This window comes from Centropristis striata, chromosome 15 (assembly GCF_030273125.1).
Source record: "Centropristis striata isolate RG_2023a ecotype Rhode Island chromosome 15, C.striata_1.0, whole genome shotgun sequence".
Taxonomy (NCBI): Eukaryota; Metazoa; Chordata; class Actinopteri; order Perciformes; family Serranidae; genus Centropristis; species Centropristis striata.
The window spans coordinates 34,986,938-35,059,026 of record NC_081531.1 but is presented as its reverse complement, the minus strand read 5'-3'; the positions used below and the strand labels follow the sequence as shown (position 1 = coordinate 35,059,026).

General features: G+C 35.1%; 4 protein-coding genes across 5 annotated transcripts in view; 3 read left to right on the top strand and 1 right to left on the bottom strand.

Moving 5' to 3' along the window:
* LOC131986531 (transgelin-like) overlaps positions 1-7,464 on the top strand; it is a 12,109-nt gene extending 4,645 nt beyond the window's left edge. Inside the window, exons 2-5 of the mRNA XM_059351527.1 lie at positions 3,331-3,511; positions 3,916-4,087; positions 4,199-4,301; positions 6,143-7,464. Of these exons, the coding sequence (XP_059207510.1) occupies positions 3,338-3,511; positions 3,916-4,087; positions 4,199-4,301; positions 6,143-6,290 (597 nt within the window). The 5' untranslated portion in view covers positions 3,331-3,337 and the 3' untranslated portion in view covers positions 6,291-7,464. The remainder of the gene's footprint in view (positions 1-3,330; positions 3,512-3,915; positions 4,088-4,198; positions 4,302-6,142) is intronic.
* A 16,823-nt stretch (positions 7,465-24,287) lies between these two features.
* Positions 24,288-36,200, bottom strand: pafah1b2 (platelet-activating factor acetylhydrolase 1b, catalytic subunit 2). Its single transcript, XM_059351524.1, has 6 exons — positions 35,686-36,200; positions 33,873-33,954; positions 32,322-32,411; positions 31,673-31,789; positions 29,369-29,491; positions 24,288-27,920 (listed from the first exon to the last, which is right to left on the bottom strand). The coding sequence occupies exons 2-6, from the start codon at positions 33,951-33,953 to the stop codon at positions 27,642-27,644; spliced, it is 690 nt and encodes a 229-aa protein (XP_059207507.1). The 5' UTR covers position 33,954; positions 35,686-36,200; the 3' UTR covers positions 24,288-27,641.
* A 2,530-nt stretch (positions 36,201-38,730) lies between these two features.
* On the top strand, positions 38,731-53,330 carry mpzl2b (myelin protein zero-like 2b). Its single transcript, XM_059351529.1, has 5 exons — positions 38,731-39,109; positions 47,231-47,400; positions 48,639-48,849; positions 50,953-51,121; positions 52,548-53,330. Exons 1-5 carry the CDS (start codon positions 39,049-39,051, stop codon positions 52,759-52,761), a joined length of 825 nt encoding a protein of 274 aa, XP_059207512.1. The 5' UTR covers positions 38,731-39,048; the 3' UTR covers positions 52,762-53,330.
* Positions 53,331-60,227: 6,897 nt separating this feature from the next.
* The window catches only part of scn4bb (sodium channel, voltage-gated, type IV, beta b), a 19,104-nt gene continuing 7,242 nt past the window's right edge, over positions 60,228-72,089 (top strand). The window contains exons 1-2 of one of the 2 annotated variants that reach the window (XM_059352229.1): positions 60,228-61,040; positions 61,261-61,557. In XM_059352229.1, coding sequence (XP_059208212.1) covers positions 61,473-61,557 — 85 coding nt within the window. In that variant the 5' untranslated portion in view covers positions 60,228-61,040; positions 61,261-61,472. Of the gene's footprint in view, positions 61,041-61,248; positions 61,558-72,089 lie in introns of both variants that reach the window. The other variant, XM_059352228.1, reaches the window with a different exon arrangement.

Genomic DNA, 72,089 nt, shown 5'->3' with positions numbered 1-72,089 from the left:
TAAATCTCTTAAATCTGCAACTTTTTTTCTTGTAGACTTGCCACTTTAATCTAGTAAATTTACAACTTTTTTCTCGCAGATTTGCCACTTTAAATCACTTAAATCTGCAACTTTTTTTCTTGTAGATTTGCCACTTTAAATCTCTTAAATCTGCAACTTTTTTCTCGCAGATTTGCCACTTTAATCTCGTAAATTTGCCACTTTTTTCTCGACCCCATTTTGATATCCACTGAAGTTACTGAATATAGTTCTTCGCCTGATAAAGGGTTAAGAGAACAAAGTGCAGATGAGACTTAGTGTGACAGAGTTGACTTCATCCTTCATTGTTGGCTGCAGCAGGACTCAGTGGTGATGTCTGCAGCTGCTGATGCTCTCTGGGCGTGCCGGGACAAAGCAGATGGAGCTCGTGTGATTGAGAAACAGATTGTTGAAGTGGTCGAGCGTTAGTTATTTACATCACCCTTGTTGTTGACTGGATTTGGAGTCACTTAGCGGACAGGAAGTCTCTTCTCCACATGCCAATAAAACCGCTGGAAGCTCAGACAATGAACAGAACCACAAGTGTGATCTATGGCAGCGAGGGCTCCAGTGTGGAGCTGAGAGACACAATGACGATTTGTCAAACTATCAGCACATATTGTGCAACACTAAGAAGTCTCTGTTTTGCAAGATATGTAATAGGTGTGCAATGTGGATTATGCTGTATGTTAAATCCAGTTTTAAAAAGAAAACTCTTGCACAATCCTCCAGCCTTATGCAACAAAAAATGTGGTTTGTTTTAATTTTGTAAAGAAAGAATCATTTTAACTACTTAATATGCTGTTATGAGGTTTAATTTGAAGTTTAAGTTTAAGATGCACAATCCTCCAGCCTTATGCAACAAAAAATGTGCAGTTTCCTTATAGTTGCAGAACAAATACATGCCAGGAATTTTAAAGTATCAAAAGTAAAAGTACTCGTTATGCAGAATGTACAACTCAGATTGTTTTATATATTGCAAATATATTATAAGATTATTTGTATTGTTGTATTTCTGTAAGCAGTGTTTTAATTTTGTAAAGAAAGAATCATTTTAACTACTTAATATGCTGTTATGAGGTTTAATTTGAAGTTTAAGTTTAAGATGCACAATCCTCCCGCCTTATGCAACAAAAAATGTGCAGCTTCCTTATAGTTGCAGAACAAATACATACCAGGAATTTGTATGCATATACTTCTGCAGAAAAGTATCAGCTATAAACATCTCCATATGTTATCTGCTTTCATAGAAATTCACGTCACTGAATTGCGTAACTCAGTTATCCAGATCTGTTAAATCAATAACTGCAGCGTGAAGGTTTAACATGCAACGTCTCATGCTTTCATGATTAAACAGGCTTCATGGAGACTGTTGTTTCTTTTCTCCTTTTTTTTTTTTAGCTTAAAGGTCGTTCCCATGGTGCACAGCAGTGTGTTGTTTTGTTTAGAGTCCTGTATACACATAGTTACCTTTGTCAGGGAGGGAGGAAGGAAGTGACAGCTGAATGAGCAAACAGGATGCAGGGAGCGGGGAGCGGGGCGGGGCTGCTGAAGCCGACAGGAAGCTCATACTGCATTAATAAGTGCGATAGGCCAACTGTAATTACTTGCAGCAGGGTTGTAATTCTTTAAGACATTTAACATTTTCAGCTTCCAAGGTACAAAATGTCTTTAAATCTGGACCTTAGCATGGATAAGAATGAGAATTAAATGTGCTCTGCTGCTTTAAGCACAGACACATGCACATCTGTCCTTGATGCTTCACATTGACCACATTAATAATAATAAAGGACTAGTGCAACATTTTGTGCAACATGATTCAGTTCTTTGCTTATCGGTGAATGAAAAGTTTTCATTATCTGTTCTGTCCAAAGGTAACAAAAAAGCCGACATTTGTGAATGAACGTATGATAATGACAAACTATAGTTTTAAAGGGTTTTTTATGTGCTGTTGTTTGGCTGGGAGCAGTAACTTCCTGGAGTTTAATTGCAGTTTTTTACACAAAAACGCCATAATGTGTTGATTACTGAGCTTTGGAGGTGCTCGTTAGCAAACCTATTAACTTTTAGTGGTGGAAGAAGTATTCAGATCCTTTACTTAAGTAAAAGTAGTAATACCACACTTTGAAATGACTCCACTACAAGTAAAAGTCCTGCATTCAAAACTTATTGAAGTAAAAGTACAAAAGTATCAGCATCAAAATGTACTTAAAGTATCAAAAGTAAAAGTACTCGTTATGCAGAATGTACAACTCATTGTTTTATATATTGCAAATATATTATATTTGTATTGATGTATTTCTGTAAGCAGTGTTTTAATTTTGTAAAGAAAGAATAATTTTAACTACTTAATATGCTGTTATGAGGTTTAATTTGAAGTTTAAGTTTAAGATGAAGTTTAATCACTTGAAATGTATCATGTTTTTTATGAAAGTAACTGAAGCCTTCAGCTAAATGTAGTGGAGTAAAAAGTAGAATATTTACCTCAAAATGTAGTGGAGTAGAAGTATATAGTTACATAAAATTGAAATACTCAAGTAAAGTACATGTACCTCTAAACTGTACTTAAGTACAGTACTTGAGTAAAAGTACCTTAGATGGTTCAAGCAGCTTTTATGCAAAGCTAAGCTAACTAGTTCTTGCAGCTTCATATTTAATACACAGATATGAGAGAGATATCAATTTCCTGCAGCTCTATGGAATCAGCACAATGGTGGCTAGAAGTGGAAACAACTTTTGCCACTTCAAGCTGAATTTAATGTTTTCAACAGGATCTACTTATTCCAAACTGTTTATTTTTGGCAACGTTTTCAATGAGACGTAGAATGAACTAATTTTGACACAAAGTTCCGCAAATTTCAACAACACTGCCTGTTTTTACAGTTTCTCTCTTCTATAAACGGTGCATTTTTGGCGATCTCTTAAAGAAAGCACACGTTTCAATCCCACATGAGGGGTGGTGGGGTTCAAACATGTTTTTAACCTTAACTAAACAAAAGTTTGAACAATAAATTTGCTTCTTGGGCAGGTTAGGACCAGCCAAAATCTGCTCACTTTGAATAAGTTTAGGCTGTGATAACACAAAATAGAAACACATCCACGCACATGTGCACACATCAGGAGAAAATGTGACTAAAATCTTTGTTTGTTCTGACTGCAGGCCAACACTGTGGGTGTGAGCAGGGCAGGGATTTAAATGTGAATGTGGTTACATCGATCAAATATTCATACTGAAAAGGACACAATACACCGACAAGGAGTAAAGTTTGCTAAGCCACCTGCCAGTCTAACACTAACTTCCCCTCCCAACAGGATCAGCATGGCAAACAGAGGTCCTTCCTATGGTCTGACCCGGGAGGTGCAGTCTAAGATTGATAAGAAATACGAAGCAGAACTGGAGGAAAGGTTGGTGGAATGGATCGTCGTCCAGTGTGGCGTGGACAAGCCTGCGCCAGGAAAGATTGAATTCCAAAACTGGCTCAAGGACGGAATTGTGAGTGTTTTTTTTATTTTTTATTTAACCTTTATTTAACCAGGGAATATCCCATTGAGATTAAGAACCTCTTTTTCAAGGGAGCCCTGGCCAAGAGGCAGCAAACACAGAATACAGTTACATATTTACATAACATACAGACCTTAAACACGTCATGAGAAACAAGTGCATGTTATTGTCTTAGTTTGGATTTAAAAGTGCTCAAAGAAACAAATTCAGTTAATTTCCATTCTTTCTGGAGCATATTCCAGCATAAGGTGCAGAGTAAACAAATGCCCTTTTACCCAACTCTTTACGAGCATAAAGGGACAGAAAGCAACAATTGATCTTGTGTTGTAGTTTGCATGAGTGTAATTCCAGCATTGTTAGTGTACAGTTTATTTAGAGGGATCTGCTTTGTGTAGGTGCTGAGTGAGCTCATCAACAGCCTGTATGGAGACAAGAAGCCCATCAAGACCATCAAGAAGTCCGGCATGGTCTTTAAACAGATGGAACAAATATCCCTGTTCCTCAAAGCTGCAGAAACCTATGGAATCACCAAAACTGACATGTTTCAGACTGTAGACCTATTTGAAGGTAAGACAAGAAGAAGAACTCATCCGTGTTATCACAGATGTACCACAGGTCAGGTCCTCTGTCTGTATCTGGTGAATGCTCTCTTCATGTGAGGTTGTTGCATGTTTTCAGGCAAAGACCTGGCTGCTGTCCAGAGGACCCTGATGGCTCTGGGCAGCCTGGCTGTCACAAAGGACGATGGGTGCTACAAAGGAGACCCTTCCTGGTTCCACAGGTGAGTTTAGGCGTCTTTCCACTGAGTACTTTCTGAGTACTTTTTGAAGTACTGAGTGTTTTGGCTACGCCCACTAGTTAGTTACCCTCGGCCTCTGTTCCCATACAGGTATTTTTGTAGCGGCTAACCAACAGAGTTCCAATGTGACAACAGACCGACACGGCAAGCAGCGTTGCCAACTTAGCGACTTTATCGCTATATTTAGCAACTATTCAGACCAACATGGTCTCACAGAAATCCGTGAAATAGCCACGGATTTCGCTTAACTCAAAATCCGTGGAATAACCACGGATTTCGCTTAACTCAAGGAGTTAACTCAATCGGTGGAATAGCCACGGAATCGCTCAAATTTCCGTGAAACTGACACGGATTTCGCTACAATGCAAGTTAATGACAGTCATATCCCGTGGCTATTCCAACATACAAAGTGATTATGTACATTCACTGAGTGAAGATTTAGAAAATAAAACATATATTTCTCGCTAGAAATGTGATCAAAATCCATTTTTATGCAGAAACTAAGTCAAAATATTGATTTTTCACTAAAAATGAGAGAACTGTCCGCCATGTTTTTTGTTCTGACCGCTGGGACCTTGAAAGTCACGTGACTTGGAACAAACCAATAGGAACAAATATCCATGGAATAGCCACGGGATATGACTGTCATTAACTTGCATTGTAGCGAAATCCGTGTCAGTTTCACGGAAATTTGAGCAATTCCGTGGCTATTCCACGGATTTTGAGTTAAGCGAAATCCGTGGCTATTTCACGGATTTCTGTGAGACCAGGTTCTCCCATACAGGTATTTTTGTAGCGGCTAACCAACAGAGTTCCAATGTGACAACAGACCGACGCGGCAAGCAGCGTTGCCAACTTAGCGACTTTATCGCTATATTTAGCGACTATTCAGACCCCTCCTGCTTTTTAAAAAAAGCGACTAGAGACAAATCTAGCTACTTTTTCTGGTGTTATTTGGAGACTTTTGGAGATTCGTTCCTGCTCTTTATAATGAGCAGCAGACACCGTCCCAAAGCACTCACAAGCGGCCCAGTCCTCCCGCAGCAGTCTCTCCCAGCTGCAGGTAGAGCAGGGGATGTTAACCCCTCAGAGTCCAGTTTGCACTAGTCTTTTGAGTGTTTTCTCCTCATGTATGAACGAGTCTCTCTGTGGGAGGTTGGTAAAAACAAAAAAAGGCTTCATTTCACTGCTGAGGAACAAGGTTATAATAGTTTTGGATTTTTCATTAGTTTTAGTTTTAATTTCGTTGTGAATTTTTGTTTTCAAATTCAGTTAGTTTTAATTAGTTTTTAGAGTGAGTTTGCTAGTTTTAGTTTAGTTTTTATTTTTTGAAAATGCTTAGTTTTAGTTTAGTTTTTATTAGTTTTAGTGTTAGTTATTGTTTTTTTGTAATGGGTATGTGCCTTCATTTCCTTTGGTTTATCCATCTCAGCCCCAATAAGGTTATTAATTCTTACAGTTCCGGGTGTTTTGCATTTGGGTTCTAGTGTAAACATCCCAGTCTCAGTAAACATATTTACCATGTGTTCCTGCATGTTGAAATAGAAACACTGAATTATGTATGAAAAAAGTTGACAAAGACGAAAACTAAGGACATTTTAATGATAATTTCAGTTAGTTTTAGTTAGTTTTGTAACCACACAATACAGTTTCAGTTAGTTATCGTTTTTTAAAAAACTCTTGTTTTTATTTTTATTTCAGTTAACGAAAATGTTTTTTCAATTTTAGTTTTCGTTATTTTGTTAGTTTTCGTTAACTATAATAACCTTGCTGAGGAATATGATTGCTTGTGGACTAATCGTTGCGTATCTGTCTGTGTGCAGGAAATCCCAGGAAAACAAGAGAGAATTCTCAGACGAACAGCTCAGCGAAGGCAAAAACGTCATCGGCCTGCAAATGGGCACAAATAGAGGAGCATCTCAAGCTGGAATGAGCTACGGACGGCCCAGGCAGATCTTGAACAACCCCTGAAATCCAACCAGTGCTTAAAATCTCCCCTCTTCGTCTTCCCTGGCCCTCTGAACGGCAGCGGGGACGGGGAAACTTTTACCTAGGAGAATTGTCACCTGACTGTTTTCAAGGCTAAACTGGACCAAAAACAGGGACCAATGAGTACTTGTGCACATATACAACAATGCATACTTCATGTTAAGCACACTTACATCAGTAGATACCTTTCTCAGTGAAACTTAACAATAAGACAGAGCATTTTGAACAGTAAATGATAAGGGTTTTTTTTAAGGATCATTCCAGTTGTTTTGTATGTTTTAACCCACTGCCTTAAAAACAAATGTGCTTTACATTAATGCAAACCATAAGATTTAAGAGGTTTTGTTTGTTTCAGTTCACTATAAAAAATCAACCTACTTGAGAGACATATTTCATCACATACAACAGTTTAGCTGATTTTGGCTCTATTTGTCTGTCTGTCAGGAGGATTGTGGAAAAACTCCTGCATTGCACTAAACACTGCACTGCAAAAATACCGCATCTGTACTTCAATCGTATATGTCAGAATAATCTGCTAAATTATGTTCATGTTCAGGTTCTTTATTTCAACAGCTTCGAAATTTAAAAGCTCTGCTTATTGGTGCATTCAAGGACACTCCGATAACTGGCATTTGGAAATTTAAATGGATGAAACAACCAAGTCCATTTGTTATTCCTCAGTGTCCTAGTTTGTCTTTGTTTCAGTCCCAGAGTTGATCTTTGATCCTTGGACATCAGGGTGTACTTGAATGCACCACCAGGTAGAGTTTTGCAGCTATAATACAACGATAACAAAAGGACTAAGAGTTGTAAAGTAATTGTTAAACAGGACAAATCATTTCATTTGTAGTGTCCTGGAATTTATTGCAGCCTTGAGGTTTTATTATTTTTTATGGTTCCCAATAATGTTAAGCACAAAATGTATAGTTGCAACAAACAAATCCACTGGTTGAGTCAAGTATAAGTAATTTTATAAAGTGAATTGCCTTGTTTAAAAAAATGTTTTAAGTGTGTTTTTATTTTGTTCATAACATAATCTGCAGTCAGGCGTTCTCAGTTAACTCACTTGTAATCGAGATCTTGGACCTTCTTTTTAGAGTTTAATACATCATAATGACAATGATTTTGAAATAAAGTTCGATTTACCTGTGAAGAAGCCTCTTGTGTGATCAACAGATGAACTGAGATAACAGTTCACTGTAAAAAATATAAATAAATAAATAAAAAACCTTCAAATTACATTAACCCTAAGTTATTTTACAGATAATTCATTTAAAAAAAATACAATAAATATCTGCATTTTTAAAAAATGTATTTGAAGAATAACTACAGTTTTCCAGATTCCCACTTCTATTTTATGGCTAATATTTGTAATAAAAGTATTTTTCTCTTTTATGGCATTTGCACTCAATGAAGAAAAAAAACAAGAATAACCCTGTAAAATAGTTAATTCCCGTAAAAAAATGAAAGTATTTTTATGACAGTAAGAGTTTGGCAACTTTTCTGCCATACTGATTTACTGATTTAAGAATTTCTTTTACATAAAAAAACAAAGAAAATGAAAATTTCCATTCAGCAATATATGTATTTTTAAAAATATTTTTACATAGAATTTCAAGAATTTCAATTCAAGACCATTAAGCAATTTAATAATCCTGCAAAAAAACAAAATCTACAATGTCCCATTATATTTCAACTGATTTAACTTTTATTTTATGGTTAATATTTGTAATAAAAGTAATTTACCCTTATTTTAATGGCATTTGCACTAAATGAATTTTTTTCAATTTTTTTTTACAGCGTAGTCTACATTACTGATAATACTGATCGCATTCACACACTGTGATTCTTTTTTTTTTTTTTTTTTTAAGGTCTTTAATCAATAACTTCTTAAAAAAAATTAATTTAATTGAAAAAAAAATTAATTTAAAGAAAACACAACGTAAATCACCGATGGACAAACACAGTAAAACAAAAACAAAAAAAACAACAACAAAAAGAACGACAACAAAATCACAAAACCAACCTAAATAAATAAATAAAACTACAATAATAAATAAGAACTTCAACACATTAAAACTAAACAAGACACAAACAAACATCAAACATAATTACCACATAAAACATATAGTATATCAGTAAACTTGATAACCTAAGAGAAAATAATAAAGGGTTAAGTTAAATGCCAGCGTTCCACTTCAATAAACCTTTCCCACCTTTCCAAAAAAATTCCTATTAGCAATATAACCTTCCAAAACAAAATAACATTTAACCCTATAAAGCCTGAACCACTAAATAATTGCCAGAAAATTCTCCTTTTTTTTTAAACTGGAGTGTTTATTGAACCTGCTGACAGGTAATTAACAAAAAAATCTAAAAACAATAGGCATATATGATTTTAATTTGTATCATATTTGATACATCAGTTCTTTTTGTGCAATTTGTTGCTCACAGTTTGTTCTTGAACTAACAAAAACATATAAAACCCAACATTTTTAACCTTTTAAGACTTTACTTCCTTTTAACATTTTCCTCAAACATGCAAAACATTTTTTTCCCATATAACACAACATCATACATCTGCTGATATTAAGTTTTCACGCAGCAATGACTGATCCACCAGTGGAACCTGCATATAAATTTTGCTATATCTTGTATTTTTGTGCAATTTGTTGCTCAGTTTTTTTTTCTTCAACACATGTATACATCAGGTTTTTCAGGAAAAAAATATCACACTGATGATGTATGGGTCTCAAAAACTTGTGTATCAAATATGATACGATTGGCTTTATAGGGTTAATAAGCATCCTGTGATTCTTCATAGCCTGGTGGCACCAGGTACACAGTAAAAAAGATAAACTACTGAACATAGCAACCCACAGTACACATGTCAATGTTTCTGCAGGTAACACAACACCGAGCTGTGTTTGCTTTAGACCTGAGCTGCTCTCCACAAAGAGACAAGCAGATGTAATAAAGTGTGATGTGCCCAGAGGTGGGCGGAGGGACAACATGATGGGAGGGAGTGATGACGGCTGGGGATAAAGCCTGGATTTTTCCTGGCCGGGCTCTGCCTGGTTGGATGGAACAAGAGAAACAAGGGGGATTCAGAGCAGGGCTATCACTATCTCCTGCCAAGGTTTTGTTTATACTGTGTTTTTTCTTGAGTAGCGACTAAGCTGTTCAGCATGAACTGACTCAGAAAAAAGAAGAAGAAAAGCAGGAAGGAGAAAGACAGGGGGGGAAAAAAGTTGATGAGAGAAAAGAAATCATAAAGAAACAACAGGAAGACTTTAAAAATAAAAAAGTCCAGATGGAGTTAAAGACAGAAGATTAAGGTGCCCGGGGGTCAGAAGGAGAACAGGTCAGGACAGAACAGAGCATTTCCAAAAAAGGAATGATCATTGCAGAGGGAGGGCAAACACAGAACTTCCTTTTCCTCTTCCTTCTTATTCTTAGTCTGTTAACAGGAAGCTGTGTGTATCATGCTGTTCCACAGAAATGTGTAGATTGTAACTATACATGAGAAACACGTACAAATGAAAAACTAGAGCACTGCAAAAAAAGAAAAGTTGGGTGAATTAAAAATTTCGAGGCAACAAACTTTGATAAAATTTTAAGTTGGGCAATTAAACTAAATATTTTAAGTTTTGTTTTTGAGTTTGCTCAACTCTGAATTTCTCTGGCACGATTGTAACGCCGCTATGAAATGTCAGCTAATGTTGTGACCACAATTTTGAGTTAGCATTGATACGCTAATGGCTACTCTTGTAGCTGTAACAAGCAGCGCCGCTAGCATCAGTTAGCCGCTAGCTTTCGCTAATGACCGAATTTCACAACAAAGAAATAAGAGTTATCAGAGCTATTGTCCCTTGTTGTGAACCCCAACTTAAAAATATAAATAACAACAACTCACCAACTTGTTTTTGAGCAGACAACTGGCTTCCTTTGTTGTGCTAACTTACATCATTGCCCTAAATGTCAATAATTCATATTACCAAGTTTTACAAACTTAAATCAATGTTTTAGGCCAAAAAATACAAGTTGGCTTTTTTGCACTGTGAAAACAACACAGGAAACAGCTATTCTGTGCAAGTAATGGCATATTCATTTCATTTTAGTTTCTATATTCTATAGGTTGCACAATAAAAGCTGTACCTCTCACATTCTGAGTAATTGTGAAGGTATATTAAAAAGTGCATGAAGACATTTTAGAGCACCTACTTGCCTTTGAAGGAGTTTTTTTTTATAATGTCTTCATTATTTAAACTGACTCTTCATGAGGCTGCAGGACATAAGTCTCTGGGGACCCGCTGTTTTTCTCAGCTGCAGATTAGATCATTCTAAATGCCAAAAAAGTGTTTATTATTTCAACACTAATATTTATTTCATCACAAGTACTTTCAACACTAACACAAGGGAGCTTTTTTGTCTCATACTGCTCACTACTTCTGCCCAAAACATATGTTTCCTTTAAAAGATTACCAAAGATAGACAGATAATCGTAGAAATAAACTGTAAAAACAGGCAGAAATTAAACTTTCTGGCAGTCCTTGAATGGATCATAGGTTACGAAAGTTTCGATTAAAAAAAATAAGCAAAATGAAGCTTAAAATTGTTATATTTCTGTCATATTACATCTTTTAATCTTCTTTTAATCATCTATTATCATCTACATGTCTCATTTAAACCTTTGCCATAAATAAACAGTTTTTAATAACTAGATCCTGTTAAAAACATTAAATTCTGCTCCTCAGCGACACTGTGAAGCAAGTTATGTTTTCCTATATTCATGACATTTGTTGGCACTTGAATAATGTTGTATATATAAATTCAATTTTATTCCAGTTTTTCACTAAGCACTTTGCAATCATTGGAGGATCATGATACTGTATGTATTACACAGTTTCATCACCTTTCATCACTGAAAGCTGATTTTATATTCATTTATCATTAATTGTGTCAGGAGCACTGGAGCACTGATATCTGACTGATATAATTTATTGACTAACTGAGCTAACAAGCGTGAACATAGTTTACTCCCAGACTTTTTAATCTTATCAGCTATTCTGTGTGACAGTGTAGTGAAGTGCAACTTTTTAATGATTCATTTATTAATCGTTTAAATGACTAATGGTTCGTTAAGGATGCAGTCATCATTCATTTATCATTTGAGACTTGAGAGAAGAAAACTACAATCTTTTCATATGCAGATATACTTGACTTTGTAAAGCACTGCAGTGGAGCTGATCGCATTGATGGATTACTGAACACAAAATGACTACAGAGAGACAAAAAAGACAGCCACAAAGAGACACAGGTTGACTATCAAGAGACACAAAACAACTAAAGGAGACATAATAAGACCACAAAGACACACAAATGACTAAAGACAGACACAAAACTAGTAAAAGGAAACACAAAGGACCACCAAATAACTCTAATGCTGACCAAAGAGAGACACAAATGACTAAAAAGAGACACAAAATGACTCAAAGGAGACAAAAAGAGACACATATTACCACAGATATTATTATTGTATGACTACAGAGAGACACAAACAACTAAAAGAGACATAATAAGACTATAAATTTACACAAAATCAACCACAAAGAGACACTAAATGACCAACGAGAGAGAGAAGCATCACAAAATAACAACAAAAAGATAAAAGATAATCCTTAACAGCAAAATAAATAAATAAATAATAGATAGATAGATAGATAGATAGATAGATAGATAGATAGATAGATAGATAGATAGATAAATAGATGGATAGATGGATAGATAGATAGATAGATAGATGGATAGATAGATAGATAGATAAATAGATGGATAGATGGATAGATAGATAGATAGATAGATGGATAGATAGATAGATAGATAGATAGATAGATAGATAGATAGATAGATAGATAGATAGATAGATAGATCCTCAGTGGGTGTATTCTTGTGTAACTACCTCATTTCTACCTCAAATTAGACACCACGTGACTTTGACAGACTAATTAACTTCTGACCTGCTCGTGTGGAAAGAAATTAATGAGACTGAAAAACACATTTGAAATGTTCCCCAAACAAACTAAAACAAACATACGGTATGCTCCCTTTCTTTAAGCCTCATTTCACATTTTTAAAGGTTCTAGTGCAGCGGTGCCTGACCTTTTTGACACAGGAGCCTTTTTTTTTTTCATTCCATCAGGGTTTTAATGAACGCGTGGAAACACCAACACACCGCTGGCCTCACTGCAGTGGAATGCACTGTTCTGCCATACAGGGGCATAACAGGGCGACAATTAGCCTCGAGGTTAAAGAAGTGCCCTTATGACTGGAGAGATGCCAGTTTAAATCCTCAGACTGTTTGTGAACATGTGAATGTGGAAGCTGACGTCACACCTTCTCCTACCACGGTGCTGTTGGGCAAGGCCTCCCATAAAGGTCTGACTCCATTTAGAGAAAGAAAGGGACACATAATGGGCCCCTAATGTGTAACGTTTCAGTCACCATAAAGAGTAATGTGGTGTACACTGCAAAAAAGTAATCTTGTATTTTTTGGCCTAAAACAGTGATTTAAGTTGGTAAAACTTGGAAATATAAATTATTGACATTTAGGGCAATAATGTAAGTTAGCACAACAAAGGAAGCCAGTTGTCTGCTCATAAACAAGTTGCTGAGTTGTTGTTACTTATATCTTTAAGTTGGGGTTCACAACAAGGGACAATAGTTCTGCTAACTCTTATTTCTTTGTTTTGAAATTCGGTCATTGGCGAAAGCTAGCGGCTAACTGATGCTAGCGGCTAACTGATACTAGCGGTTAACTGATGCTAGCGGCTAACTGATGCTAGCGGCGCTGCTTGTTACAGCTACAAGAGTAGCCATTAGCGTATCAATGCTAACTCAAAATTGTGGTCACAACATTAGCTGACATTTCATAGCGGCGTTACAATCGTGCCAATTCAGCACATTGCAGAAGTTAGCAGAAGTAAGGATTAAAAGTTATTACAATGTAAAATTATAAGTTAGTACAAATTACAGTTGAGTTGACAAAAATCTGAATTCAGAGTTGAGCAAACTCAAAAACAAAACTTAAAATATTTAGTTTAATTGTCCAACTTAAAATTTTATCGAAGTTTGTTGCCTTGAAATTTTAAGTTCACCCAACTTTTCTTTTTTTACAGTGTACCACGGTGCTGTTGGGCAAGGCCTCCCTTAAAGGGCTGACTCCATTTAGAGAAAGAAAGAGACACATAATGGGCCCCTAATGTGTAACGTTTGAGTCACCATAAAGAGTAATGTGGTGTGGTTTCAGGGCATTTTTTGACCTTTTTACATTTTACTCAGTGTGGCCTTGTATTTCACCGCAATATATAAAACATATTAGTCCTGCAGCTCTATGGAATCAGCACAACCATGAATAGACTTGTGCAGAATAAAACAGTTTTTATATAATTACATAAATCACAAAACGCAAGTTGAATTTCTATGATGAACTATCTTTTAAAAATGGGAATAAAATGGAATTTATACAAGACTTTTCCAAGTGCCCACAAGTCATGAATATTGCAAAATACATTAAAAAATGGGGCCCCACATGCTATATATATTGAACTATTTGCATTTTTACAACTTTTAACATCTCCTCTCTGCTCTGTGTAAACTGATTTTCAGTGCATATTTGTCATATGACCGTGTTTTTAACAGGATCTAGTTAATACAATGGGTTTATTTTTTTAATGAATGACAGATTTAAGGGATTTTAACAGAAATATCACAATTTTAAGCTTCACTTTGGTTTCTTTTTCGAACAGAAACTTTAAAAACCTTTGATATGTTCAAGGAGTGTCAGAAAGATCAGGTTTTGACGATAAAGCTTTCTTTCAATGAGAAACTGTGTATTTTTCGCCGATATTTTAAAGAAAACATATCTTTCAGGGGATTAAGGCCCAAATTTCAACCAGTCAGGATGAACTAAAGTAGCCTGGTCCAGACATTAAGACTCAAATAAATGAAACGTCCATTCAGTCTGATTATCAGGCTAGAACTAATGCTACAGTTAGTAAATTGGGAGAGATAGGACACTGATGATGGAGTGACGTAGTGGAAAAAAGCTGTCGCCCTCACAGCATTACTTCTGGCAGGGCAGCTTGTTCTGCTCAGTATTACACTCTGAACTATATTCAAACACGAGAAATTCCGGCGTTAATTGACAGCAAAAGCAACGTTAGGCTGCTATGTTCTGTATGCAGCACACTGTAAAAAAAATCTGTTTAATTTACGGTAAAATACCGGCAGCTGTGGTTGCCAGAACTTCACCGTAAAAAATACAGTGAGTGGGTTATATACAGTAAATTTAAATGTTAAAATATGCTAAATTTATACTGAGTAGTCCCTTTATTTTTAGGATAATTGTGTCCTTGTGACATTATGGTATTTCTCCATTCATTTTACATGAGTCAAGTCAAATCAAAGTTCACTTATAGAGCACATGTAAAAACAACCTCAGTTGATCATAGTGCTGTACATTTATTAAAATAAAATAAAATCATAGACAAATATAGTAATAAATAAAAAATAATAATAATAATACAAAAACAATAAACTAATAATAAAAAACTCAATTTAAAAAAAGAGTAAGAGTTAAAAAGGGAATAAATAAGTAAAAAGCCAATGATTCTTGCCCAGCTGAGACTGAACACCAAGGAGAATAAATAGATTTTTAGTGTTTTTAAAAAATGCTCAAAAGAATGAAAAACTGAGGAAAAAAAACTTTGTTTTCTACAGTTTAAAAGTTTTGTACTATTCCTTGATTTATGGTCATTTCAAGCGTTTAATACGGTGATATCAAATTTTTGATTTTACAGCCTATTTCTGATGTACGGAAGCCCTGAACCGCAAGTGAAGAAAATTTTTTTTGAGATGTAATCTTGTTATTTCGAGATCATATCTCGTTATTTCAAGATAATATCTCATTATTTCTAGATAATACACATATGTTAAAAAAAAAAAAGAATTAAAAAAAAAAAAATCTTCCAAAAATGTTTTTTTCTTCAGATATTATCTCATTATTTCGAGATAATATCTCGTTATTTCGAGATAACACACCTATGTAAAAAAAAAAAAATTTTTTAAAAAAAATTTTTTTTTTTTTTTTTTACATAGGTGTGTTATCTCGAAATAACGAGATATTATCTCGAAATAACGTGATATTATCTTGAAATAACAAGATAACATCTAAAAAAAAATGTCTTCACTTGCGGTTCAGGGCTTCCGTACTGATGCAATTTGACAGTGATTTACTGTAATTTCTACAAACATTTTTTACAGTGCAGGGTGATGTCAGCCCAAGGTCATGAAATGACACCACGAAGGGCAGCAGACAAGAAATAATTGCCCTGGGGAAGTAAACAGGACCGCCTGACTCTGACCTGACCTGAGACCTGCTGAATTAGCTTCAGGACCAAGACAATAATGGAGAGGTGCAGCGCAGAAATCAATGGGCCCAAATGAATTTCGATGACCTGGTCGCAGAGCAGAAAAACCCTCTGGAGTTCTTCTGTAGAGAGGGTTTAACACCAGCTTCACTGCAGGTAAAACAGGTATTTTGAGAGCTCCAGTGGCAAATTATGAAGCAGATTGGTTGTAATTTTTGCACCGTAATCACTGCTCAATTGCCTTCCAATGTGGTTTCATAGAGGTGTAATTTGCGGAGGAGAGTGTGGTTTTCAAACGACTGTTTATAAAATAGAGAGGACCTCAGCTGCAGGTTTGGAGAGTCAGAATGGTGGAGCTAGGATGTCACATCAGATACAATAAACACTGCCTCCAGGCTGAGGTTAACATGAAGACTGTGTGTACGAATGAGTCAGAGGCATGAATATGGTTGATTCAGGAACCGCAGAGGAAGAGGCAGTGGTGTGACTGTATGTGTCGGGAGCTCTTTCTGTGGTGGCACTGAATGATAAAAGGGTGAAAAACGTAGGTCACAGGAGTATCAGGTGTAAATGGTGGGTAATCTGAGTCAGGATGCAGATGTATGCCCTGGAATCTGTTGGTTTGAGGCCAAATATTGAGATCTGAAGGGTAAACGCTCCATTCAAACGCCATGAGAGGAGGACAAAGCTGCTCAGGCAGCGTGACAAGTTGAAAGCTCAGAATGTGCAGAAGAAATGCTGCTTTGCTTTGAAACCATCTTTCAGGCTTTTCTGTAACCTGCCAAAGAGAAACCATGTTTTCATTTCACTTTCTGCTGCAATTTATCACCTAATCAACCGATCATGACAGTCCTTATCTGCTGCAGTGAAGCTGTGAAGTGCTCTGTGCAGAGGAGGAGGAGGAGGAGGAGGAGGAGGAGGAGGAGGAGGAGGAGTTCTTCAGGGGAACTGATGACGGCTTTTGTCTGAAAATGAATCCCAGAGTCCCAGTCATGCAATTATAATGTTCTTCCTTTTGTTTTATGAAAATTCCTGTCAGACACAAGTTAAAAAAAGGTATATAAGGTAAAGGTATATAGTAGGTATATAAAAAGGTATATAAGGTAAAGGTATATAGTAGGTTAGAAGATAAGGTATATAAGTTCAAGGAAAATAAAAAGGTATATAAAAAGGTATATAGTAGGTATATATAAAGGTATATAAGGTAAAGGAAAATAAAAAGGTATATAGTAGGTATATATAAAGGTATATAAGGTAAAGGAAAATAAAAAGGTATATAAGGTAAGGTATATAGTAGGTATATAAAAAGGTGTATAAGGTAAGGTATATAGTAGGTATATAAGGTAAAGGTATATAGTAGGTTAGAAGATAAGGTATATAAAAAGGTATATAAGGTAAAGGAAAATAAAAAGGTATATAGTAGGTATATATAAAGGTATATAAGGTAAAGGAAAATAAAAAGGTATATAAAAAGGTATATAGTAGGTATATAAAAAGGTGTATAAGGTAAAGGAAAATAAAAAGGTATATAAGGTAAGGTATATAGTAGGTATATAAAAAGGTATATAAGGTAAAGGTATATAGTAGGTAAATAAGGTAAGGTATATAAAAAGGTATGTTAGGCAAAGGTATATAGTAGGTTAGAAGATAAGGTATATAAAAAGGTATATAGTAAGTATATAAGGTAAAGTTATATACAATGATATACAGCAGTAATTTACTTTACATTTCACTTCATCATATAAGTAAAAATCAAATAATTATAAATCTAAATTACAATTTGTATTATTTTATTTCCCAGATACTTTTTTGTATTACACTGCACTCATGAGCGCCCCCACCTGGTTAATACAGTTACTACCACAGCCAGGAGCACATTTCAAACACCCAGTTAAAATCTTTTCTCTTGGTGACAGAACATGAAGGTTTCTGATATAACATAATTGCTCTGTTGCTAAGCATCAAAACAACAATAACACACCATGAGGGTTTTTTTTTTAACTTCTGCTTTCAGAACACCACAACTTCTCTATTCCTTTTTCTCTGGAATGATATAATCTGATTGTGAAATTAAAACATGATTGAACTTTTCACCACTAAAATAAAAACATCACAGGTCACATCTCGTGGTACTGGCACAAGTAGGCACTCATCATTTTCATAATATCATGAGAGAAATCATGCAGAGAATGCGTCACATTGCATCAAAGAAATCCCATGAAACATAATGCAGTAATATACTCTGGAAGGCCACTTATTTTCAAAGAAATAAATTAGATTTTCTGCAATATTTTACCACAGAGAACATCAAGTCAATTGAATCACCAGTACAGCAGCATGATGTCCAGCTATTTAGAATATGTGGACAGTTTTTCCACTCTGGAACAAATGCTTAATAACGTGTCATTGCATGATCAGTGTGTGCAGAGTCCATGTGCTGTGGTATTAGATACACTATCAAATCTTTACTGTTTGCCGTACATGACGTATAGCTCTATATGTTGCAACCATTGCACCATTTATCACATTTGACAGCATATTACAAACCCTGACCCCACAGGTGCAAACATAAAGTCAATCTGTGACAGGTGAGAACGTACAGGCGTCCTGTGAGAGAAAAAAATGCTTGTTATATTTATTTTTTTTTGTCTTATATTTATTATAATGTGTCACTTAGTTACATATATGTACATATGTCTATTTACTTCAAATGTATTTCTGTAATTCCAGTTTTTAATTTCTATTATTACATATTTACTTAACCCTTTATCAGGCAAAAAACTATATTTGGTAGTTAGAGTCAGGTAATATTTTGAGAAAAAAATTTGCAAATTTACTAGATTAAAGTGGCAAATCAACAAGAAAAAAAAGTTGCAGATTTAAGAGATTTAAAGTGGCAAATCTGCGCGAAAAAAGTTGCAGATTTAAGAGAAAAGAGTGGGGAAAAAGCAACTTTTTTCTCCCAGATTCACCACTTTAAATCTCATAAATCTGCACATTTTTTTCTCGTAGATTTGCCACTTAAATCTCGTAAACATTTTTCTCAAAATATACAAAGTATGTAATATCCTCCAATATTCTCTAGGGTTGAAATTTGGAATTTGCAAGCATTTCAATGAGTGTCCTATTAAGGATTAAAGTGGTGAATCTGGGAGAAAAAAGTTGTTTTTTTCCACTTTTTTCTCTTAAATCTGCAACTTTTTTTCTTGTAATTTGAAAAAAAAACCCAGAAAGTGTATTTTGTTTTTGCATCTTTACATATAATTCACTGTAAATAACATTCAAGACATTTAAGCAATGATTTTTTTTTATTTTACCTCCTACAACTGCCAAACCTAACTTAGCTTTGTTTAACTTAGGAAGATTTTTCTGGCAGTACCTTTCTCTTTTCTTTCTTTTTTCTTTTTTTACCTTTTCTTAAGTCACAAACACAGGAGAGAAAAGAATTTTGAACACTTATTTCTCACAAAACATGAATCTAATCTAATTTAATGTTTCCCTCTTGCTTCTCGGTTCCTGCAGGCCTTTGAGGTGTTGTATCACAGATGCCCAACACTGCCCAGCTTGTTAATACTGAACGAGAGCCAAGTTTTAAACTGGTCAATAGAGCAGGAACAGCAAACAAAGCCACATATAGATGTTATCAGGGTGTAGCTCACTTGCCGGTGCCGCCTAAGTCACTAATAATGCCTGTTGGGATTAGAAAGTTATCATTTCCCATTTACAAACTCTGTGTTGACAGATGAAGCAGTCTTATATTTATCTAGTGAACATGGCCAGTTTTAAGACCTTTAAAAACATCAAGTGCACTGCAAAAAAGCCAACTTGTATTTTTTGGTCTAAAACAGTGATTTAAGTTGGTAAAACTTGGAAATATAAATTATTGACATTTAGGGCAATAATATAAGTTAGCACAACAAAGGAAGCCAGTTGTCTGCTCAAAAACAAGTTGCTGAGTTGTTGTTGCTTATATCTTTAAGTTGGGGTTCACAACAAGGGGCAATAGTTCTGATAACTCTTATTTCTTTGTTGTGAAATGCGGGAAAGCGGTGAAATTCGGTCATTAGCGAAAGCTATCGGCTAACTGATGCTAGCGGCTAACTGATGCTAGCGGCTAACTGATGCTAGCGGCGCTGCTTGTTACAGCTACAAGAGTAGCCATTAGCGTATCAATGCTAACTCAAAATTGTGGTCGCAACATTAGCTGACATTTCATAGCGGCGTTACAATCGTGCCAATTCAGCACATTGCAGAAGTTAGCAGAAGTAAGGATTAAAAGTTATTACAATGTAAACTTACATTGTACAATGTAAATTTTGTCAACTCAACTTACAGTTGAGTTGACAAAAATTCAAAAAAGTTGAGCAAACTCAAAAAGAAAACTTAAAATATTTAGTTTAATTGTCCAACTTAAAATTTTATCAAAGTTTGTTGCCTTGAAATTTTGAGTTCACCCAACTTTTCTTTTTTTGCAGTGTGTATATTTAGTTTTGGATTACTGGCAGCCTATATATAAGTTTGATAGGAATGTCCGAGCTGTGAACAAGAGTCTATTTTTATTCCCCTTTAATGTTCTCACAGGAAATTCCCTTTAACGTCTTTTTTTTGGTCATTAATGTGTCATGCCGTGATTGTATTTCTTCAGTTTTACAGCATCACAACTCTTAAGATGGAAAAAGTAGTAAAAATACCAGCTTTAATTCCTCAATCATTCCTGCGTCAGACACAGGAACTTATAATGTGAATGCAGCATACCAGACAATTACTTTACGTTGTTCCATTTTGGGCCAAGTTGTTAAAGGCGCCTCAAACTTCACACTCACTTTGCAGTCTGGGCCTCCAGATGGACCAACTATTTTAGCTACGCTAGGACAGTTCTGGGTCACAGTTAGAATTAATGAGAGCAACATCAAACGTGAGCAAATGGTTTATTAACTAGGCATTTTACAAGTTGCCAACAGTGACACACTCGCACACGCCTAGGTACATGTTTAATGAGGGCGTTTCAACCTGAGCCTACAGTGCTGTTGGTGAATTATTCCATTACAGAGATAAACTTGGCTAAAGCAAATTAATTAGGCAACGAGGAAAGGAGAGGAGGCGTGGAACATGCAGTGAGCCTCGTTGGTGTCGTCTCTGATGAAATAGTTCCCTCTGCTGGTGAGACTGCAACACACTGCTGCAGATCACTGTTTACATTACATTACATTACATTACATGTCATTTAGCCAGTGGTGGAAAAAGTATTCAGATCTCTTACTTCAGTAAAAGTACTAATACCACCCTGGTAAATTACTCCACTAAAAGTAAAAGTTCTGCATCCAAATCTTACTGAAGTAAAAGTAGAAAATCATCAAAATCTACTTAAAGTATGAAAAGTAAAAGTACTCGGGTTATGCAGAATGGACTCACTATGATTGTTTTATATATTCTACATATATTATTACATTATTTGTATTGATGATTTAATGTATGCAGTGTTTTAATTTAGTAAAGATTGGGCTCACTTAATTACTTTATATACTGTTAAAAGATTTAATTAAAAAGACGTCTAATCACTTTACATCATATATATCATATATAGATAGATAGATAGATCATATATATTATGTTAAATCTCAACCTGAAAAGTAACTTAAGCTGGCAGCTAAATCCTAGAGTAAAAAGTACAATATTTGCCTAAAAATGTAGTGGAGTAGAAGTAAAAAGTTACATAAAATGGAAATACTCAAGGAAAGTACAAATACCTCAAAATTGTACTGAAGTACAGTACTTGAGTAAATGTACTTAGTTACATTCCACCACTGCATTTAGCATACGCTTTTGTCCAAAGCGACTTACAATAAACACTTTTCTAAGAGTCCACGTGTCATGAATATTGAAAAAAATGAATTGGGTCTCCACATGCTATATATATTGAACTATTTGCATTTTTACAACCTCTCCTGTCCTCTCCTCTCTGCTCTGTGTAAACAGATTTTCAGTGAATATTTGTCACATGACCGTTCGTCTCAGCAGAATCAATCATGTCTCTGAGGAGCAGGATTTAATGTTTTTTCCATTTACTAATTCCAATTACTATTCCTGATTTCAGAAACAACTCAGATTTGTTCATCCTCTCTGTAGTGACCCGATCGCTACTCAAAAAAGATGCCACTATTATGATGAGATCCCGTTTATAGTCATTAACGTGCACAAATTAAATGTCCAGTTTCCGTATATCCTTTAACTCAGTTTATTATAATGTTTCCAAACAAATATATACAGTACAGGCCAAAAGTTTGGACACACCTTCTCATTCAATGCATTTCCTTTATTTTCATGACTATTGACATTGTAAATTCATCAAAACTATTAATGAACACATGTGGAATTATGTACTTAACAAAAAAGTGTGAAATAACTGAAAACATGTCTTATATTCTAGAAAGCAAAGGGTGGTTACTTTGAGGAATCTAAAATACAAGACATGTTTTCAGTATTTTCACACTTTTTTTGTTAAGTACATAATTCCATATGTGTTCATTCATAGTTTTGATGCTTTCAGTGAGAATCTACAATGTAAATAGTCATGAAAATAAAGAAAAGCGCATTGAATGAGAAGGTGTGTCCAAACTTTTGGCCTGTACTGTACTTATTTCCTAAACAAATAAACTTATGTTTCCAACGTATACATCACATTTCTGCGGGTAAATTACTATAAACGGGATCTCATCATAATAGTGGCATCTTTTTTGAGTAGCAATCGGGTCACTACAAAAGTAAAAAAACTGTGTGCCTCTCCGGCATCTCAAACACAATCAGTCATACACCGGTGCAACAAACAAACAAACAAATAAACAATTAAAGCAAAATGGCTCTTACACTCTCCTTTTCTCTAAAATTAAAACATGTTCTCTCTCTACAAGTGTTGTCTAATTCAATTACTTTAACAATTAATGCATGTTTAAGTAAAATGCAAAAAAAAAAAAAAGATAAATATTAAATATTTAATATATAAATATTCTTCAACTACCCAGCAGAGGCTGGTGTTCTGGCTTTGTAAAGTTACTTGTACGTAAAAGTTGATATTATCTGCTTCAATTCTCTTATCAACCCTGTGAAATGTACAGGCATTATCATCAGAATTGGAACTTTCTGAGAGTCTTTGATCATAGGTTATGAACATGCCCATTAGAAAAAGTAACCAAAACAAAGCTTAAAATTGTGATATTTCGATTAAAATCACCTAATTCTACATGTCTCATTTAAAACATTGCCAAAAATAAACCGTTTGGAAAAACTAGATCCTAAACATTAAATCCTGCTCCTCAGAGACGTGATTGATTCTGCTGAGACCAACGGTCATGTGACAAATATTCACTGAAAATCTGTTTACACAGAGCAGAGAGGAGAGGACAGGAGAGGTTGTAAAAATGCAAATAGTTCAATATGTATAGCATGTGGAGACCCAATTTATTTTTTCCAATATTCATGACACAAACTAGAAAAGTGTTTTATATATAAATTCAATTTTATTCCAAAAATAATTTATCTGGGAAATTGAACTTGGTTTTATGATTGATGTCGTTATAAGTTATTATTATTATTATTATTATTATTTTGCATGGCTGTGCTGATTCCATAAAAAGGTGCAGCAAAAAACACCCTGAAATGGTTCATCGGGTTAAAAATAATGGTACATATCAAGATGTTTTACTTTGCATCAATGATATTGGACCCTCGATCATTTATTTGATATATATAATGATCCAGATCAATGTATCATTACACCAATTGTAACAAAATTTTCATTTCAGAAATGTATTTTGTGTTATTTCATTTAGAAAAGAAATAAGTTGCATTTAGTTACTGCCAAAAGTAGTGGAATTATAGTAACACAGGGATTCCCAAAGTGTGGTGCGTGGACCCCTGGGGGTGCATGAGCTGCTGCTAGGGGGTGCGCGAGATGAAAAATGTAATGGCGGTCTGATAATGACACAATTACATTTTTTTCCCCCCACACAATAAAGACGTGTTATTAATTAATTAATAAATACAGGCTATTCAATTTTGTGTCATTTATTGTTCATTTTTGCATCTATTTTTTGGTTGTTTGGTAATTTTTACATGTATTTTTGGTCAATTTGTGTCTATTTTGATAATTTTGTGTCATCTTTGGTCATTTTTGCATCTATTTTTGGTTGTTTTTGATCTTAAAATGAAGCGTAGAAGAAGTTATCTTCTTGTTCTTGTATCATTTTTCCAGCCTGTGTTATGATGACGGGGTTGTGTTCACTCCACGCTCATTTAAATTTGCTGCAATTTTTGTTCAACGCAGCTCAAAATATTATAACATTTTCCCAACATCGTCATCGTCCTCCACCTTTAATATGAATCTATAAAAAAACTTATTGCATTTTGTTTTTTTTGAAGGTGTGGGGGATTGGGGGTGCGTCAACCCGGTTGGGACATAGAAGGGGGTGCACGGCTAAAAAAGTTTGGGAACCGCTGTAGTAACACATCAGGCTACTTTGTGACAAAAGATCACTCCAAACACATGACTATATCCTTGTTGTTGTTTTTTTTATTGGAATGCTTTACCTCAATAATGTGACAACGAGCCAAAACAGTGCAAATGCTGTATCGCACCAAACAGACTTCCACAACCTGAACCCCCTTCAAACATCATTTCCCCAAGCTTCACATGTCTTATATACAACTGGGGTCACTTCATACGTCCAACTTACACAATCCAGTACCAGACACACTGTACACAACCGTCCCCATGAACACTTAAGGCACACACACATACACTATTTATATTTAACACGGCACGCAAATGTGCAGAGCTTAAGACAGCAGTAACGTCAGATAATTTGATGCTCGACAGACACTCTCAGCCACAATTTGAACAGAACCGAGCCATGAAAAAAAAAAACACAGCTGCAATAGAAGCTCACAGACGAATGGTTTTCTTTTCTCTACATGACTTGTGATTGCTTTTTAGCATTTAGTGTGATAATATTCAGTACAGCTGTGTTCAGTAGCTTAACCATATGGCTACTTTTTTATTCCTAAAAATATTCAGTTACTATACCATGTGGAGGTGTCGGGGCAGAGTGAGAGTCGACTACAAATACAACAGGGAGAGAAATGAAAGAGGAGATGAAACAATAAACAGGTGCTTCGAGGAAATGTGGATCCATGTATTGAGGAGGGGGAGGGAGAGAGAGAGAGAGAGCCTTTGCTAGTTAAAGTGTCGCACTGTGAAGATTCGGACAGATTAGTGTGAGATAAAGACAGAAAGAAACCAATCAATCTGTACTTTGATATAAAGAATAAGTCTTTGTATGATTAGCAGTGTGATGTGTAATCAGGAAGATTAGGACTGTCACCATAATCACAATATCCACTTATCAAGTTATCAAATGTGTCCAAATATTGTAAGTGTTGTTTGTTTACAACCCTGATTCCAGAAAAGTTGGGACGCTGTGTGAAACAGATCAAAACATCAAATTGAGAAGTTTATATTTACAAAAACAATCATTCTGAATATCAAATAAACTGTCTTTGTACAGTTTTTAATTGAATATATCATAAAGGATGAGCACATTCAGTTTTATTTACATTTTAGACAATGTGCTGACTTTTTTGGACTCAGACTGTCACCAGCATTTTAGCCAACATGATGTCACAAACAGCCATTATAATTCAACCCTGAATTTAAAAAAAAATGTGACACTGTCTAAAGCAGAATGCATAAAATTCAAATTCAGAATGAGAGTATATATTTACAAAAAAACATGTGTTCCAGTTTGAGCATGACGTATCTGATATTTGTACTAAATTCAACAACTTTTTTGGAATCAGGGTTATATAAAAACATGCTGAGACACATTTTTCCATCATTTCTGCTCCTGTCATCTTCTTTCTGGATCAGTTCCACTGTACTTGCATTCATTTAATATTATACCAGTGGCACTGAACCGTCTTAAAATTACCATAATATCATTTATGGATTTTTTTTTCTGGGACAATGTATCGTCTAGTGAAAATGTAGCTATGGTGACAGGCCTGAGGAAGACTGGAGCTGATGTGAAAACCACTGGACTGCTTTAACTTTTGTTTTGTTCTGAAAAATAAAATCAGGTGCACTGCAAAACTAATGACAGTGCACACACAATCATCACAACGCTGGATTATCACTGAAGTTTTTTTTTCTATTCAAAAATGTCAACAAATGTGCATGAGGCAGTCATGAAGTTGCTTGGAGCACAATTTAAAAACCTGGCAGGTCTGCAAAACGTTTGCAATGTGTAATGTTTTTAGACATTAAAATGAAATGTCACGTTAGATTCTTCAAATGGAGAAACTGTACAAGTTACATGTAAATATACTTGATGCGATAGAAGTTTTGCATGTACACAGCAGGGTTGGGATGTTTGGAAGACCTACCATAGCTGCATAACTTCACTAATCAATACGTATGAATACATGATTCTGAATTGATATTCACTCATTTAACACAGAAGCCTTGCCTGACTTTCTACAGCAGAGCTGAGGCTTTAAACATGCATGCAGCTGAACATCTAGTTCAGTGACGGTTCAACAGGAATGAAGTAGTAATCAGCTGTATGTGTGGTCTGTGGAGAATTATCCAGATATACGCTGATCTATTTCATATTGATTTTAAAAGACATCTAACTTTAGGAAGTTTTAGCAGACTAAGTGCTCCATGTTTTGCTAAGTATAGGAAATAGTACACAACTGGACAGACAATATTTTATCATAGTAATTGTAAATTATTTAAATGGCATTTGCTTCACTGGATTATGCTTTAAGCAAAATTGTCAGTGAGAATTCTTTTGTAAATACTACTCACTGTGATTCATAGTGTGCATCTCAGCTGCTCCGTAGCAATGGTTCCCAACCTTTTTCACTAGTGGACCTTTAAAGGCACACTGTGCAGGAGTTTCATCTTACGGTTCGTAAACACAACATAACTTGGCCCCTCCTCCACGACTCAATGAGAGTGAAAGCATCTGGATTCATTCTTGTGTTGGAACAAACTTTGATTGCTTGGCATTCCGCCTTTTTCTGCTCTGTGTCTGCTATATTCATATACCTTTGTGCTTGAACAGTGACACCCAGAAACACAGCAACAAAAATAATAATAATAAGTGGTTATTGAGAGGGATTATTTTTTATTTTGCATTGTATTTTTGGAAATTCCTGCAAAGTATACCTCTGAAGAACTCTCAAATTGTTTTAATTTGGCCTGAAGAGAGATAAAATGTAAACAGAATATAGTAAAACTAAAATATTCTCTTGGAAGATTATCTTTTGACCCCTAACATTTTTCCTGTGACATCTTTGGGGGGCCCTGTACCCCATGTTGGGAACCATCACTCTGCAGCATACTGGTCAGACGCACAACATTGTACAGTGTTGTTAATGTTTTGCCTACTGTGAGTGCACTGCGTTTAATAGAGCGGCTGCAGAGCTAACTGTTTTGCTGACATCAAGCAAAACATGGAGGAAGAAATTGTATTTGTATCATATCTCTGTGGCACAGGTGACAGAGGGAAACAAGATGAATCTGTTTGTATGTGTGCCACCCTGGTCCCTCAGTATATCTGCCTGTGATTCAGAGTAGTCTGACCTTGATAAATCCTTTTGCAATAGAGGTTACAATTGCAATCACAGTGTCTACGTCTGTAGTGAGGTCTCTCTCCCTCCTCAGCACCTCTCCACACCCAACCCTCCGCTCATGAATGTGATCCCACAACCCTCCGGGGCCCCACCAGGGTGCATCTCACCCCGATGAGTGAGCCCTTCCTCCTGCAGACACCAGGGACATGTCTCCCCCGTCAGCGGGTGAGACATGCCTCTGGATGCATGTACTGCTGGGCCACGGCCCTCAAACCAGCGACGCCCGTCTCTCCTCTGGCGTCTCCTCCAGTATCTGCAGCAGCAGGTCGGTGAGGGGCTTGGCCACGGATCGGTAACCTGTCGACGTCAGGTGGAGGAAGTCAAACATGTCCTGTGGGCTGATCGCTCCGTCAGAGTGAACAAACTCCCCGCTCACATCCAGGAGCTGGGCCTGAGCCAGCCGGGGGAGCCAGGAGCGCAGGAACCCGTTCACCGCCGCGTTCTTCTCTCTCAGAGGGTTGGGGCGCTCCCCTCGAGGCAGCAAACCCTGAGGGCCAAAAACAATATTTTTGACTCACATTAACCCATTGATGCCTAAAAACGCCTGTAAAACCTCGGGCCGATTTTAAAATAAGCCCCTAAAACCTGAAGTTTTTCTGGAAATTCAACAGAAGTGTCAACGCTTCTACTAAATAATAGATTTTTCAGCCTCTGTAGCAGATAGAAATGAAATTCAAAAAGTATTTAAGAGCTTTCCAGGCTTCAATGGGTTAACCCTCCGAAATAAATAGAAATCTCCTCATATTTTCGGTGGATTGATGGCTCTTGAACGGATGACATGTGGCGCTTCGGTAAGATAAAGTAACAAAAATAAAGCTTAGAATAGTGACATTTCATCTTTGCTTTACACATCTGCTTTAATAAACTGTTGGCACTAGCCAGATGTTTTCAAAACAAACAAACACAAAATTCTTTGATCTTGCTGAACTGCAGGCTCATTCTGCAGCTGGTTGTAAAAATGTAAATATTTAATATGTATAGCATGTGGAGTCCCCATGTTTTTCCTGTAATGATACACTTGTGACCCCTTGGGAAATGTTGTATATAGATTCTATTTTATTTCAATGTTTGTCAAATTTAAATTATCAAAGAAATTAAACTTGCGTTTTTTCTCTCCGTTTTTTATGATTTTTGGCATTATAACTGTTATTCTGCAAAAAAAGAGATTTTTGAATGGTTCCTACTTCTAGCCATGATTGTTCTGATTCCACAGAGCTGCAAGACTTATATATTTTATATGCTGCAGTTAAATACAAGGCCACAGTGAGTACAATGTATGTAAAATGTAAAATCACCCTGAAACTGTTTGGGGTTCAGATGGTTATGGTCAACGTGTTGAGACTTAAAGCTTAATAAAATGTATTTTAATAGGTTGTTTTTTTAACCAAAAGGGTAAGAGAGCCTCAATTCCACTATCTTAAACTGGCCTTTTAATTATTCTGGCCAAGGTTACTGTTAATATTTGATCTACATAAATAATTCATTATGTAGTGCATATTCAAAAAACATTTCTTTAAATATTTACATTTGTTCTCGTGCTGTAATTTTTAATGGCACTCATTTTTATTACACTGCACATATTGACAAATAACACCTTTGAACCATAAAATGATATATATACTGACAGAGACAGTTTGTTTCAGTTTATTTTCTATAATTCTTATTTATGGAAGACAATCCAACTGCTTGATTCTTAACGAAGAGAAGAAATAACATTTAAAAGCTAATAATTTCCGACGCTGACCCACATAGATTGGATGGCACATGACCAATTATAACATGTCAGCATTTCACTCAATCTTCAATTATTTACCAAATATGGAACCAAAGTTCAAACGTAAAACCTACTTGGGCTCAATGTAACAACTGCAGAAAATAAGACAGACAAATGTCAAGGTACCCGTTAGAACTAAAGACATAAAACTGATGACTTACCAGAACAACTATCTTTGCCTTGGGGAGTCGGGAGGTGAGCAGCTGCGCGATGGCAAGAATCCCTCCTGCAACTTGTTCTGCTGTGTGTTCGTGATTGTTGGTTCCTACCCACAAGACCACCGCCTGGACCAGACCAAAGACAGGCGCTTTGTTTACTTTCACTGAACTTATTCTAATTTCCATCAGTGTAATCAAAGCATGATATACAGTACAGGCCAAAAGTTTGGACACACCTTCTCATTCAATGCGTTTTTCTTTATTTTCATGACTATTTACATTGTAGATTCTCACTGAAGGCATCAAAACTATGAATGAACACATATGGAATTATGTACTTAACAAAAAAAGTGTGAAATAACTGAAAACATGTCTTGTATTTTAGATTCCTCAAAGTAACCACCCTTTGCTTACTAGAATATAAGACATGTTTTCAGTTATTTCACACTTTTTTGTTAAGTACATAATTCCACATGTGTTCATTAATAGTTTTGATGAATCTACAATGTAAATAGTCATGAAAATAAAGGAAACACATTGAATGAGAAGGTGTGTCCAAACTTTTGGCCTGTACTGTAAGTTTTCCTGTTAGCATTATACTGTGTTTGCTAACGGTTGTCAATACACCCACATAGTAGCCAGTTTACTGCAGTGACAGCATTTCTTGAAACTTAAGCTCAGTGTATAAAATGAGCTGCTGTGGCCTCTAGGATAATCACAGCCTCATGAAACTTTACAACCATAAACTAGAGACCTGGAGCATTCTGGGATATATAGCTCTATAGCTAGGTATATTGACAATAAGGGCGTTTCTCAGCAGTTTAGAGAACAGAAGTCTTCGTCATCCAATTACGGAAAATACAGAGAAATCTTAAGTGTCTCAAGTTTTTGAAACAAATCACAGCATGGATTGTTCTGTGTTGTTCCAAAGGTCTTGGTGTATTGATGTTATATTCTGGAGGGTTTTTGACCATTTTTATCTATTCTCGCCCCAAAAATTGCTGCAACAACTTAAGGGACCTAGTTTGGGCTTAAGAAAGCTATACATTCATTTTCAGAACCCTTATACAACTCAATAGGTTTACTTAGTTGATTAACTGATGAATTAGAGATAAGATAAGAGATGTATGACCAGAACAACTTGAAACAGAGTGCTGCAACTCAAATTAATCTTCAGGTTCACAGCTTTCAGATGATGTACACAACTTCTATGTGGCATTTATTGTTGACATGCTATCTGTCCCTAAAAATCCACTGCCCACAACCCCAGTTCTCTATAAAAGGGGGAATAAAAATATATGTTAATAGCGAAGCAAAATCCTGTTATGTGTTTTGAGAGAATGAGTAATGTCTGGGCAATACAAGCCATCTCCAATGTCTATATAATTAGCACAGCCATAAGCACAGTTAGAGTTATACAACAGATTGTTGCTGCCACAATGTTTTCAAACTAAACAACTTAACAACATGGCTGTTGGAGTAATAAAAGCTGTTACACACAAAATGATCCTCTCTGACAACTGTGGACATTTAGACCATCTGCTGCTGCTGCATCCAATAGGATGAGGAGGTCAGGGAGGGACAGCCACGTGCAAGATTTGTGCAAGGAGGACAAACAGTCTCAGTTCAAGAATTGAATACAATTATTTTGCTCTTAACAGTAGGGGTGTGCCATATCGTATCGTTTAAGATAATATCAGTATATTTTTTTTATGGTTAAAAAAATGGCGTAAGTGTCTGTCACCAGTCAGTCAAACCCGGAACCCCACCTCTCCGTCCTCCAAACACACTGCTGCATTATGCCGTTCGTTAGCCACAAGCTAACATTAGCTAACAATTAAAGTTGTTTTAATCACAAAAAGCTACTTACTCTCTGTCACTAAACACATGCACCTTTCAAAATAAGAGCACAGTGTGTTAACAGAATCCACCACAGAACTTAGAAGAAGACTTTAAAAATAAGATGCCTTAAAAAACATACAAGAACCTTTATTCTCCTTTACAAAATGTCATTACAATATGCCCCCAGAACCCCTAAATGGTTATTTTTTATCATTTGCTCATACTCAAGAGTCAAGAGTAATTTTTTTTGTATTTGGCAACTGTTGAGATTTGCACTTCACACTACATTTAAATGTTTTATTTATTTATACAGACTAAATCTTTATCTTTTGAAGCATTTCGTAATATCGTCAAGAATATCGTTATTGCAAAAATAGCCTGAAATATCGTAATATTCTTTTAGGGCCATATCGCCCAGCCCTACTTAACAGTCTTGTTCTAAAAACCTCAGCAGGTTTGTCTCACCTTGGGACGGATGTTCTCCAGCTCTCCATTCTGCAGCCTCCACAGCACGTTACAGGTGGTGTCCCCTCCGATGCCAAAGTTGAGTGCATGAAGAGGAGAGAATAACTCCCTCCAGAACTGTGGACAGGAAACATCAAATCTGCATTTTATATGAGAATGTCTGACTTTGGTGAATAATAAATAACTCACCAATGCAAATCAAATCTGTCTGATCAGCAACATCGATATGCAAACCACTTAGGGTAGTCAGAAAATATGACTCCAAAAAACCCCTCATAGAAAATCCCCAATTATAATGAAATGGTTCATTGAATTACATGAGTTAGTCCCTTTAATTCATAAACAGTGCACGAGTTGAGTCAAAAACAATCCTGCATAGCTACTAGTGGAATTTTAATTCTACGATACAAATTATAATGAACAGAAAGAAAGAACCTGCACAGCATTTTAATTTTCTATTATAATCATGAATTCAATTTTAAGATTCAAATTATTTGGTGCAGCCCTGGTACCAATATAAGAATAGTAATGAGGCAACATAAACATATATATTTACAGTGTTTTATTTTATTTTGAAAAAATTGAGAAAAAAACAAAATTAATACGCTTATGCCTTGTGAGGTTTAGAAAAGTACACTTTGTGCCTCACCTCATACTGCTGCATTAGTTGTACCATAGAATCCCCCACAAAAAGCACGTCTGGTTCAGCATCCTTACACTCCTGCACAAATCTTGTGTGCTGCAGAACAACAACAAAAACACAGCCTTGTCAAAAAAGAGCTCATAATGCAGTCCATAAATGTTAGAGATAAAAATCGGTCCATTCACAGAAAACAAGACTATTTAATCTGTTCTTTTTTTGGCATTTCAGTCCAAGTTAATGCCTTTGTGTTATGAGTTTTCTAAATCTTGGGATAAGACCTGTTAGCATTATAAGTCAAACAAAATCCTGCAAGCTCATCACACAACAGGACACGTCTGTTGGCCCATCTGACAGAGCTCTGAGTAAAGCAGACTGTCTCAGTTCTCTGAGCTTTGGGGGATTAACCCTGCACAGACCTACCAGGAGGTGCCACTAAACAAACTAGATAAAGTGGTGCTTTCAAAGAAACAAAACTTCTTGGAAATGGTTGCAATTTATGAGCAAAGCACATGGTGTTTGAGTCAGATCACAGCCCATGACTAATATAATGAGCATTTAGCATTAACCTTTCCCCCTCAGTTGTAACTAATACTATAGTAAATAACAGTCAAGCATAATCTCATGATATTGTGCAAATATAGCCTCAAGCACAATCGTGAACATCAATGATAGTAATCAAAGGCAATATATAATGCATTGTTGCTGCCTTGTAAAATGTGTCATCATAAGGGCCAGACAAACAATTACAGTCATGATTTCTAGCGAAGTGGGGTTATTTACATGTCAGTAACTTGAGCATACATACACACAGGAAACTTATCCTTCATCCCTGATTGCAATAGAGGGACGATGTGAAAAAAATGTAATAAAAACAGAATGCAATGAATTGCAAATGTTTTGTGATCTACATTCAACTGAATGCAGTACAAAGCCAAATTATTTAATGATCAAACTGTAAAACCTTTGTTTTCTGTAAATGTATTCACTCATTTTGAATTCCATGCATTCTGCTTTTATGTCCCTTTAAAAAAATATATTAAGGTTGTACATCACACTGAGCTTTAAGGTTTATTATGTATGACATTAGAAGAGTCAGACAGGGTCCCAGTGGGATGGCATCCTCTGACATTTCACTCTCTTCAATGGGGGGAAAAACTGCTTAAAAAAATCACTTGTTTGTTTGTATACTATGCAGGATTTTCCAAAAATGACTGCATACAAAAATATGCATTTTTTGTATCAATGCATACTAAAATAATCCCTCTCAGTCATCACTTTGAAGTGTGAGGCCTGTGGTCTCTGGAGAGTTTTCCACAGATCACACATACAGCTGATTACTACTTCAATTTGAGTCACACCTAAATATCCTATATCCGAAATAACTTATCCATTTCATGTTTTTGTTTCCATTTATTTAAATACTGATTTATAACCAATGTTATGAAATAAGTGCAAGTATAAGACAAACCTTGTAAGCAACCAAAGAAATGCATGATTTTTAAATTATGTTACGGGCTAAAGAGAATGCTTCCTACATTATTAATAAGACCCACCAACCTGTGACATCCACCGGTCATCTCCTTGTACATCTCCTACAGGCTGAGCCACGGCAGCTGGGTTCAAGTCATCACCACTCATCCTGCAGGAGGAGAGCACACCAGTTATTCACACATGAATAAAAATAACATACAGTCAGAGACATAATGCTTCCTATTGAAAGCAGCAGCACAATTTGTACAAACAAAATTGTTAATATGTGGGGTACATAAAAATTAAAAGAAACAAAAAAATGAATAAAATAAAATAGATTACAATGAATGATTTAATAAATTAAGGGAAGATGTTACAGAAAAATGTCACAGTATGTATACAATTAAATAATGATAGATTACAATAAAAAAATAAATCAAGAAAAAAAAGGTCACAGGAAAATGTATATACAAGTGTTTATACGCGGGTACATAAGAATAAGACTAAATTAAAAATGATTTACATTACCTTATGCTACATTACAAAAAATTATTACATTAACCCTATAAAGCCTGAACCACTAAATAATTGCCAGAAAATTCTCCTTTTTTTTTAAACTGGAGTGTTTATTGAACCTGCTGACAGGTAATTAACAAAAAAATCTAAAAACAATAGGCATATATGATTTTAATTTGTATCATATTTGATACATCAGTTCTTTTTGTGCAATTTGTTGCTCACAGTTTGTTCTTGAACTAACAAAAACATATAAAACCCAACATTTTTAACCTTTTAAGACTTTACTTCCTTTTAACATTTTCCTCAAACATGCAAAATATTTTTTTCCATATAACACAACATCATACATCTGCTGATATGAAGTTTTCACGCAGCAATGACTGATCCACCAGTGGAACCTGCATATAAATTTTGCTATATCTTGTATTTTTGTGCAATTTGTTGCTCAGTTTTTTTTTCTTCAACACATGTATACATCAGGTTTTTCAGGAAAAAAATATCACACTGATGATGTATGGGCAAAGGAATTGGTAATTATATTGTAATGACCTTATGAGTGCAGGCAGGCACGAGATCAGTTAAGCAAAAAATAAATAAAAAAATAAAAAATTGCAGCAAAAGTTGTAAACAAAATACAGATAATACACAGTAAATATCTGTATTTAATATATATACATATAAAACAGAACCTTGCCTTGATTTTAAATTCAGCAATGTGATGTGTATTTTTTGTTAAATGTTCTTTTTTTTTTTTTTTACATAGAATTCACTCATTAAGTAATTGAATAATTCTGTAAAAAACATTTACAGATTTCCACTTTTTATTGTTTATATTTGTAATCAAAGTAATGTATTTTTTTATGGCACTTGCAAAAACCCTGTTAAAATAATAGATTCATTTTTTTTAAATAACTTATTTTTTTATGGTGCAGTATGTGGGCTTTGCAGTATTTTTCTGATTTTTCTGTTTTCAAAAACTTGTGTATCAAATATGATACGATTGGCTTTATAGGGTTAATAAAGGAAATATTTTACTGAACATATCACGGTTCATGCCGTTTTAGGTTGATATAAAAAAGCATCAATCAGCACCAGCTAGAAGAACCAGGGGTGTGATAGAGCAGCTTAGTGTTTCAGCCGCAGACAGACTGGCCTAATGCGGATAGAGGACTTTCACTTTCACGGCTGCTGCTTATGGATCACACAGCTGATCGCATTAAACCTGCTACCTTACTATTTATCTAACGTTAGCTTGTCTGCTAGCTAGCGAGCTAGCCTGCTAGTGACTGTTATGGCTGCATTTTGACGTTTGACACGCCCGTAGTTAAAAACGGAAACATTCCAGAATATACTTATGTTCTTATTTTAATATATTAACTACCTGGCAGGGTGTCGGCCGTCACTTCTCGGCTCCCTTTTGGCTTTATAGTAATTATTTTTGCCCCAACTGGCGGGTAGTCGATGCGGATGATGCTGGCTAGCAACTGTTAGCCGAATCTAGCTAGCCGAGACAACAAAAGGTGTGTCAAGAAGGCAAACGTCAGAGAGTGTGTTTCCATGGAGATGGCCGAGGCGCTCACACTAGCCGTAACACCAAGCTCAGTGCGCTAACATGAGGATATTTACCCTGATAAAAACAGAATCAGTGGCGGTTCTAGACCAGTTTTACTGTGGGGGCCAAGGAGGGGCCAGTGTTTAATCAGAGGGGCACATTAGCACATGAAAAATGGCAAAGATGATATTTAAGTATTCAAAATCTTTGAATGTCTTGAAAAAGACACAAAATGACCAAAAAAGACACAAAATGAGAAGACAGAATAACCACAAAAAAAACCCACAGAAGACATAAAAATGACAAAAAAAGACATAAAATGACCATAAAAAGACACAAAATAACTAAAACAGACACAAAAAAGACACATAAATGACACCAATGACAAAAAAGACACAAAATAACAAAAAAAGACACAAAATAAATAAAAAAGACACAACAACAGACACAAAATTACCAAAAAAAAGACACAAAAAGACACAAATTACTAAAAAAGACACGTAAAGACATGAAAAGGATTAAAAAATGAACAAAAAAAAGTTTAGAATTGTTCCATTGTTCATTGATATAAATTGATAATTTTTATCATTAATTGGACACAGGGGCCACAGCAGGGGCCAAAGGCTTCTTCACAGGGGCAGTGGCCCCTGGAGGCCCCTGTGTAGAACCGCCACTGAACAGAATGCAATGAATTGCACATTTTTTGTGATCTACATTCAATAGAATGCAGTACAAAGACAAATTATTTAATGATCAAACTGTAAAACCTTTGTTTTCTGTAAATGTATTCACTCATTTTGAATTCCATGCATTCTGCTTTTATGTCCCTTTAAAAAAAATATTAAGGTTGTACATCACACTGAGCTTTAAGGTTTATTATGTATGACATTGGAAGAGTCAGACCAGTGGGATGGCATCCTCTGACATTTCACTCTCTTCATGTCACAATGGGGGGGGGGAAAACAGCTAAAAAAATAAATTGTTTGTTTGTATACTATGCAGGATTTTCCAAAAATTACTGCATACAAAAATGTGCATTTTTTGTATCAATGCATACTAAAATAATCCCTCTCAGTCATCACTTTGAGTTTTCCACAGACCACACATACAGATGATTACTACTTCAAAAATTTGAGTCACACCTAAATATCCTGTATCTGAAATAACCTATCCATTTCATGTTTTTGTTTCCATTTATTTAAATACTGATTTGTCACCAATGTTATGGAATAAGTGCAAGTATAAGACAAACCTTGTAAGCAACCAAAGGAATGAGATTTGTCTTTTGGCAGCTTTTTCGTGCTCAGATTCTTCCCAAAAAAACTAACCATCCGTAGCATAAAAACAGAAACCTTGCTATCTTAATTTAATTATACTAAGTTATTATTTTTATTAACTTGTTGAAGCCGAATCAGAGCTTCTTTTTTTTTTTTACTGAGATGTCACCGCAAGGTCCTTAAAGGTCCTTAAACCGCTGGCCCGCAATGAATCATGGGTGGCTCATCAGTTTAAAAAAAAAGGACAAAAAAAATTGTTTTTCTTCTGAATCCTTCGCAACGAAATTCTTATTTGTTATTTGAGATAACTTCAGTTTCAGGGGGAAAATACATTTGAAAGGAAGGGTGTATTTTAGTTTAAACAACGTTAGGCACTGCCGACATCTTTGCTGGGTCTGATCTCTCAGCGGAACATCTCTGATCCCAGCCTGCTGCTCTGTCAGTTGGTCGCAATGCATCATGGTTAAGTGTTGCATTCCGGTGCTGCAGCAAAACTCAGGAAATACCACTTTCCTATTTTCCAGCTGCAGACATTGTAGAGAACATACACTGTTAAAATAAGGTAGAGACGAGTGAATAATGTTTGCATCACAAACACAAACAACTAAAATAGGTGATGCATTTTTATAAGGTACATTTCTGATCAACACGACAACACCCTGAAATTACAGGTCTCATTTACTGTACATTTCATGGTCAATATGTTAACATGGGGTTGATTATGTAATTTCTCTGTACATCTGTTCCTAAGAGCCAGTTACTCTAAACACTTACTGTCAAATAACAGTATACAACCGTAACTTATTTTACAGATAATTATTTTTAAAAATACAGATAATATATATATATATATAACTTCAATGTGACAGTATGTGTTTGGCAATTTTTGCTGCCAGATGTTTTACCATTTTTTATGACTAATTTTTATATATTTTTATAAATTATATATATTAAATATAAATATTAAAGTTCTATTGCTACATAATCAAGACATTATATATATATATATATATATATATATATATATATATATAATACACACAGAGACAGACATATCTGTCTAACTTCAATGTGACGGTATGTGTTTGGCAATTTTTGCTGCCAGATGTTTTACCATTTTTTATGACAAATTTTTATATATTTTTAACAAGACATTTAAAGTTCTATTGCTACAGAATTAAGATATTAATTTGCTCTTATTTTACATTCAGCAATATGATTTGTATTTCTTTATACTTTTTATTGTTGTTGTTTTTTAAGCAATGAATTATCCTATTATATATATATATATATATATATATATATATATATATATATATATATATATATATATAATACACACAGAGACAGACATATCTGTCTAACTTCAATATGACGGTATGTGTTTGTCCATTTTTGCTGCCAGATGTTTTACCATTTTTATGACTAATTTTTATATATTTTTTAACAAGACATTTAAAGTTCTATTGCTACAGAATTAAGACATTTAATTTAACATTTAATATATAAAATGTTATATTTTTTGTGATGCGACACGATGGCCACAAGATGGCACCAGTTAGCAAAAAAACTAATTTGATAATTAGTAAATTAAATCGACTCTCAGTTGTGTCTCACTTGACACTTGTGGGTTTTTAACCAGTAATGTTTGTGAATCGACACTTTGTTTTTACACTTTATATTTTTTGTGGCTCTGTGGGCCAGTTCGAGGCGTCGAGCAGCAGGTAGTGGAGCAGGCTAACAGGTTATGCAAGAGGTGAGCGAGTTAACGCCGCCCACCAGGTGTGTATGCACGGTGACTCACTTTCGTACCACCGAGGAGCAGATTGTTTAATTCGGCGACATTTGCGTTCAATAAAAGTGCATGAAAGGACTTTTTTCCAGAGGATTAAACCCGCCGTGTCAGTGATTATAAATGTTTAATCCCATGTATCGGATATGGCTTCTGCTTCTCCTGGGAGGATTCGTTTTGCCAGGTGAGTTTCAACAACTTCCTGGAGGGGAAAAAATCTTTCACAATGTGCCTCAGGCCCAAAAACAGTGTTCAAGAATGCTTTTAGGACTGATTATAATAAGACACGATCACTTTCAGGACATCAGGAAGGAACAAAGTCAACAGTTTGGTTTCAGTTTGTTCAGGCCAAAGCTGTTTTTTAACTAGTGAGCAGTAAAACAGGCCTACAGAGTCAAACTATTGGCCCATAGTATCATGTGTTGTTAGTTTTAATACAAAATATGTGTTGTATGTTGTTTTTTAAGGCCATGGATTATCTTATACATATATATTAACCTACATTAGGCCTGTATCTTTTTCTTTTTTTTTTTTTTTACCACTGTGTTACAACTCTTGTCATTATTGGCTGTGTTTTATTTACAATGTATCATCAATCCGGAATATAATAACTGGTTATCACTGACAGTGAAAAACAAAAAAAACAAAAAAAAAAATACATTTTCATCAATATTTTTTTATGTTGTAGTAAAGATTGCCGTTGTGATCCATTTGTTGATCATTTCAACAAATCTAGTGTTCCTTAACATAAATATAATGTCCCAGTAAATCAATTTAACTATTTCTATTGGGGGAAAACGGGCAAAGGAATTGGTAATTATATTTGTAATGACCTTATGAGTGCAGGCAGGCTCGAAATCAGTTAAGCAAAAAAATAAAAAACAAAAACAGCTAAAAAAAAATTGCAGCAAAAGTTGCAAACAAAACACAGTAAACCAAAATACAGATAATAAACAGTAAATATCTGTATTTAATATATATACATATAAAACAGAACATTGCCTTGATTTTACATTCAGCAATGTGATTAATTTTTTTTTAATTTTTTTTTTTTTTTTACATAGAATTCACTCATTAAGTAATTGAATAATTCTGTAAAAAAAAAAAAAAACATTAACAGATTTCCACTTTTTATTGTTTATATTTGTAATCAAAGTAATTTATTTTTTATGGCACTTGCAAAACCCTGTAAAATAATAGATGCATTTTTTTAAAATAACTTCTTTTTTTTATGGTGCAGTATGTGGGCTTTGATGTATTTTTCTGTGTGTTGAAATCAGATTTAGTTTTGCTCAAATATCTTTGTCAGTTGTGAATAACAAGGAACTGTCCGGACAGGTAGGAAACACCTGGCGGGGCGTTCCTGCTGTGTCATGTCTGATTTTATGATTTAGTTGGAATTACAGATGAGTGTTTGGCAGAAATAACATACTTTTAAACTTTTTATTGAAGGCAGTCAGTTGTAGAACCATGAGAGAGCTCCTGTAGATATCTGAATGGAGAGTTTCCCTGATAAGGTCTCATAGCCTCGGACCTCGTAGCAGAGAGATAACTTGGAGCAGGCTTTGTAACAAAAATAATAACGCCAGTTTCTTTCTAGTAGAACTGAAACTAAACCGTAACTTTTCTCACACCGCACCGACCTGTTTTTACTGGAAAATTCCCATGCAAAGCCTTGGAAAAGGTTTGGAATGCTCCTTGTAAGCCATCGTGGCTGTGATTTATATTCAACTGGACAAACAAGAGTAAATAACACAGATAAGACTGAAGTTTTATGGCGTTAATTTAGTTTTACTGCTCAATCAGTGTCAAGCAAATATTTTACTGGACTGTCTTCCTGACAGGAACTCCATTATAGTGTCCCACTGTATAGAAAAAACACACAAACATGATAATATATCAAAAATAATCAGTAAAAACATGAGTGTTTTGTTTTTTTCACCCAGAGGCTCCAGCCATCACCTTAATTATGCATGATTTTAAAATTAAACCCTCTGAACCCTAACCATTGAAACATATGTTTTATTTAACAGATCACCAAAATACACTGATTATCATAGAAAGCAACTGAAAAATCAGGAAATATCGTGGAATTTTGAACTTTACGACAGTTCTTGAACACATCATAGGTAAAGGACTTTCTTTTAGTAACCTAAAATAAACTTAAAATTGTGATATTTCTGTCAAAATTACTTTATTCTACATGTCTCATTTAAAATGGAGCCAAAAATAAACAGTTTGTAATAACTAGATCCTGTTAAAAACATAAAATTCTCGTGACAGATATTCATTGAAAATCTGTTTACACAGAGCAGAGAGGAGAGGACAGGAGAGGCTGGACACATGCAAATAGTTCAATATGTATAACATTTGGAGATCCATTTTTTTTCAATATTCATGACACTTCTGGGCACTTGGAAAAGTGTTGGATGTATAAATTCCATTTTACTTCAGTTTAAAGAGCAACTTTGTTTTCAACAAATGTTGCATGTTGCTGTCAGCCTGGTTTGAAATTAATGTCAATCTTCTTCACCCAGTTTGGTAAAATACATCAACACATTCCAGCATCGACTTCCTTCTATGGCTGCACTGCAAAAAAAGAAAAGTTGGGTGAACTCAAAATTTCAAGGCAACAAACTTCGATAAAATTTTAAGTTGGACAATTAAACTAAATATTTTAAATTTTGTTTTTGAGTTTGCTCAACTCTGAATTTCTCTGGCACGATTATAACGCCGCCATGAAATGTCAGCTAATGGTGGGACCGCAATTTTGAGTTAGCATTGATACGCTAATGGCTACTCTTGTAGCTGTAACAAGCAGCGCCGCTAGCATCAGTTAGCCGCTAGCATCAGTTAGCCGCTAGCTTTCGCTAATGACCGAATTTCACCGCTTTCCCGCATTTCCCAACAAAGAAATAAGAGTTATCAGAACTATTGTCCCTTGTTGTGAACCCCAACTTAAAGATATTAGTAACAACAACTCACCAACTTGTTTTTGAGCAGACAACTGGCTTCCTTTGTTGTGCTAACTTACATTATTGCCCTAAATGTCAATAATTTATATTTCCAAGTTTTACCAAATTAAATCACTGTTTTAGGCCAAAAAATACAAGTTGGCTTCTTTGCAGTGTGCTGATTCAGAGTTGCTGTGGTGCATCCTGGTATGAACGCGATAAGACGAAGTGATAATGTTGGAGCTGAACTCAATAATTAGACAAAAAAAACTCAGTCTAAATGGAAACTAGACATATTTTATTAATCCATCTTTGTTGTCATTCAGCTATATATCATTTGTAGAATTCCTTTATGACAAATCCCTGCAGGTTCACTGTACAGACTGTGTAAAACTAAAAACTCTGATCCTTGTCAAGTTTAATTCTCTTCTGCAGCCATTCATTTTTATCTTATCCCTTCTTGTTCAGGATTACAGAACATTCTTGGCTTCTTCTTCTCTGTGGTTTATTATCGGGAATGCTTTAATCCAGAGGAATTGTGCAGGTCTGCTCATGATGCACATTCAGCTCAAATATTTACTTTTATCCAGAAGCCTGCAGGGAGGGAACAGTTGCCAAATAATGTGTTTTTACCTGAGCTGTGTTCCAAAAACAATTTTTTCTTTCTCTTTCTTTAACCCGTTATTTTTCTACTGACCTGCCATCGTGGGTTAAAGATATTTGAATAAAAATTAGCTCTCTGGTTTCCCACAAGTCTTCTCTTTACACATAGCCTGTTTTATGATGATAAAATGCAGTTTACGGCAAAAAACCACATGGTTTTTCTCGTGCATTATTTTATATTATATGAATATTTCTGGATAGCCAGCAGCCTGTAAAATTCTTAGTCTCACATATAGAGCATTGCATGGTCAGGCTCCCCTATATATTATTGAACTACTTCACCCATATCTGTTAAAAATCACCTTAAGACCAGATATATTTTTAGACAGGCATTTGGATGACCACCATGCATTGCACATTTTTATATTTTTTTATGTTTCATTGTGTTTTTTTTGTGTTTTAATTGTCTTATGTTCCCCTAGCTCAGTGGTTCTCAACCTTTTTGAGCCGCGACCCCCAATTTATCATGCATGTTGTCAGCCCCATCTTGTTTTAAGAGTTAATTTCTTATTTTAAGTGTTCAACATGCTTATTTCTAGATTTAACAATCCTAATTTAAGAAATCTTGTCAAGTGAAATTATCTGTCCATGCAGCAAGATCATTTATCTCAGATTTAGTGTTTTTATCTTGTTTTTAGACACACCTTTTTGCAGTGTGTTTTTAGAAGATTTGAATAGCAAAATATAATATTCTGCCAATTAATATATATATTTTTTTCTCTTTTCAAAGGTGGTAAAACACTTTTTTCACTGAAAAGAATCTTACACGCACAGTTCAGATAACACAAACTCAGTTGATACGACAAATTTTGGACAAATAATGAAGCAGACAACAACTAAAACATCTCCCTGTCTAAAGTTAATATAGTTTAATATAAATTTTGTACATTTATATTTTTTCCAAAATGATTTGGTGACCCCCAGAAATCATCTTGAGACCCCAAACAAGGTTGAGAATGGCTGCCCTAGCTTATCTCTTTCTTTTTATCTTCTGTAAAGCACTTTGTGATTTTATCTGTGATAAATAAACTTTACTTACTTACTTACTTACTTACTTAAAATGCATAAATTGGGTATCACTAGAAAGCTGTGGATCCAGTGAGCCTAATTGTATTCATGTATGATTGTGTTAGTCAATAAGAGCATTTCTTGAAACTTGACCTCCCTGTATAAAATGAGCTGCTGTGACCTCTAGGATGATCACAGCCTCATGACACTTTACAACCACAAACTAGAGACCTGGAGCATTCAGAGGAAGTGCAGCTTTCCTACGTATATTGACAATAGGAGGGTTTCTCAACAGAAGTGCTCGTCATCCAAGTGCCGGAAAATACAGAAAACTCCAAATGTCTAAAGCAGGGGTCTCAAACTGAAATTACCTGGGGGCCGCTGGAGGCAGTATCACAATGACAAAAAAAAGACACAAAATGACAAAAAAAAAAAAAAAAGATGCAAAATGACCAAAAAGACACACAATTACTATAAAAAAGACACAAAATGACCAATAAGACATAAAATTACTATAAAAAAGACACAAAATAATTTTTTAAAAATACACAAAATGACCAAAAAAATACACAGAATTACCAAAAAAGACACAAAATTATTTTTAAAAAAGACACAAAATGACATAAAAAAAACTAAATTACTTAAAAAAGAAACAAAATAACCAAAAAAAAACAAAAAAGACACAAAATTATTTTAAAAAGACAAAAAATGACTCAAAATTATCAAAAAAAGACACAAAATTACTAAAAAAAAGTAATTAAAGGGACGTTCCACACACAACACGGTAAAGTGCCATTCATATAAAACTCACATTAAACTTTCAAATCAAGGTGGGGGCCACAAAACATCGTCACGAGGGCCACAATTGGCCCGCGGGCCATGAGTTCGAGACCCATGGTCTAAAGTTTTTGCAACCAAATCGCAGCCTGAATTATTCTATGTTGTTCCAAACGTCTTGGAGGTGTATTGATGTAATATTCTGGAGAGTTTTTGACCATTTTTTATCCATTCACAAACTAAAAAAAGGAATAATTCAGCACCAAATGTGTGTAACAAATGGTATCAACCCAGAAATTGTTGCAACAACTTATGGGACATAGTTGAGCAGGAAATGGAGCAGAACAGCTTGACACACAGTGTGTGAGCTGCATCTCAAATTTATCTTCAGATCTCCAGCTTTCACATGATGTTCACCTTCTCTATGTGGCATTTATTGTTGACCTGCTATCTCCCCCTAAATACCCACTGCCCACAACCCAAAAGTCTAATAAAAGAGGGCAGCATGATGAGGGTATTTATGGATCCGGAGCCACATGTGGATCTCTTTAGGCCATCTGCAGTGGCTCCCTGTGGCTGTGACAAAAAAATAATACTACATGAACAGTTATTTCTGTTTTCCCTATAAACGGTATTAAAACGTCTACAGGCGTCTAGATTTGAGTTTCTTTAGCTAGACTAGCTTTCGATTCCAAATCTCCTGAGATATTTCTTTGGTAACCAGCCTCTCATTTGCACTTGACTCCTCGCTGCATTCTGACAAAATCATATTAATAAATCGTTAGCCTCATAGCATATTTGCCTAAGTCATATTTGAACATTTTCGGAAAACAAGAAAAAACACAATTTTTAGTAAGCCCATTGGTATTTTTAATTGATATTGTAACAGTAAGTTCAAATAGAAGTGTGATCAAGTTTGCATAAAAAATTAAGCACATCGTTTTCATAACAGATAAAAGTGACTTAGGCAGAATATGCCCTGACTAAGGCAATTTTTCTCTTACATATAAATAATGTAGTTTGGTTTGTAAGTCACAGAGATGACTAAGGCAGAAAGTGATTTTGGACTCTAACAAGTGTTCTGATAGGGAGAACATAGGCAATAAGGCAGAAAGATGCAGCAGTGGTAGGAGAGTAAAGTTAGGCAGATATCACAATTTGGCCAAAAAATGACAATTATGGCAATTATGCTATGAGGCTAACGAAATGCTGATTATTGCTTTTTAGTAATGTTGTTAGGCTAATTTAGACCAAGTAGGTTGTTACATCTTCATTGTGAGTCTAAAAATAAAGTTTGCAGCTCCGTTCCGACATTATTTATCTTTTTCTGTCCAACAATGGCTCATTTGTTAGTAAAGGTTGCCGACCCTGGTCTAGCTGGTATATCTGCTCTTCACAGGATTGTAGGTCAGAATAGCATGCTGGCTTGCACTGCAAATTGTGCTGGATGAAGTAGGATATCCTGATACGTTTGCCTAACTCCATTTAAAGTACTCTGTTTTGGAACATATTAAATCTCTTTCTGGTGTATTAAATAGTATGGGTTTGTTTCAAGTAAAATGGATCATTTTGGGGTCACTCAGATTCTTCAATAGATGTTGAACTTCCAAACCTGCTCATTTAAGATAATACTCTAATAATATGGCCTGTAAAGGTGGTGTCCCTCTCACCCTCTGTACCTTCACACACATGTAATCATTAACCCATAGTAGGTGTAGCTGCTACATTATCTGAATGACTTGCTCTCTTGTTTGCTGAACTGCAGCACTGAATTAAAGTCACATATGAAAGTTGGAAACAAGCTCTTATGTTGCTGTGCAGTGGTTGTTATTGTCACAGGAAGAACCTGACTCACAGTTTCTGCTCTAACTACAAAGACTTTTCAGATATGTGATCTGCTTTCTCCGTCCCTTTGCTCTCAACTCTCAGTGACACTTTCTGCTTGCAGTTTTAATGTTTGGTGCAAACAGCCCTACGCCTGCGTGCATGGTTTAAAACCCCTTCTTGTTCTGCCCCTTTTAATTGAGAATTGGGGTATGTGGACAATGGGTATTTAGGGGGAGATAGCAGGTCAACAATAAATGCCACATAGAAGTGGTGGACATCATCTGAAAGCTGTTCTGTTCTGGTTATTAATCTCTGCTAAAGTTACTTAATGAAGCTCAACTATGTCTCATAAGTTGTTGCAGCAATGTTCAGGTTGATACCATTTGTTACACACATTTGGTGCTGAATTGGGCATTTTTTTAAAATTTGAGAATCGATAAAAATAGTCAAAAAAGCCTCCCACCCTATATATTACATAAATAGACCAAGACCTTTGGAATAACATTTTAAAACATTTTGATTTTAAAAACTTTATTCATATTGGATGTTTCTGTATTTTCGGCATTTGGATGACAAGCACTTTTGTTCTCTTAACTGCTGAGAAACCCCCTTATTGTCTATATATATATATATATATATATATATATATATATGCTATGAATGCTCTAGGTCTCTAGTCTGTGGCTGTAAAGTGTCATGAGGCTGTGATCATCCTAGAGGTCACAGCAGCTCATTTTATACAGGGAGGTCAAGTTTCAAGAAATTCTCTCACTATAATGAAATGGCTACTACAGGGACTTACATCATCACACATGAATAAAATAACTTATTGGGCTTATTGAATTGACAAGAGTCTCAGCTTTCCAGTGATACCCAGTTTATGCAACTCACAGACCCCAGTATGTAGAAAAATTATAAAATTGGTACCAATGGTTACCTCAGCTCTTGTAGTTTCATATGATATCTTATTTAAAGCCTTAAAATAGAGCCTGATACATCCTCTTGAAGAAATGATGACGTGTGTGAGGTGGTGCTGATACTGATGTGTCTTCTTTACTTGCTTGTGTTTCTCACAGGGCTGCGACTCGTCAGTGGAATAGAAATTTGGACTCAGAAAGAGGTGGAAGCCGTCAACGGGACGGACGTGAAACTGAAGTGCACCTTCACCTCCACCCACCCGGTGTCCACTCAGTCCGTCACAGTGTCCTGGAACTTCAAACCCCTAAATTCAGGAAAGGAGGAGTCGGTGTGTAGAATCTGTGTTTTTATGAAAATGCTTTGAATGTGCGTTTATTGTATTCTAATGTTATTATTAATGAAAGTCAGAGCCTTAAAAATATTGATTGTTAAGATTTTTAGATGAATTTGTTTGGACTTTTTTTTTTTTTAATTCAACTTTATAGTTTGGACAAAAATTAGTAATTGGGATATTTTGTTTTTAACCTCATAATTCAGAAAAACTCTGGGGAAAATTGTATATTTCATCCTAATTTATTTATAGAAGATATTAATGTTATACTGTTTAGAAAACACAAGTTCTTCAGCTTTCAGAATCTGTAAAAAGCTGAATGTTGTCTGAATTATATCTTATTAGGAAGTCCTTTTAAAAAGTTTTTTTTTCCAAGGAATATTCTAGTGAAGAAGACATGCAATCGTACTCATACATACTTCTAAACTTGCATCCATATGGAAAAAGATTTAAACAAAACAAGGGTGTTTTAGGGAAATATACATGTTCTATTTCTGCCATACACTGCAAAAAAGCCAACTTGTATTTTTTGCGTAAAACAGTGATTTAAGCTGGTAAAACTTGGAAATATAAATTATTGACATTTAGGGCAATAATGTAAGTTAGCACAACAAAGGAAGCCAGTTGTCTGCTCAAAAACAAGTTGGTGAGTTGTTGTTACTTATATCTTTAAGTTGGGGTTCACAACAAGGGACAATAGTTCTGATAACTCTTATTTCTTTGCTGTGAAATGCGGAAAAGCGGTGAAATTCTGTCATTAATGAAAGCTAGCGACTAACTGATACTAGCGGCTAACTGATGCTAGCGGCTAACTGATGCTAGCGGCTAACTGATGCTAGCGGCTAACTGATGCTAGCGGCGCTGCTTGTTACAGCTACATGAGTAGCCATTAGCGTATCAATGCTAACTCAAAATTGTGGTCGCAACATTAGCTGACATTTCATAGCGGCGTTACAATCGTGCCAATTCAGCACATTGCAGAAGTAAGGATTAAAAGTTATTACAATGTAAAATTATAAGTTAGTACAATTTACAGTTGTCTGAATTAAGAGTTGAGCAAAAACAAAACTTAAAATATTTAGTTTAATTGTCCAACTTAAAATTTTATCGAAGTTTGTTGCCTTGAAATTTTGAGTTCACCCAACTTTTCTTTTTTTGCAGTGTATTTCCTCAAATGTCATAAATGATATTGTACCATTCATAGTTTTGCTGGCTTGTGTGTGTTTGTGTGTCAGGTGTTTTACTACCAGGAGGTGCCGTACCCTCCCATGCACGGGCGTTTCAAAGGCCACGCTGTGTGGTCGGGAGATATCATGAGAGGAGACGTTTCCATCACTCTGCACGAGGTGCCTCCCACCTTTAACGGGACCTTCATCTGTCAGGTCCGCAACCGCCCAGATGTGCACGGCAGCAACGGAGAGATCGTCCTCAGTGTTGTCAACAAAGGTTAGACTGGCAGCAACTTGTTGTGTGACAAGAATAAAAATAAATAAATGTTGCACTGTAAAACCCAATGTGGCTTGTTTGTTATTATAACAAAATTTTCCTTTTCAATACAACAAGATTTGTGCAAAAAGTCATTTTAACCTAAAATATTGAGTCAAATAGCAAGAATCATTTGAGGTAACTTATTTCCCCTTGTTGTCTTGACATAAAATTCTTTCGCAGCATTGACACTCAAATATTTAAGTTGAAACAATAAGTTGGCTTTTTCATTTTCTTTTTTCGCTTGTGGTACTTTATTTGTCCTTGGAGAAAAATTGTGCTTTCTTCCTCACATGGAGGTCCGGGTTCTCCTCAGGCCTTTCTTAAGACACCTAAAATTCACAAGTGGAGTATTCACTGACATATTTGCAGCACTCTATAATGGAATTGCCTCCAGGTTATACATTTAACACTCAGACTAAAGGTTTCAGTGACTCCAAAGGTCCATGTCTGTAAATCATCCTTTTACAAATAAATTGTAGAATAGAAATTTTGATTTTTTTTCCTCTGAAAGACAGCGCGTTTTTTGCTCTTTGTACATTTCACTCACTGTGGCCTTGTATTTCACTGTAATATATAAAATCTAGAAGTCCTGCAGCTCTATGGAATCAGCACAATCATGGCCACAAGTGGGAACAACTTAAAAATGTCTTTTGTGCAGAATAACACAGTTATAATGACAAAAATCATTAACAAAAAGACAAAATGCTAGTTGAATTTCTCTGATAAATTATGTTTTAAAAATTGGAATAAAATTGAATTTATATATACACTTTTCCAAGTGCCCACAAGTGTCATGAATATTGGGGGGGAAAATAGGCTCTCCACATGTTATGCATATTTAACTAATTTATTTACATTTTTACAACCTCTATTTGCAACCTCTCCTGTCCTCTCCTCTCAGCTCTGTGTAAACCGATTTTCAGTGAATATTTGTCACGTGACCGTTCGTCTCAGCAGAATCAATCATGGCTTCACAGTGTCTCTGAGGAGCAGAATTTTATGTTTTGAACAGGACCTAGTTACTACAAACGGTTTACTTTTTGTGACGTTTTAAATGAGAAGTAGAATAAAGTGACTTTGACAGAAATATCACAATTTAAGCTTCGTTTTAGTTACTTTCTCTCGCAGAAACTTTTGTAACCAATGATGTGTTCAAGGACTGTTGGAAAGTTCAAATTCCGATGCTAATGGCTGTTTTTACACAGTGTTTTTTTTTTTTTTTCTCACAGTGTCGCTGACGGTTTTGGTTCCTTTTTTTAACAGGAAATTCATAACTTTTCATAACTGTGTTCAAGGACTTTTGAAAAGTTCAAATTTTGATAATGATGCCTGTTTTTACAGTTTCTTTCTACGATTTAACGGTGTATTTTTCTCAATCTTTTAAAGAAAACATACACTACTGGTCAAAAGTTTTAGAACACACCAACTTTTCCAGAATTTAATTGAAAATGATGCAGTTTAATGTCTCAGTGTACTCTGAAATGAATGCACATTTGCAACATTTAAAATTCTTTATTGAGCATGATAGTGTTTTGAAAGTAAAAAAAAGATTAAAAATCACATTTTATGTTGGACTAAAGGACTAAAAAAAGACACAAAATGACCAAAAAAAGACACAAAATGACCAAAAAAAGACACAAAATGACAAAAAAAGACACCTAAAGACACAAAATGACTAAAAAAAGACACAAAATGACTTACAAAGACATGAAAATAATTCAAAAATGGACAAAATAGCCCAAGACTCCATAGAGTTAAGTTGTTAACCCATTTCTTGTTCCCTGAAAAAGGCCTACCGTACTTGTATAATTCTGAAATGTACATTATTTTTCAGTTTTGGTTAAGCTTACCTTTTTTTATTTACCTCTGGCAGTTCACCACTTAGCTTTGTACCCTTTCAAGCTGTTCATTTGACTTGAACTGCTTGAATTTCAATAAAAAACTGGAAAATTTGGGGTGTTCTAAAACTTTTGACCGGTAGTGTACGTTTGGGGTTCAGAGGGTTAACACAAACAACTAGCTAGTTCTGATATTGCTGATTGTGCATATTGTTGCTTCTAGTTGCCCTCTCTGAGATCAGCATCCTGGCTATGGCGGTGGGAGGAGCCTGCGCTGTGATCCTGGTCCTCCTCGCCATCTTCATGGTGGTGAGGTACCGCAGGAGAAAGAGCATGGAGGCCGACACGGAGCTGCAGCCACGGGAACGCGAGTGGAAGGACCCGACTGTGTGGTGAGAGCCAGAGAGCTCCTCTTCCTCTCGGGACTGGTGTGGAGACTGGTGTGGAGACTGGTGTGGAGACTGGTTTGGGTCCGCTCTGCTGGAAAAACATGACAGCAGAGGGTGGGGAGGCATCTTTTTCTTCCATGTTTGCTCCTCCAATGTGACATAATTATAGTTTATTTCCTTCAGTATTAGACATATCATGTAAGAACCTTTTTCCATTTATTGTAATGCCAAATCTTGATACATTTTTTTTTTTATAACCAAAAGTTGCCTGTGATTGTGATGATAAGGCAAATTTTAAACTGTAGTGTGGGAGATGTAAATATGGCAACATGGTCTCACAGAAATCCGTGAAATAGCCACGGATTTTGCTTGACTCAAAATCCGTGGAATAGCCACGGAATCGCTCAAATTTCCGTGAAACTGACACGGATTTCGCTACAATGCAAGTTAATGACATGTCATATTTTTCTGCCGAGATCTTCACCACAAAGTGATTATGTACATTCACTGAGTGAAGATTTAGAAAATAAAACATATATTTCTCGCTAGAAATGTGATCAAAATCCATTTTTATGCAGAAACTAAGTCAAAATATTGTTTTTTTTTCACTAAAAATGAGAGAACTGTCCGCCATGTTTTTTGTTCTGACTGCTGGGACCTTGAAAGTCACGTGACTTGGAACAAACCAATAGCCACGGGATATGACTGTCATTAACTTGCATTGTAGCGAAATCCGTGTCAGTTTCACGGAAATTTGAGTGATTCCGTGGCTATTCCACGGATTCAGAGTTAAGCGAAATCCGTGGCTATTTCACAGATTTCTGTGAGACCAGGTTGAAATATGGAGAGCTTTTTCTGGCTACATGCTGTTCTTGGATCTTGTTTGTTAACCTCAATTCACAGCGGCAGTCCACCAATTTGCATTTTAACTACTGAATTGTTCTTTTAACATATAACCATGTTATTTTTTATAAACCATCAATTGAAACTTATACTTCATACATGATACTGCTGCTGTGAATTGAATCATATCCTCTCTGTTGCCTGCTACTGAGGGTTTTAGGTTTTAGAGCTGTGGAAGTTAAGCTGAAGCTGAACTTTTTCTTGGCAAAACCTTCCCTGCTGCAATAACAAAATGCTGCTTCAAGGTTAGTGCCACTTTAATTTGTGAATACAGGTGAACAATGTTAGACGCAGAGAACCATGAACTGGTTTTGGTGGAGAAATGTTCATAAACTGATGTTTTTGTCCACGGAAAGGAGCAGTGCATCATTCTCTGTGGTAGTCTGGCTCAAGCTTAGGATTCTGGGTATTGTATTCTTTAAAGTTTCTGTCGCTGAGGTAAACCAGAGCGGGTATTTTTTGGTATTTGCTCCTTTTTTTAATGCATTTTTTGTAACTGGATTTGTTCTGCGGGGGTTTGCATCAGTTCACCTGCAGAGGCTGTTCACCTGACAGTTCTGACCAAGGAGAAAGAAGCTGATAGTTCAGACGATGAAGAGTCTGAAGCCAGCAGTGGAGACGATGAGGAAGAGGAGGGCCTGGAAGAAGACGACGACGACGATGATGATGATGAAGAAGACGATGATGACGATGATGATGATGGCGGCGGCGATGAGGGTGGTGGTGGTTTGATGGATTAGAATTCGATTCGATTGATTAGAATCATCTTTCTCCTGATAACGTCAGACCCTTTTTGCGATTCGTTACAACACAAAAATACACCGTTTATCCTAGAAAGAAACGGTAAAAACAGCCATTAGCATCGGAATCTGAACTTTCCAACAGTCCTTGAACACATCATTGGTTACAAAAGTTTCTGCGAGAGAAAGTAACTTAAATTGTGATAATTCTGTCGGAGTCACTTTATTCTACTTCTCATTTAAAACGTCACAAAAAGTAAACCGTTTGTAATAACTAGATCCTGTTAAAAACATTAAATTCTGCTCCTCAGAGACACTGTGAAGCCATGATTGATTCTGCTGAGACGAACAGTCACGTGACAAATATTCACAGACATTTTTAAAATTAAACCCTCTGAACCCTAACCATTGAAACATATGTTTTCTTTAACAGATCACCAAAATACACTGATTATCATAGAAAGAAACTGAAATATCAGGAAATATTGTGGAATTTTGAACTTTACGACAGTTCTTGAACACATCATAGGTAAAGGACTTTCTTTTAGTAACCTAAAATAAACTTAAAATTTTGATATTTCTGTCAAAATTACTTTATTCTACATGTCTCATTTAAAATGGAGCCAAAAATAAACAGTTTGTAATAACTAGATCCTGTTCAAAACATTAAATTCTGCTCCTCAGAGACACTTTGAAGCCATGATTGATTCAGCTGAGACGAGCAGTCACGTGACAAATATTCACAGAAAATCTGTTTACACAGAGCAGAGAGGAGAGGACAGGACAGGAGAGGCTGTAAAAATGAAAATAGTTCAATATGTATATGTGGAGACACAATCTTTGATTCCACAGAGCTGCAGGACTTCTAGATTTTACACAGTGAGTAAAATGTAAAAAGACTAAAAAACACCCTGAAATGTTTTGTTGTTGGGGTTCAGAATGATCATTTATTATATCAGTTACTCACTTTGTGTTTCTTCGAATTCTTAAAAAAACAAAACGTTTTTCTTGCATGCCTCCACAGTTAACTCAACAGAATACAAAAACTCCTGGGGAGCATTTAGCAACAGCAAAACTTTATCAAAACATCCGTTTACAAACCTGCAACATATAGCATTTACTTAAAATCCATTAAATGTTCTCCATTTCCAGATCCTTTCTTTCTTTTTCCTGTGGAGACATGCAGGAAAAGTTTTCTTTCAATGGGGTGAGTTGATTTATGAATGATCATTTTGAGGATAAAGTTTTCCTTTCAGATGATTTAAATGTTTTCATACTTAATTTAATTCCAGCATCATTACATAACATCGCAGTAAATTATTAAAGTACTCCACCGATTTAGCGCTGCACTGCTTTTATACAGTCAGACACATAATGGACAGTAAAAAAACCCCCATAAAAATAATGCAGAAAATACTCTTTTTTTATTATTATTATTGTCTAAACACGATGCAACTCGACTGCCGACAGTTTCAGTTTTAGAGAAGTTTTCTGCTGCAGAGACTAATGAAGCCCTCAGTTTCAGCCTCAGGCAGAGATGAGAGAGTTTCACATCATATGAGGTTTCTGTTTCTGTGTTTTATGGATGTGGATTGATGGATGTGTTTCTGTTAATCTGTTTCTTTGTGCTTGTTTGACTGGATTTATATATCTAATCAATTGCCTTCGATCAATGTTGTGAATTTTTTTTTTTTTCACAATATTTTTATTTTATTTTCAGTTTAAAACACTTTGACATACAGCTTTAACATTCATGTATCGTCATTCAACTTCCATATTTTAAGATAGCTGCATTTACATAGACAGAAAAATAAAAACAAACAAAACATAACACTTGGAACAGGTTCGCTCCTCCTGTTAAAGGAAATGGTAATCTATATACAATTGAGTATTGTTTGTAATTGATGTGAATTAAAACACATTTATAGAAAAGCAATATGAATCTGACAAGACCGGAATCTGCATCTACATGCCGTTTAGCCTTTAATATGTCACTTATTCTCTCTAAAGGATGTTGTGAATTTTCATGTTGATTAAATAGATTTTTAAAGTGGGAGCCGGTTTAATTTGGCTCATTGCAAAAAACAAAATTGTAAAACAGAAACGGTTAAAAGTCTGGCAGCAAAAGTTATTTTACAGATCATTTTTATTAAAAAATAACAGAAAAAGTAGTATTTTTTTCCATAAAATTTTAACTTTTAGTGAAAAAAAATTAGAAAGTTGCCTTTATTTTTAAATTTAGCAATATGATCTGTTATTTTCTTGGTATTTTTTTTAACATAGATATAGCTGTTATTTAACATTTAAGACCATTAAGCAATCAGGTAAATAAAAAAAAAATCTATAATGTCCCATAATATTAATTTATAGATTTTAACTTTTATTTCATGGTTAATATTGTTGTTGTAATGAGAGGGATTTACTTTTTAGGGAATATGTACTTAATGCAGAAAAAACAAAAATAATACAGTAAACTTCTGTAAAATAGCTTAAAAATGTTCCCATTTTTGCTGTTAAAATGCTTCTCCTGTTCCACTGAGAGTAGAAAATGTTAGTAGTCAAAACTTCACTGTGTCACAATGTCTTTGATGCTGGAAATGAAACAGGAGAACTCTGCTGTTATTTAACTTTTGCTCTCAGAAAGTCCACAATTAGATCTACAAAGCAAGGTGTTTACTGTCGTGGCAACATTGCACAGCTGATTTTGTATTTAGCTTTTGTACATAGTGTAAAATAAGCAGAATTTACCCTTTTTTTTATTTTACCTACTGTAAAGTTGGTGTATGTATCTCTATTTAGCAACATGTGGATTAAAACTGTTTTTTAAAATTATTATGTTGCATGATTCAGTGTGTGGGAACAGATCAGCTGCTGAAATGCGTGTGTGGGTGAGTGTGAAATACCTTCAGCCACTCCTGTGTGTGTCATACATGACAGTGAGTTACACACACACACACACACACACTTACTTCCTGGTTGAGTAAAGATCACAGTTTATTAACCCTTTATCAGGCAAAGAACTATATTTGGTAACTTCAGGTAATATTTTGAGAAAAAAGTTGCAAATTTACTAGATTAAAGTGGTAAATCTAAAAGAAAAAAGTTGCAGATTTAAGAGATTTAAAGTGGCAAATCTGTGTGAAAAAAGTCGCAGATTTACGAGAAAAAAGTGGGAAAAAAACTTTTTTCTCCCAGATTCACCACTTTAAATCTCACAAGTACAATATTTAACTGTTTTTGAGTCGAGGTGGAGACAATACAAGGTTTCATAAACCTTTCATAAATTCTTTTGCTCGGTGTACAATATACTTCCTTTGGAAGAGAATATGCTCTGTTGTATGAAGACACAGAGAGCATTTAAAGACCTCATACAGTGGATTAACTTGTTTTTCAAGGAAATTGTCAGCAACAAAAATCTGTAAAAAGTGTGTCAGCGATAGAACAGTAACAAGTGTTTGTTGTTTCATAGATAATCCCTTTTAAAAGACTTGTTACTGTTTTGTTTTTTATGATTTTACATTTTCTTTTACATAAAATTTAATGTTTTACTGTCAAAAAACAGAAAGTTGCTTTAATTTTACATTTAGCAATGTGAGGTGTATTTTTTGTATTTTTACAGAGAATTCACTGTCATTTCTTATTTAAAAATGTAGAAAATGTCAGGGGGAAAAGTGTAGAAAAAATACAAGAAAAACCTGTAAAATAATATTTTTTAATGGTGTAGGTCGAACTTTTTAAACATTGCAGATAACCATTTACACATCCAAGTTATGAAGCAAAATTAATATTAATTTGGAATACATTTTCCAGTGAATGTAGGCTAACTCAAATATTTACTTACTTTGAGCTCAGCTTTGGGCTCCACCAACTCCTTAATGACATGCCTGGCTCCCAGATGGGGTCTGTCATGTATTCGACATTCTTTTTTGTTTTTGTTTGCTTTATTTTATTGTTGTTGTTGTTGTTGTTGTTGTTTTTTAAAAGTCATTGGTATTGTTTTCTTTTAGGGGAACTAATGGTTGGTCTACCTCTGTGAGCCTTATATTCTTGCTGTTTACACACACATTAAACAGCAAGTTTAACCCTTTATCAGGCAAAGAACTATATATTAATACTAATAAACTATACTATAATACTAAATATTTGGTAACTTCAGGTAATATTTTGAGAAAAAAGTTGCAAATATACTAGATTAAAGTGGCAAATCTACAAGAAAAAAAGTTGCAGATTTAAGAGATTTAAAGTGGCAAATCTGCGGGAAAAAAGTTGCAGATTTACGAGAAAAAAGGGGGAAAAAAGTAACTTTTTTTCTCCCAGATTCACCACTTTAAATCTCATAAATCTACCCATTTTTTTCTCGTAGATTTGCCACTTTAATCTCGTAAACTTTTTTCTCAAAATATTATTTCGTATGTTTTGTTTTTTTTACACATTCTGGCTGTATGTAATATCCTCCAATATTCTCTAGGGTTGAAATTTGGAATTTGCAAGTATTTCAATGAGTGTCCTATTAAGGGTTAAAGTGGTGAATCTGGGAGAAAAAAGTTGCTTTTTTCCACTTTTTTCTCGTAAATCTGCAACTCTTTTCGCACAGATTTGCCACTTTAAATCTCTTAAATCTGCGCCTTTTTTCTTGTAGATCTGCCACTTTAATCTAGTAAATTTGCAACTTTTCTCAAAATATTTTTATTTTTTATTTTGGATATCCGCTGAAGTTACCAAATACGGTTCTTCGCCTGATAAAGGGTTAAATGTTGACATCCTGAACACCATGAATTCATGTGAACACCATGAAATTACCTGGGAAGATACAAACTGCTGCCAGATAACAGGTGAGATCATGAAATTATAGGGATTTAAAAAAAAAAAAAAAAAAAAACCTTTTATATCATCAGTGTTCAACAACTTTTTACAGTTTTTTTTTTCTCTTTTTTAAACATTTTTTTAAACATGAAATTTAAGAATTTTACTGTTTAAAAAAAAAAGCAGAAAGTTGCCTTCATTTAAATTGAGCAATGTGATGTGTGTTTTTTTTACATAGACATCACTGTAATTTAACATTCAAGCAATTGAAGCAGTACCTTAAACAAAATTCTATAATGTCCCATTATATTAATTTACAGATTGCAAGTTTTATTTTTAAAGGTTTTTTAACGTTGATGGTTAATATTTGTCATAAAAATAATTCACTGTTTGTCATTTGCACTTTATCTAGAAAAAAACAAGAAAAACCTGTAAAACAATAGTTCTATAATATAACTGTTTTTACAGTGTACTTCTTAAAACTTCATGTATGCATTAAATAAGTCACAGAGACCACAAAAATGCTTTTTTTAATTTAATTTTTAATTTAAGTACATTTTGTTGATAATAGCCTTTGTCTGTTATTCTAATTGAGTGAAGTGCAGTATTATCACAGCGTTGTACTGGTCTTTTAACTTAACATAAATGTTATATGTCAAAAAAACACATAACATAAATGTTATATGTCAAAAAAATATATAACATAAATAAAAAATATATAACAAAAAAATATATATATAACAAAAAAAACAAAAAAAAAATATATATATAACAGAAAATAAAAATATATAACAAAAAAATAAAAATAAAAAATATATAATAAAAAATAAAAATATATAACATAAAAAAAAAATATATATATATATAACAAAAAAATAAAAATATATCACAAGAAAATAAAAATAAAAAATATATAACAAAAAAATAAAAATATATAACATAAAAAACATATAACTTAAATGTTATATGTCAAAAAAATAATAATGTCATCATAAAAATAAAAATGTCATCCACCACCAAGTTTATGTTTTTCTGCAGTACTTGCATTGCTCTAATATAAAGAGAGAGCTGACACGTGTGTCGTTGTCTCAGATTTTGCTGCAGTAAGAGCAAACGACACCTGGGTGCTTTTCAAGCTGAGGGTGCATCTACATGCCAACTATGAATAATAATGGGGGACACATAATAATTCATATCTCTACTGTACATACCCTGTGGTAATGTTTCTGTGGCTGTCCATGAAAACTCTCTGTGTCCTGCACCGGGCTGCAGCAGCACGCTGTCTTTCTGCAGCAAAATGCTGTTGTTTTTTTTCTTTCTTTGCAGTTCTGGAAGAGTTCCCACCACTGCTGCATTGATACTCAGTGGAGGGGCCTGGAGAGGAGAGTGGTGAGCCTGCAGCCCAGCCACATGATCTCTCACTTAGAGCTCCTTTTACTCCACCTACTGTCACTTTGCACCACACTTTCTCACCTACTTGTGCTCATTATGAATCATATTAGTGGCCACTGTTGGTGTTTGTTATCTTCTGGCTATTTTGTGTCGGCCCCTGCAGGTACTAACACAATGTCATAATCTTTAATTAAACACAGAGTGGATTAACTTTGTTCACTCATCATCCTGTGACACACGTTAGATTTTAATTTTGATATTGCTGCTGTGTTGTAAAGTTTTGCGTCATCTAAGATCATCCTTTCCTCTCACATTCTAGATAGAATAGCACAATAGGATAATAACTGTCATATTACACATATCACACAGTTAACACAAGACACAATAGGCACCTTTAACTGTGCACAAGCTCTTAAAGATCCCATCCTATAGAGGCTGAATATGTGCACAATAACCTGCCTAATGAATAATAGATTACAGTGTTAATTATTGCAAAGTAAGTCAAGTGCAAAGTGCAGATACCTGTGTCTGTCTTTATAACTAAATCTGCTGATGTAAATTCCAGTTACAGCCTTTCAGGGTTGCACACTGTACCTTTTCTTCTTCTGTCAAAGAAATAGTTCTGCAAGCAGAGAAAAGATGTTAAGTCCAAATTGGAAGTGTAGCTGTCCTCTTGTCCTCTGCCTGTGTAACTGTACCTCTTCTCAGATGCCATGCTCTGTCACATGGTCTCACTTGCATCCAGTTAACACTCCCAATTCTACTTTTCCCCCCCATATGATTAACCTCTTAGCATCCTAATGAACTTCATTAGTCACCTTCTATTTCCAGGAAAGGCTGGCGTTTGACAGGCATATAGTCTTAAGTGTATGAATGCAACATCAGCCAGGATGAAATTGACTAATCAAATCTGGAAAGTCTGAGCTAAGCACTTCCTCCGTCATGTCCTGCAGGGAATAGTGCAGACACATGCAATTGGTCATCTCTTGATGTGTTTGTACGTTTATGGAAAAAGGAGCTGTCCCTTTGTGAAAAATGGCTGCACACACCTCATATCATAATGCACTCTTGCAGCTGCAATCACATAAGCATGCCTCGTGATGCACAGGACAGCTTGACCTTCCAGGCATCGCATGGGACACACATGCACATATCAGAGGTTGCTGTGGAAGTTGATAATCCTGAGCAATGGGAATATGAGTCCCAGGAAAAGAGGATCGGAATGACGTTACTGTGTCTATTTACGCAGGGATGTAGAAATAAAAGAAGGGAAAGGCTTTTAAAGTCACATTTCAGTTGTGCAAGTAGAATAACAGGAAGGTACTGTTCTGTTTCCCCTCCCACTTTTAATTCTGTGATGCTGAGTTTTGATACCTTTAGAGGTGACGTTATCAGGGAAAGAACATGTCTATTTATGAATGGAGCATTTCCGTTTGGGACTGTGTGTCTGGCCCGGCTCCTGGGGCGGCACTAAACCACCTCCTCCTCAACCTGCACTGCAGAACTTTTCTCTGATCTTCACAAACACTCTGACAAAAGTGCCTGAGTCTGCATACACGCCCCAAGTCAGGAGATGGGGGAGGAGGGTGAGGCAGGCAGGAAGGGGGGAGCAGAGCCAAGAGAAGGAGGAGGAGGAGGAGGAGGAGGAGTAAATGGGGTTGATGGAGGAGAGAAAGTGAATACGAGGGATATGGGCACAGGTAAGGGAGGGGAGGTGGAGATGAGGAGAAGTGGCATGCAGCCAACGGAGAGGACAGGGAAAAGTTGTGAGGCAGCCGGAGGGACGGGCAGGGAGAAGAGTCAGCGTCATTGGTGCTCCGCTGGGGAGGAACGAGAGAGCAGCTTCCCCTCCTGTCCGTCTCTCTACGTCTCTGTCTGTCTTTCTGTTTGTCTCTCCCTCTCCTCTCTAATTGTCTCTCGTCCTGGCTGGCGCTGCAATGTGGCTGGCTCTGCAGTGAAAGTGCTGTGTGCCGGATTCTCCTTGAGTGAACCCTGACTGTGCGCAGTGTTTGCCGCTCCGCTGCTGTCCGGTCCACACCGACTCAGTCTGCGGGCCTCTGACTGAACACCGGCTGCAGGAGCAGGTACGCATGACAAAACTTGCATGTTTTTGTCGTCTTTTGCATTAAAGCAAAGATATGATTTAGACTCATGCATGCTGCAACATGCAACACTATACCTGTAAAAAATGCAACTTTTTTAATGCACTGTCTGTGCTTCTTTGTGTCCTATTTGAAGATTTAAATTGATAACTTTTTCTGCCTTCTCCTTTGCCCTCTGTCTAACCTACAGTCTCTCTCACAGGAGTGCTGTGGCGGCTGGTGGGAGCTCTGGGACTACTGCAGGTGCACGACTGGGACGTGGTTCGATTGGGGGCCAAACGCTAAGACAGCACCCTCCAGATTTAATTACATATATCAGAGAGAGAGCCAAGTTGTGCTAGAAGATACTCCGCAAGCTGCCTAGAGCCCACTGGATCCTGCAGCAGTATTTGTTTTGGAGCAGATCTGGCCGCCATGGAAGTCCAGTGGGTTGTGGTTGATCTCCCGAGGCTGGGCCCTCCCCACACAGCCGTTGGCCTTATCTTCTCTATGCTGCTGGGTAATGTCTGCCTCTCACTTTACATCACCTCTCTTATTTGTTCCATGATTGTTATGCTAATGCTGATGCGCACCCTGCCTCCTCATCCTCTCATTTTTTAACTTCTTTTTCTCCTTATTTCACACCAAAAGCTCAAGTCAAGTCAAGTATAGTTTATTTGTCCCAACTTGGGCAATTTGTTTGCAGTCTAGGTGTATAAAATACATAAAAAACAATACATTCCAACACACATACAAACAACAGATCACAGCCTCATTATATATATATATATATCTAAAGATAAAACAAACAAAACAATAGTGCAACAGAAGGCAATTCCAGGTGGAGTGTCAACCACATAAGTCCCCAACCTCAACATCAACAACATCATCCTCATCGTCAATATCAAACTCATCATCATCATCATCATCACCATCATCGTTCAAAAGCTTGTTGTTTGTGCTGATGCTGTGACTTTTCCAAATCTGACATTGACCTTCATCTGCGTCTGACCTATGTAGTTGTTGGCTACGTTTGTATTTATTTTGGTGCACTAGGTTTTTTCAAGAGGGGTTTTGGTTTGGTGACAGGACTAGTTTTGTTTTTCTGGTGGTCCTGTGGTTCATCTCATGATCAAATGTGCGGCTGGTTCTGCCTGGAAACACGAGGATGGACTATAGTTGTTGCAATGAGACTTGTTCGGTGTAATCTTTGATCACTATTGATTTGGATTGAGATTGTATGTCCGCAAAAAGGAAATGTCAGCAGAATAGTGGTCAGTGTGATGAGAAAAGCTTTGTCAGACTGTAGGCACTTTAGACAAGGCCGTGCCGTTCATGGCGTATCGAGCTGGGTGTGAGGTGTATCTGCAGTCAGAGTGCAGCAGAGTCACCCCGCAACAGGAAAACATCAGTTTTATCTCGATTTGAGTCGTGAAAATCAAGGTATTGAGAGAGAACTTTTTCCAGTAACAACAGAGTCGGTATCCAGATCTGACATTGTTGTCCCAAGTAAATTCTCATGCAGATCTGATAAACTCTTCCCACTATGTTGTTTTGGTTTAGAGTATCTCTATCATCTAGTATTTGAAGGAAAAAAAGCATCCCATTGGAATGTAATTTCAATCAGTTGGCACTTTTATTACATCATGTGACAATTAATTATTTAAGTAAAGTAAATCTCACATTCCTTCATTAGTGAATTACAGGAATACTTATTTAGATTTTCTAAACCTGTTTATAGGTTTGAAGCATCAGTGCAGCAAACATGTGTTAAATATATAGGAATGTAGGAACTGCAAAACTTTTTACATTTATTTTTAATTTATTTATATTTTGAAAGTAATTCAAAGTATTAATCTCCCATTAATACAGTTGAATTGTGTTGACAAGTAAACATTTTTAATTTATTTTCAGAAAAATAATGGCTATTTCTTGGTCACAGCCTTTATATAGAACAAACATTTTTATGTTTGGCACTTTTATTACATCATGTGACAATTAATTATTTAAGTACAGTAAATCTCAAATTCCTTCATTAGTGAATTACAGGAATACTTATTTAGATTTTCTAAACCTGTTTATAGGTTTGAAGCATCAGTGCAGCAAACATGTGTTAAATATATAGGAATGTAGGAACTGCAGGCTATAAGACTTTTTCAATTTATTTTTTGTTTATTTATATTTTGAAATTAATTCAAAGTATTTATCTCCCATTAATACAGGTGAATTGTGTTGACAAGTAAACATTTTAAATTTATTTTCCAGAAAAATAATGGCTATTTCTTGGTCACAGCCTTTATATAGAACAAACATTTTTATGTTTGGCACTTTTATAACATCATGTGACAATTAATTATTTAAGTAAAGTAAATCTCAAATTCCTTCATTAGTTAATTACAGGAATACTTATTTAGATTTTCTAAACCTTGAATATATAGGAGTGTAGGAACTGCAGGCTATAAAACTTTTTAAATTTATTATTTTTTAATTTATTAATATTTTGAAATTAATTCAAAGTATTAATCTCCCATTAATACAGTTGAATTGTGTTGACAAGTAAACCTTTTTAAATTTATTTTCAAAAAAAATAATGGCTATTTCTTGGTCACAGCCTTTATATAGAACAAACATTTTTATGTTTGGCACTTTTATTACATCATGTGACAATTAATTATTTAAGTAAAGTAAATCTCATATTCCTTCATTAGTGAATTACAGGAATACTTATTTAGATTTTCTAAACCTTGAATATATAGGAGTGTAGGAACTGCAGGCTATAAAACTTTTTAAAAATGTATGTTTAATTTATTTATATTTTGAAATTAATTCAAAGTATTACTCTCCCATTAATACAGTTGAATTGTGTTGACAAGTAAACATTTTAAATTTATTTTCAGAAAAATAATGGCTATTTCTTGGTCACAGCCTTTATATAGAACAAACATTTTTATGTTTGGCACTTTTATTACATCATGTGACAATTAATTATTTAAGTAAAGTAAATCTCATATTCCTTCATTAGTGAATTACAGGAATACTTATTTAGATTTTCTAAACCTGTTTATAGGTTTGAAGCATCAGTGCAGCAAACGTGTTAAATATTGTTAATTTAAGCCTTTTAATTTATTTATATTTTGAAATTAATTCAAAGTATTGATCTCCCATTAATGCAGTTGAATCGTGATGACAAGTAAACATTTAAAATTTATTTTCAGAAAAATAATGGCTATTTCTTGGTCACAGCCTTTATATAGAACAAACATAAAAATAAAAAAAAACTTTAAATTTAAACAGCAGATGACGATGGCTTAGTAGCAGAGAGAAAGATGCCGAAAGAAGCAGAATTGTGATATTGTTGATAAACCATCATACAATGCACACGGATGTGGTAAAGAAGATTATATTACAGCAGAATAGACAGAGCTTAGCTTAGTGATCATATGTCTCTGCATTTTGGCTTCCATCATGTTGAATTTTGCTCTTGTTATTCCTTAAGAATTTCTTGTGTTGTTTTTTTTTTACATCCTTACCATTCAAACAGCATCTTTGACCTCTAGCTATCTAAAACCATTCATGTGTCACTAGCTGGTGGTTTATTGTAGAGCTTTAGTCTGATATCTCCGACAATGGACCACTTGCACAATGTCGTGTGTCGTATATCCGTTTTATAAACTGCACGTCACTTCACTTCCTGTCCAGTATACAGTATGTTATCTTAGCCTCCAATGGTCACATTTCAGCTTTTTATCCTCAAGTTAGTTACTTTACACATTTGGCTTTATACATAGGCTATAGTATTTGCTTTTCGTTTATATAATGTGTTTTTAGCATTTTTAGATTATTTTTTTAGTCACCTCTATGTCTTATAATTCTGTGGTTAACTTAACCAAAGAAAAGCACCATCAGGTTTATGACGAATGTGTGTTTAGCTCTGCAGAGTTTAGCTCGGCCCTTCTTTGCTTTTCATCAGTTAGTTTTTATTTCTGATCCGTGAGCTTTCACTCCTCTCCAGCTCAAGGTTATTATAGTTAACGAAAACTAGCGAAATAACGAAAACTAAAATTGAAAAAACATTTTCGTTAACTGAAATAAAAATAAAAACTAGAGTTTTTAAAAAAACCATAACTAACTGAAACTGTATTTTGTGGTTACAAAACTAACTAAAACTAACTAAAATGATAGTGAAAATGTCCTTGGTTTTTGTTTTTGTCAACTTCTTTCATTCATAATTCAGTGTTTCTATTTTAACATGCAACACATGGTAAATATGTTTACTGAGACTGGGATGTTTACACTCGAACCAAAATTCAAAACACCTGGAACTGTAAGAGTTAATAACCTTATTGGGGCTGAGATGATAAACCAAAGGAAATAAAGGAAACATTTATTATGGCCTCTTTGGATTTGAAAACAAAAATTCACAACAAAATTAAAACTAAAACTAATGGAAAATCCAGAACTATTATAACCTTGCTCCAGCTGATGCTGAGCCAGAGTGAGCTAACATTAGCTAAGCTGTAAAAATCAGGCTAACGTTAGTGCTATACTGAATACCTAGCTAATATTGCTAATCGTCAATTTAAGACACTGAGGTGATTATTAAAATGATCAACAACACTGAAGACTCTGAACAATATCTGCACTAGTCGCTCATTATGGCAACAAACGTTAGCTCGCTCTAGGTAAACATCAGTTGGAAAAGTGAAAGCTCACGGTGGAGAAATAAAAACTAACTGATGAAAAGCAAAGAGGGACAGAGCTAACTAAACTCTGCAGAGCTAAACATTCACTCATAAACCTGACGGTGCTTTTCTGCATTATAGTAGCTTGATAGGCTAACATTAGCTGACTGGCTAACCTCAGTATCACAATGGAAAATATTATATGTATAAAGCTTACTGTGGAAAGTAAAGTAACTAACTTAATAAAAAGCTATAATGTGATCACTGGAAGCTAAAATGACATTCCAGTATGTTATATAAGAGCTTATTGTAGATATGTCTGATCATTTATAACAATCTGAATTATTTGGAACTTGTTTTTGTTTTTGTATAGTCTAAATCTAATAGTTAAAGGGCTGCCTGTTTGAATATGCTTTCTTAAAAGGGTCGGTATAATAAGATTAAGCTTTAGCCTGCACCATTTGGGTCAATTATTTTGTTTTCCTTTTTTTCCTGGAAAATTGTTAATAAGGGCCGATGATTATTGACTACAACCACAACTACTACTGCAACTACTACTGCTAAATTGAAGTATATCAATGCAAAAGTAGGTTAAAGGTTATTTATTCACCATTATAGTTCATCTACCAGACAGCACTGAAACGCTGATTTTGCAGTCTACAAATAAATTTTAAATGCGATCCATATAAACATTGTCTGTTTACATTATGTTTTTATGTTATAATAACAATCAAACAGTATGTCCAATAAGTCTTTATCTGTTAGCTCCTAAATCTGGAGGTTTTTTTTTTTGTTATTTGGATATGCTACATTCTTTTAGAAATTATTGTGTATGCATGAAACTATTGTTCTCTTGTAAAGTTGACACATATAGGTTAGAAACTAGAGCACCACTGTTCTATTTTCATCTGAATCACTGAAACTTTACCTTGACAAAACTTAAATTAAAAACTTAAATAAGGAATACATTTCAAAAAAGTATAATAATCCCATCCTCCCACAGGCATGTGGCAGGTGTTTCCCTTAGCTAGAGACACCTTCACTGTTAGAAAAGAGTGATTTTACAGAAATTGACTGTATTATTTAACAGGGTTTCTCTTGTTTTTTCTACATTAAGTGCAAATGCAATATATTAAAAATATTTACCATAAAATAAAGTTGAAATCAGTAAATTAATTAAATGGGATATTATAGATTTTTTTTTTTTTTACAGTATCTTGAATGTTAAATTGCAGATTCTACACACAAAAAAATACAAAAAATACATGCACAATACACATTGCTGAATGTAAAATTAAGGCAACTTTCTGTTTTAGCATTTTTTATTATTTTTTTTACACTGTACTGTAGCAGGAAGTGCCACAGAAGCAATTTAGAGTACTTGTGGACAGATTTTGTCAGCATGATAAGTCACATCCGCAAGGACAAGACACAGTCTTTCCAAAGCACTTTAAGACTTATTTTACATTTAATTCTCAGATTCACTCTTATTCAACGCGTCAATCTTTAGATCTTCATCCTCCAAGATTTCTGACATGCAAAGGTCAATTTATTGTTCAATTTAGGGACCAAATTATGGATAAAAACCTTTTCCCATCTGCTTCAAAAGATGTCTAAAAGCTCATTTAACTGCTGTTTTAAAATTCTAATTCACACACAAATACACTTTTTTAACATGTTCATTTTTGTTTTTAATTGTTTTTGTTATTGTCATTATAACTTGTTGATGTTATACATGTGTTTTTTCTACTATCAGTTTATTTCTTTCTAATAACTATGAAATTTTAGGTGGAGGCTTTAAATAAATAAGCCCATCTGGGTTTTCTGCCTCTCCCTGCACTTTACATTATATGTTATCTTTGTCATTTTACGCAGTTCTAACTGTGCAAATAAATAAAACCTAAAAACCTAAAACCAGTCAAGGAACTTTACAGGTGTGGAAATGATCCGAGCAACCTGGTCTCACAGAAATCCGTGAAATAGCCACGGATTTCGCTTAACTCAAAATCCGTGGAATAGCCACGGAATCACTCAAATTTCCGTGAAACTGACACGGATTTCGCTACAATGCAAGTTAATGACAGTCATATCCCGTGGCTATTGGTTTGTTCCAAGTCACGTGACTTTCAAGGTCCCGGCGGCCAGAACAAAAAACATGGCGGACAGTTCTCTCATTTTTGGTGAAAAATCAATATTTTTACTTAGTTTCTGCATAAAAATGGATTTTGATCACATTTCTAGCGAGAAATATATGTTTTATTTTCTAAATCTTCACTCAGTGAATGTACATAATCACTTTGTGGTGAAGATCTCGCCAGAAAAATATGACTGTCATTAACTTGCATTGTAGCGAAATCCGTGTCAGTTTCACGGAAATTTGAGTGATTCCGTGGCTATTCCACGGATTTTGAGTGAAGCGAAATCTGTGGCTATTTCACGGATTTCTGTGAGATCATGTTGGATCCGAGCAAGGGAGCAGGATGTGCAGGCCAACTTAATGCCCTTGACCTAATTTGGCTTTGCAGCTGTTGTCTTCCTATCGTAAGATATATGTCTAGTTTAATGTTGTCAGAGACTAAACACAAAGAGATCAAGGTTCTTGAAAGAAGAACAGATATCATGAAATTCTCTGTGTCTCTTTGTCAGAAGCTCTTACGTAAAACAGAGATTTTAAAAACATGTGGATGCAGAATATATATATTTTTTTTAAATGAAAATGTAATATTGTATTAACAGTTGATATAAAGCCCTATAGTGATGCTAAGATGTGCACGAGGAAAGACACGGGAGGGGTGATGCTGATGCTCACTCGTCACTTTTTGCAATCTCACTGTGCTGCATTGGACCAGCTGAGGAAAAAGATTGGATAGAGGGAGTTTTGCGAGATAGCAAAGGATGAGACGAGAATGAATCAATAACATTCCCACATACAGTATGCCACAGCTGCACTGGGTGAAGCCGTATTTTGCTGCTCTTAGCATTGTTATTCCTGTTTGCTGCAATGGTGCTTGTCAGATTTTGACCTTGACCGTGTTCGGAGTAACACAGTATGCTCAAATCAGACAGACAACAACGGGCAGAATCACGGCTGCTGAATCCATTCATCTTATTCAAGTGTCACTGTTGTATTAATGTACTAGTACTGCCCTACAAAGCAAAAAGGCAGTAATTAGGCACACTGGAAAAAAAAACCCTGTTGTTTTTATGGTAAAAAAACGGCAGCTGTGGTTACCAGAACTTTACCGTAATAAATAAGCTAGAACTTTTTTTAATATTACGGTAAAAAGATATTGGCACTGTTGATTTCACGTTTAAGATTGACATTTTATTCCATTTTTTACTGTATAAATAAAAGGTTTTTCCATCAAAAGAAACACTGTTTTGCCATATAATTGACAAGCAAATTAAAGATTTTACCATTAGATATTACGGTATATTTTTGTAAGCGATATGGTGTTTAGTACATTTAACAGTGAGACAAAGTACTTTTTACAAAAGATAAATGCAAAAATGACAGTGGCGGCTTGTATATATATTACATTAATTACATATTACAGTGTATTTTACACTGGAGTAATGTATTTTCCCCAAAACAAAACTGTAAAAAATACTGTTTTGGCTGCTATATACATTTATGGTGTTTCATTGTTACTGAAACTGAATTAACCCATTTATCATTTTACGGTCTTTTACTGTCATGGTTTAGCAGTTTTTCACCGTAAAATCTACAGATATTTTTTACAGTGCAGAGTGCAGAACTGAGAAAAATGACTTTAAAGTTATCCTGCATCCAGCCTAAGTACACTGTAAAAAAGGTTTGTAGAAATAACAGTAAAACTCTGTCAAATACATCAGAAATAGGGCATAAAATGAAAAATTGTATATCACCATATTAGACACTTTTAATTACCGTAAATCAAAGAATAGCGCAAAACTTTTACTTTTTTCTGTCATAAACTGGAAGAAACACACAGGTTTTAGGTAAAATATAACATCTTCATGCAAAATTTATGGAGAAATACCATGATGTGTGAATGAATGACACAACTACCCTAAAAATAACAGGATTATTCAGACTAAATTACAGTTTTTGCTGATATTTACATTTAAATCTAGAATAGAAAATCCACTCACTGTAATTTTTACGGTGAAGTTCTGGCAACCACAGCTGCCGGTATTTTACCGTAAATTAAACAGATTATTTTTTACAGTGTAGTTGTAGGTAGATTATTGGACATGTGGCTGTTTTGTTACTTTATATTAGCTTATTCTTTGTACATATCAATCCCCATATTTAATTTGATATTTTACCCCTATTTTGGAGTTACTGTATTCTTGCTTTGTATTACTTACCAAAAACGTGGCACCATACCAAGGAAAAAGGCAGTAGATTCTCCGAAATAAAACAAACAATACACAAAATAATTTTTTGTGAGGATGCCGCGAAATCAGCTGTGTGTGTGGTCACCATGGAAACAGTAACTTCACTGCGCAGCAACACAGTTATTTTTTTGTTAGGTAAAACATAACAAGAATACAGTAATGGATGTAACTGTACTCTTGCTTTGTTTCACTAGGGCTTTCTGCAGTTACTGTACAAACGACTACCATTTTTCTCCAAAACGACACACATTTGAGATAAGATTTTTTGTCACATAACAAAGGATGCCTTGAATGTCATGAAAATGATAATAACTAATTTTTGACCAAAAATGCAGTTACTGCCTTTTTGCTTTGTAGGGCAGAGTTCTGCACAGCCTTGTGGATACACTGTAAAAAAAAATCTGTTTAATTTACGGTAAAATACCGGCAGCTGTGGTTGCCAGAACATCACCGTAAAAAATACAGTGAGCGTATGTTAATGTAAATATCAGCAAAAACTGTAATTTATACTGAATAATCCCATTACTTTTAGGATAATTGTGTCATCGTGGTATTTCTCCATTAACTTTTTCATGGAAAATGTATATTTTTACAGCAAAACTGTGTGTTTTCTACAGTTTATGGCGGTAGAATTTAAAGTTTTTTACTATTCTTTGATTGACAGTAATTAAAAGTATCTGCTACGGTGATGTACAATGTTTAATTTTACGACCTATTTCTGATGCAAATTGACAGTGTTTTACTGTAATTTCTACAAAGGTTTTTTACAGTGTAGATTATTGGACATGTGGCTGTTTTGTTACTTTATATTAGCTTATTCTTTGTACATATCAATCCTCATATTTAATTTTATATTTTAACCCTATTTTGCAGTTACTGTATTCTTGCTTTGTATTACTTACCAAAAACTTGGCACCATACCAAGGAAAAAGGCCTATTTCTGATGCAAATTGACAGTGTTTTACTGTTATTTCTACAAACATTTTTTACAGTGTATGTAGTTTACGCCACACACACTAGATAAAGGCATACAAGGTGCTTTGATACTATAAAAGAGTGAATAGACGCTGCTGATATTAATTTATAACCTGTGACCTTGACACATGCCTGATCACAAAACTGAGCAGCCAAATCTGAAGGTGGTATACCTGCTTACTTAACCCTGTAAAACCCAAATATAGAAAAACTTAAAAAACATTTTTTAAACCATTCAGATGCTCTTATAGGAGGCCTTTGGGGGTGAAAATGGAGTGTTTTTAAAAAAAAAAAAAATTGTTTTAGTAAGTTTTTATGGAAATGTTTTAATATTGCAACAATTATAAAATAAACTCTAAATAAAATGTAGGGCATATTTTCCACAATAACTACATATGTTCATGTTCTAGACACTGTCATAAACATATAAATTTTTGTCCAATTTAATTATAATGTGTTTAATTGAATAATTATATTTATCAACTTTCATTGATGACGGGAGTGACTCCAGTAAAACTCCTAGATTTACTAAAGACTTTCAGTTTTTAGTCCGGGACTGTGAAAATCGTTTGGTGTAAGCCCAGCATTATTACTCTGGGGTCTATGATTTGTTTGACGTTCAAAGCATTTTACTTGCTTGAATCAGATTAATCCAGTCCAGTAAATTAAAGGGATGTTGCTCGATCAAAAAGTTGGAGGTTGTGTGACTTCTTGACCTGAGGGCGGGCCTTATAGACAAATGTTGGATCCAATCGCATTGTGAGTACAAACAATAGGACACAATGATCATGTTAATGTGGTTGAACCAAAAAAAAAATTTTTTGTTTTTTTGGGGATAACCAAAATCGTTGTAATTCTGCAACACTGGGTCTTAGAACGATTGAGACAAAAGTAAAAGACAAACAATAAAAAACACTCAAGTTGAAGACAGATTTCATCGCTGTGGTCCCTGGTGTACAGTTACACACAGCAGCAGAGTTCATCCTCCCTTATTTACAGTAATGTCACAGCA

Excerpts from the sequence above, each read along its gene's own strand:
- mpzl2b (XM_059351529.1), top strand. The coding sequence starts at position 39,049 with ATGTTTAATCCCATGTATCGGATATGGCTTCTGCTTCTCCTGGGAGGA. Across the intron at positions 48,850-50,952 it reads CCTCAGTGTTGTCAACAAAG|TTGCCCTCTCTGAGATCAGC; the intron begins GTTAGACTGGCA and ends TGTTGCTTCTAG. Across the intron at positions 51,122-52,547 it reads TGGAAGGACCCGACTGTGTG|TTCACCTGCAGAGGCTGTTC; the intron begins GTGAGAGCCAGA and ends GGTTTGCATCAG.
- pafah1b2 (XM_059351524.1), bottom strand. The coding sequence starts at position 33,953 with ATGAGTGGTGATGACTTGAACCCAGCTGCCGTGGCTCAGCCTGTAGGA. Across the intron at positions 31,790-32,321 it reads AACTAATGCAGCAGTATGAG|TTCTGGAGGGAGTTATTCTC; the intron begins GTGAGGCACAAA and ends TCCTGTCCACAG. Across the intron at positions 27,921-29,368 it reads AGGCAAAGATAGTTGTTCTG|GGTTTGCTGCCTCGAGGGGA; the intron begins GTAAGTCATCAG and ends TTTGGCCCTCAG.